The sequence below is a fragment of the Vicia villosa genome, unplaced genomic scaffold, assembly GCF_029867415.1.
Source record: "Vicia villosa cultivar HV-30 ecotype Madison, WI unplaced genomic scaffold, Vvil1.0 ctg.000470F_1_1, whole genome shotgun sequence".
NCBI lineage: Eukaryota > Viridiplantae > Streptophyta > Magnoliopsida > Fabales > Fabaceae > Vicia > Vicia villosa.
The window spans coordinates 864,977-937,065 of record NW_026705227.1 but is presented as its reverse complement, the minus strand read 5'-3'; the positions used below and the strand labels follow the sequence as shown (position 1 = coordinate 937,065).

General features: G+C 33.5%; 6 protein-coding genes across 9 annotated transcripts; 2 read left to right on the top strand and 4 right to left on the bottom strand.

The window, feature by feature from the left end:
• The first annotated feature begins 4,939 nt into the window (after positions 1 to 4,939).
• Positions 4,940 to 5,803, top strand: LOC131628662 (uncharacterized). Its single transcript, XM_058899488.1, has one exon. The coding sequence runs from the start codon at positions 4,940 to 4,942 to the stop codon at positions 5,801 to 5,803; it is 864 nt and encodes a 287-aa protein (XP_058755471.1).
• Positions 5,804 to 35,055: 29,252 nt separating this feature from the next.
• Positions 35,056 to 39,418, top strand: LOC131628707 (disease resistance protein RPV1-like). 3 transcript variants are annotated; one of them, XM_058899537.1, is made up of 7 exons: positions 35,056 to 35,239; positions 35,353 to 35,938; positions 36,054 to 37,158; positions 37,435 to 37,710; positions 37,943 to 38,767; positions 38,885 to 39,185; positions 39,303 to 39,418. In XM_058899537.1, the coding sequence occupies exons 1-7, from the start codon at positions 35,203 to 35,205 to the stop codon at positions 39,305 to 39,307; spliced, it is 3,135 nt and encodes a 1,044-aa protein (XP_058755520.1). In that variant the 5' UTR covers positions 35,056 to 35,202; the 3' UTR covers positions 39,308 to 39,418. The 3 variants fall into 3 exon arrangements, with proteins under 3 accessions (XP_058755520.1, XP_058755519.1, XP_058755521.1); XM_058899536.1 differs by having other exon boundaries at positions 35,057 to 35,239; positions 38,885 to 39,418; XM_058899538.1 differs by having other exon boundaries at positions 35,058 to 35,239; positions 35,435 to 35,938; positions 38,885 to 39,418.
• A 348-nt stretch (positions 39,419 to 39,766) lies between these two features.
• LOC131628706 (disease resistance protein RPV1-like) lies at positions 39,767 to 44,850 on the bottom strand. The gene is made up of 6 exons (XM_058899535.1): positions 44,612 to 44,850; positions 43,920 to 44,505; positions 41,654 to 42,770; positions 41,158 to 41,436; positions 40,252 to 40,989; positions 39,767 to 40,165 (listed from the first exon to the last, which is right to left on the bottom strand). The coding sequence occupies exons 1-6, from the start codon at positions 44,742 to 44,744 to the stop codon at positions 39,767 to 39,769; spliced, it is 3,252 nt and encodes a 1,083-aa protein (XP_058755518.1). The 5' UTR covers positions 44,745 to 44,850.
• A 13,416-nt stretch (positions 44,851 to 58,266) lies between these two features.
• On the bottom strand, positions 58,267 to 59,811 carry LOC131628661 (uncharacterized). The gene has a single exon (XM_058899487.1). The coding sequence runs from the start codon at positions 59,809 to 59,811 to the stop codon at positions 58,267 to 58,269; it is 1,545 nt and encodes a 514-aa protein (XP_058755470.1).
• Positions 59,812 to 61,153: 1,342 nt separating this feature from the next.
• LOC131628709 (disease resistance protein RPV1-like) lies at positions 61,154 to 69,935 on the bottom strand. Of its 2 annotated transcripts, XM_058899540.1 has the most exons (9): positions 69,479 to 69,935; positions 68,776 to 69,385; positions 67,213 to 68,317; positions 66,793 to 67,068; positions 65,582 to 66,346; positions 64,865 to 65,494; positions 64,495 to 64,692; positions 64,295 to 64,392; positions 61,154 to 64,177 (listed from the first exon to the last, which is right to left on the bottom strand). In XM_058899540.1, exons 1-6 carry the CDS (start codon positions 69,504 to 69,506, stop codon positions 65,078 to 65,080), a joined length of 3,201 nt encoding a protein of 1,066 aa, XP_058755523.1. In that variant the 5' UTR covers positions 69,507 to 69,935; the 3' UTR covers positions 61,154 to 64,177; positions 64,295 to 64,392; positions 64,495 to 64,692; positions 64,865 to 65,077. The 2 variants fall into 2 exon arrangements, with proteins under 2 accessions (XP_058755523.1, XP_058755522.1); XM_058899539.1 differs by having other exon boundaries at positions 64,495 to 65,494.
• LOC131628660 (uncharacterized) lies at positions 61,486 to 63,233 on the bottom strand. Its single transcript, XM_058899486.1, has 4 exons — positions 62,970 to 63,233; positions 62,367 to 62,663; positions 61,907 to 62,143; positions 61,486 to 61,752 (listed from the first exon to the last, which is right to left on the bottom strand). The coding sequence occupies exons 1-4, from the start codon at positions 63,231 to 63,233 to the stop codon at positions 61,486 to 61,488; spliced, it is 1,065 nt and encodes a 354-aa protein (XP_058755469.1).
• Positions 69,936 to 72,089: the final 2,154 nt, after the last annotated feature.

Genomic DNA, 72,089 nt, shown 5'->3' with positions numbered 1-72,089 from the left:
CAGGAGGTCCAGATTCACATCACCATGATTTCTTGCAAACTAGAAATGTTCATGAAATTGCAAGATTGAGTCCAGGAGGTCCTAATCCACACCACGACAATTCCTTACAGCCAAAAAGTGATCATCACATTGCGAAATTGAGTCCAGGAGGTCCCGATCCACATCACTATCTTTCCTTACAAACGGGGAATGTTCATCATATTGCAAGATTGAGTCCAGAAGGTCCAGATCCACATCACCATGTTTCCTTACCAACGGGGAATGTTCATCACATTGAAAGATTGAGTCCAGGAGGTCCAGATTCACACCACCATGATTTCTTGCAAACTAGAAATGTTCATGAAATTGCAAGATTGAGTCCAGGAGGTCCTAATCCACACCATGACAATTCCTTAAATCCAACGAGTGTCGATCACATTGCAAAATTGAGTCCAGGAGATCCCGATCCACATCACCATCTTTCCTTACAAACGAGGAATGTTCATCACATTGCAAGATTGAGTCCAGAAGGTCCAGATCCACACCACCATGTTTCCTTACAAACGGGGAATGTTCATCGCATTGAAAGATTGAGTCCAGGAGGTCCAGATTCACACCACCATGATTTCTTGAAAACTAGAAATGTTCATGGAATTGCAAGATTGAGTCCAGGAGGTCCTAATCCACACCACGACAATTCCTTACATCCAACGAGTGTCCATCTCACTGCAAAATTAAGTCTAAGAGGTCATAATCCAAACTACTCGAATTCCTTTCAACCTTAGAATAATCATTGCATTGCATGATTGAGACTAGAGAGTCCCAATTTACACCACCACCATATTTAACATTAAGTTATCGTTCACTCGACAACTTATCTTCTAATGTATTTTGTGATTTCTGAATTATGGAGAGTGAGAGAGAGAATAAACTATATTCAAGTAAAAGAGAGATAAATTGATTGGAGATGGTAATTGTTACTTTTAATTATATATATAACTTTATAGTGCGTATATTTAACTGTCACAATTATGTTTTGAATAAATCACTAAGGCTTGTCCCATAGTGAATAAAATTTACCAAGTAATTATTATTTTGTGAACTAATATGTACATATTATTTTAATTAAAGTTACTTTGAAGAGAATATTAGGGGAACGCAAAATATAGACTACACTAGTGGAATATAAATAAAACATAGACCACACAAGTTGAATGCTCTAAATTTCTTTGAAAATTAATTCATAAAAGGACTGTAACACGATGTTTATTATATGAAAGGTACATACTAAATTAAACTAGTCACTTCATAGGTCTTTATTAAATATTGTAAATTTTATATATTATTTTTTTTCAAATTTATCATCTTGCCACACTTTATTCTATTTTCCATTCAATAAGATTTTTTAATCCAAATATTATTTAAAAATATTTAGCTAGCTATCTACCTTGAAATGAAATTTATGAATTTATTCCACGTCATTTAATTTTTTTTGACTTAAATACTATGATTTTAAATATTCAATATGTAACAATCCAAACAAGATAAGTCTATAATTATCCCCTTCAGACGGTTAATAGAGGTATTGAAACATAGTACAATAGTATACACATTACACGAGTACAAATTTTCGCATACTTAAACATATAGTAAGTCGCATATTTAGGCAATATCACCTCATTCGAGAGATAATAGATATATGAGATCTGAAGATATATAGAGTATGATGGCCATACTAGATCTATGGGTATTAGGTGTATGCCTGATGGGATCTAGTGCTAGTGGGAGATTGACGGTGTAAGCCCTAGATGCCAATAGTTTTTGTACTTGTATCAAATCATATATTAATAATAAAAGACATTTCTTTATTATGTTTGTTTTTCCAAAATAATAAAGTCCCTAGAATAGCTATTCTGTTTAATGAAATGTTAAGTGCGCCATAATCATGAGATCCCATGAAACATAAGGACAGTATTCTCAAATTATCTCTAGTCGTGCTTTACTGTGAAGTGGGAAAGTATTAAATCACCGAGATTATTGTATGGATAGACTGACGATCAGATCTCATGGATTATGGATAAAGAGTAATCAAGTCTTCACATAGGTATGAATATTAGGAGTAATATTTATAGTGGATTGACCCGCTAAGAGAATTCTACATAGAAATTTATGCAAAGTGTCATAAGTTATTCTCATGGAGACAGTGGTGTATACAACCCTTCGACCTGAATCCACTACGAACCATATATAGATGTAGGAGTCGAGTATTTTTTTTATTGATCAGATATTAACCGTAATTGGATGGTTGTTAACATAGTTCACGGGCACTCCACAAATCATGCTAAGGGACATGAGTGCCCTAGATAGAACTTTCTCATCCCGCGTAATAGAATAAATGTCTAAGGGCCCAATATTGAATTGGACAAGGGTGACATGGTCTATGCCCTGTGTTCAATATAGACATGAGTGCAAAAGGGTAATTTTTTACACAAACATTATCACGAAAGCTTTTGTTAGATCACATGATATTTTCGTGACTTGGGTAGCAATGATGTGTAGCTAGATACCACTCACTATTTAAGATAAATTCATGATAGGTTGGGGTATACTAAGTTTGATTTATTTCTTTTCTTGATTACAAATCATGAATTGATTGTTGATTTTTATGAATGCGTGCGAAATTATGAATCATCTGCTGTGTGATATGTTGTCAGTGTTCACTTTATGTTAGTACATGACTTAAATGGATTCAGATTTGAGAAAACATGAAAAACTAGCAAATTTTTGAGTTTTAACCGACCTATAACTGGTTACTCTCTGCTAGTAAGCGGTTACCACCCTTGGTGGAATTAATTTGAAATTCATATAGGCTAACTGATTAAGATAGTTAAATCATGAATCATGATGATGCCTTGATAATTTTTTAGTAAGTTAAAAAAAGATAATACATTTGGTGAGAAAACCCTAGGGTGATATAAATCCCATCGTATTGAGTTATTCGGAAACACAACCATACTCCTAGTTGGTATATTCTTTGAATGTTAGGTTTCAATGGAAATAAACCATGTACAATTTTGGGGGATATCGAGGCTCTTTATGGATGCCTAAGATTTTGTTACCAATAATGGGAGTATGGTCCATATGAAGGTTATAGTCTCTGAGCGGTGTCCGGAATTATGTGAAAAGTGTTGGTGGGAGAAAGACATTATTTGTGTGCTAGGGAGTCTGTGATCTGTGTCCAAACTTATGTTAAGAGTTGTGGCCCAAGAAAGATGTCCCACGTAACTATCCATATACAGAGGTAGACATGGGTCGTTTGACCCGAGTGTTGATATTCACACACCATATGAGATCAATTGGATCTCGATCCACGTTCTTTTATGATTGTAGAATATGGAAGTTTGAGAAAGAAACATTATTAATAGAGTAGAACATGAGAGCACCATGACCAAGAAGACATACGGTGTAGTTAGAACTGCACTGAAATAGTTATATCTCACCCTATGTTTAATATTTGTGGTAATTAGGTGAATTACTGATGAAAAGGAAAGATGACATGAAGGATTTAAAGATCTTGTTATCTATTTTTTTGTTTTGTTTTTGCTGTCTAGCCTATTCTAGTATTTTATTCCATGATTTATGTTGTATATGTACTATGATTGTATCTTTTATCATACATGTATTGGATGTCATCTAGACACTTTTGGTTGTACTCAGTACCAGATATAAATTGTCAAATAATACCATTCTATACGCATATTATTCGGGGTATTACACTTTGAATAATAAATATAAAGTGATAATTCTTATATTCACTTGTCACAATTACGTTTTGAAAGTATCACCAATTCTCTCTGTAGTAAATATAACTTTCCATGTAATCTATTATTATATGAACTATCCCATATTTGCTTGTCATAAAAATTTATATTAAGAGGAATGAGGGGATCAAAATACATGGACTACCAATGCGGTAAATAAAAAAGACATATACCATAAGAGTTGATAGCTTTGGAAAGGAATATATCTCTGGGAATAAATGTACTCGAGGAGTCTTACATAGATTTATTTTAAGAAAGTGAGCTAACGATAGAAGCCATTTGGATTAGAAGATGTTTATACCTTTCGAGAGGTAATTTTGGGAAACGGGTTGTCTACAACTCACTGGATTTTTGAATGAGAAGGGGCAACTTTAGAACTCTACAACTAAATTGAATTTAAATTGTTTAGAATAGATGAATCCATCTTAACTAATTAGGTTTTAGAATTTAAAGTTTCTTTTACACTTAGTGCCAAAAAAATTAGTCCATATAGTTCACCAAACATAAGATGTAAGTTTATTTTATATACAACTATATTTATTAAAAAGAGTAAAGGAGTTAGTTTTAATATATTTCACTATATTTAATTAATTGTAATATATTTTTCCAAAAGTATAAGGAAATGCCGCATCTGGTGATTGAAATTGAAAATTTAAAAATATTTTTTTATATATCGTTTATCAATCTATATATATTATGATTTTTCCAAAATTATTTTATTACCAGCAACAAAATTTGTTGTTGATACAACTCTTTCTTAAATATAGTAAAATAATTAAAAAAAACAAATCAAATTTCAACCACTAAAACTAGTTGTTGTTGTTGGAATAAGAAGGTTTTCCCAACAATAGTGTGATTGTTGAGAAATTAAGTAATTTATTACTCATACTTAATAATTTTTTGCCAAATACATAACAAATAGTTCTATTTTAAAGTAATAGTTTTATTTTCAAAACAATAATTAAGTTGTTGAGTAAAAATTCCTTGTTATAGACATTCAAATTAATGTTTGCAATTAGCATGCCGTTCAAACAAAAAAACTGTTGCTCATATATATAATTTATATTTTCTCATTATGTTTTCCTAATACATTTTGTGTGTTTGTGTGTATCAACATTGTAGTCTTTAATATTTTAGCGATGGCAAATTTGCTAAACATGTTCTTTTCAATAATGCTTATCGAAGTATCTCTTTTAGCATTGTTGATGGGAAATTCCAAAGCAACTCATCGCTTTATTAATATTAAGGATCATATTGATCACCAACTTTCCTTACAAACGAGGAGTGTTCATCGCATTGCAAGATTGAGTCCAGAAGGACCTAATCCACACCACGACAATTCCTTACAGCCAAAAAGTGATCATCACATTGCAAAATTGAGTGCAGGAGGTCCCGATCCACATCACCATCTTTCCTTACAAACAAGGAATGTTCATTACATTGCAAGATTGAGTCCAGAAGGTCCAGATCCACACCACCATGTTTCCTTACCAACAGGGAATGTTCATCACATTGAAAGATTGAGTCCAGGAGGTCCAGATTCACACCACCATGATTTCTTGCAAACTAGAAATGTTCGTGAAATTGCAAGATTGAGTCCAGGAGGTCCTAATCCACACCATGACAATTCCTTAAATCCAACGAGTGTCGATCACATTGCAAAATTGAGTCCAGGAGGTCCCGATCCACATCACCATCTTTCCTTACAAACGAGGAATGTTCATCACATTGCAAGATTGAGTCCAGAAGGTCCAGATCCACACCACCATGTTTCCTTACAAACGGGGAATGTTCATCGCATTGAAAGATTGAGTCCAGGAGGTCCAGATTCACACCACCCTGATTTCTTGAAAACAAGAAATGTTCATGGAATTGCAAGATTGAGTCCAGGAGGTCCTAATCCACACCACGACAATTCCTTACATCCAACGAGTGTCCATCTCACTGCAAAATTAAGTCTAAGAGGTCATAATCCAAACTACCCGAATTCCTTTCAACCTTAGAATAATCATTGCATTGCATGATTGAGACTAGAGAGTTCCAATTTACACCACCACCATATTTAACATTAAGTTATCGTTCACTCGACAACTTATCTTCTAATTTATTTTGTGATTTCTGAATTAAGGAGAGTGAGAGAGAGAATAAACTATATTCAAATAAAAGAGAGATAAATTGATTGGAGATGGTAATTGTTACTTTTAATTATATATATAACGTTATAGTGCGTATATTTACCTGTCACAATTATGTTTTGAATAAATCACTAAGGCTTGTCCCATAGTGAATAAAATTTACCAAGTAATTATTATTTTGTGAACTAATATGTACATATTATTTTAATTAAAGTTATTTTGAAGAGAATATTAGGGGAACGAAAAATATAGACTACACTAGTGGAATATAAATAAAATATAGACCACACAAGTTGAATGCTCTAAATTTCTTTGAAAATTAATTTATAAAAGGACTGTAACACGATGTTTATTATATGAAAGGTACATACTAAATTAAACTAGTCACTTGATAGGCCTTTATTAAATATTGTAAATTTTATATATTATTTTTTTTCAAATTTATCATCTTGCCACACTTTATTCTATTTTCCATTCAATAAGATTTTTTAATCCAAATATTATTTAAAAATATTCAGCTAGTTATCTACCTTGAAATGAAATTTATGAATTTATTCCACCTCATTTAATTTTTTTTGACTTAAATACTATGATTTTAAATATTCAATATGTAACAATCCAAACAAGATAAGTCTATAATTATCCCCTTCAGACGGTTAATACAGGTATTGAAACATAGTACAATAGTATACACATTACACGAGTACATCACGAAGATTGGGATGGGTACAAATATACTTTGAGCCATTATCTTTTGTTTCTTAAACCGTGAATGTTAACACGATTTTATATCATATATTTAGCTTAAAATCCATAAGTATTATTAGCATTTTCTTTTAATTATATTGTTTTATTATGATATTATGCGAGTATTTGCGATGTTTCAGGTTTTGAGTTCATATTGAGACTATTTGTGAAAAGAAGAAGAAATGGAGCAAAAATCATTATTATTTATTATTAAAAGATGAAAGAGAGGTGTTGAAGTAATAAAGGGGTGCAAAAGAAGACCCAATTATGCAAAGATGCAAGCCCAGCCCACGAAGGAGCTAGACATGATCACTTGCACGTGGCCCACATTGAAGAAGACCAAGTAAAGAGTGGAGACGTCCGTCTCCCACTCCACTTCCACGTCCACGCCACGTCACGAAAAGGAGACGCCCGTCTCCAACTACTCCTAAAAATCTTCCACTTGAGACACACGTCTCAAGTCTGCTGCCTTGGTCTCCCCAAAAAGTGGAGACGTGCGTCTCCGAGTCCCAAGTCAAGAAGTCCCTATTTTCAAGGAACGTATCTGCAGAACCTCACCTATAAAAGGAGGCTGATACTTCAGTTCTCCAGATCCAAAATTTTGCTAACGAAGTGCTACCGAATTCATTTCTCCAGCATTTTATTTCTCTCCGCATTTTATTCAATTGCTTTCTTTTTCTCATAACAATTTCTACGCCGGAAATTATTGTGAACCTTTTATAAATCTAACCTTACGTTAGATTTAGTTTTATTTTCCTTACCTTTAAATTTTACGCCTAATAATTTCTGAAGAACGATCCAGCCGATCTATGGCAGAAGTTCGAGTACTCCAAGATCCAGATTTATTTCAGATTTATTTTATTTAGGTTATTTATTTATTGCCTTTATATTATTTAATTGCATGATATATTGTATGCCTTTTAATATGCCTTTCATTATAAACCGAACTAATTTATGCATGTTTAACCGTATCAATATGTCTGGCTAATTAATTAAGATATCGGTATGTAAAGTAAGTTAACCGTGGGATCCGAAATAAATTGGCCTAATTATGTTTTATTAAATATCACTTATTTTTGGTTTTATGTCTAATTTAATTAATAAAGTCTTAAAATCATTAGAGCGAGAGTTTGAGGTTTTAAGGCCGACTAAGGTTAAAATCAATAGAGCGAAAGTTTGAGATTCTTAATTGGATAGTAGACATAGGACATTAGTTTTAAGGATGGCGAAAGCGTATTAAAACTAATTAGAAATTATTTACTTTCAAAAAGTGTTTTTAAACCCGACGCGGGATGGCGAAAGCGTACGTTAGGGAATACTAGCATGAACCGAGTCAACAGAGCGAGAGTTTGAGACTAGGGGATTTAAGTAGATAACGACTTCATAAAGCAAGCATTTTATTAACTATGTTATTTTCAAAAAGCTTTTCTAAATCTAATGGGATGGAGAGAGCGTACATTACGAGTTAGGATAGTAGTCTAAATCAACAGAGCGAGAGTTTGAGAGGAGGACTTTTAATCAACAGAATTAATAAAGATCTTTAATCGAATGAATACAATAGCCAATGGACCTTCGGATCGCCTAAGTTAAACGAAATACATACTGATATCCGTTTATTATTATATTTCTTAGAATTCACAATTACTTTCCCTTTAGAAACAATCAAAATATTAGTAGCCTTAGCTTTACATAGTAACCTTAGATAACGGTAGATCGATTCATAGTCCCTGTGGATTCGATATCTTTTAAAACTACACGACACGACTGTGCACTTGCAGTTATCAGATTTATAGACACGTAAAGTCGCGATCAGTGAACCAAGCCACGTTACAACCCTTGAAAGTCCTAACTGAAGCATGGTTAGTTCGAAAGCGTACTGTCACCAAAAGGTATCCTGACTCCTTAAGGTTTACCACAAATGCTGAGTTGATATTTCATTTTTACAAACATCATGTTTTTATAAACATCACGCTTTTACATCTCCTGTTTTAATGTTTTAAAAAAAACAAGACAGACATATGCATTGTAATTTATTATTGAACACATTTTGCTACATAATTTCAAATGTTAGCATCAGGAAGAATTTGTACAGGGTACAACTAATGACCAAAAGTTATCTCGACAGACGAAATCTTTTCAGAAGCAACGTCTCCAATGTATACAAGGGGTACGACATGCTTTGTCCAATCAATCTGGGTCAATCAGGTCAAGATTCCAAGAATCTCTCAAGAATGCCAATCAATCAGAGGCATGCGTCCAAGTGGGTCGGAAGCTACTTCCAAATCAGTCAGGGGCATCATACTATGTACTAGGGGCATGTCACCCATAGTACACATCTCATAAGGTCCTCACGAGGAGAATCTCTTCAAATTCCCTAATAGCTGGGGCAAAGCTATGCAAGGCCTATTTGACAATTCGATCAATACTCATTGGTGTGTCCCAATCAATACAAGTCCAGGAATGGCAGTTACTATAAATACTGGGGGCAATGTTCAAGGCATCCATGCCTTCCCACAGAGTCGACTTCACAAGATCATATCCTCACAGAGTAATCCTCAAGAAGATATATTCAAACGTTCTTGTCTCAACAAGGACTTAGTTCCTCAACGGAGTTTACATCTGCGACATTGCCGGTTCCCCAACACTTTTCTCTTCTCCAAACAAGGTTATTCATCTCTCTTATCCCTAGTCAGGGTACATCAAGATCAATCATTCAAATGGCTCTGATCCCCAAGCAGAAGCCAAAAATCCCCAGCTGAGCATCCTCGAGCATGAAGCGGGAGTTCCTACTAAAAAGGAAGACCTGTACTTTGTATTCTCCACAACATACAGGGATTTATTTTCTCCGCCAGACGCTACTACAATCTATTATCATCATTAACAACATTTTGCATTCATACATCATACGCCTCATGGCACACACATAACATACATACGCCTCGTGGCATATGCATAACACTCTCATTCATTTCAAAAAAAATAAACATTACAATACATGCATCACGACATTGCATAAAACTAATGTTGCTTTTTCAGTCTATTCCTACAAATCAAATGAACATTATCTTCTAGATATAGTGCAGAGATAATCAAATTAAAGATTTAATTCTGACACTCATTCAAGATAGAGATTTAGTTCTGACACTTAATTTTATATATCTTCCAAAGATAGTTCAGAGATAATCAAGACCATGATTTAGTTCTGATACTTAGTTCCGGGTATTCTCCAGAGATAGTTCAGAGATAATCAATACAGAGATTTAGTTCTGATACTTAGTTCTGGATATTCTCCAGAGATAGTTCAGAGATTATCAAGACAAAGATTTAGTTCTGATACTTAGTTCCGGATATTCTCCAGCGATAGTTCAGAGATAATCATCTTCTTAAGATCTAATTTAGTTACTACGAACGGTGCTGACACGACCAACATTCAAAGATCTAATCCTATCATCACGAACGGTGTAGACACGATCATCCTTCCAAGGTCTAATTCAGTTACTAAGAACGGCGCTGACACGATCAACATTCAAAAATCTGATTCTATCATCACGAACGGTGTGGACACGATCATCCTTCCAAGGTATAATTCAGTTACTATGAACGGTGATGACACAACCAACATTCAAAGATCTAATTCTATCACCACGAACGGTGTAGACACGATCATCTTTCCAAGATCTAATTCAGTTACTACGAACGGTGCTGACACGATCAACCTCCAACAAACACTTCTCAATACATCTAAGCTCAGATACAGCCTAACGTACGGCTCATTCTGGTACTTCTCAATACAAAGGATCCAGTCTAACGTACGACTCATCCTAGGATACAACCTGATGTATGGTGTATTATGACAATTATCAACACAAGGGACCTGGTCTAACGTGCGACCTATCCCACATCCTAACATACGGCTTTTCCAGACATTTATCAATGCAATCGGACCCAGTCTAACGTATGACTCGTCCTAAAGTTCAGCCTAACGTACGGCTTTCCAGACATTTATCAATGCAATTGGATCCGGTCTAACATACGACCCGTCCTTCAGCCTAACGTACATCTCTCTAGACATCTATTGATGCAATCAGACCCGGTATAACGTACGACCCGTCCTTCAGCCTAATATACGACTTACCCAGACATCTATCGATGTAATTGGACCTAGTCTAACGTATGACTCGTCCTAAAGTACAGCCTAACATACGACTTACTTTGACATTCATCAATATAGTGGATTCAGTCTAACGTACGACTCATCCTAGGTATATCCTTTCAGATACAGTCTAACGTACGATTCATTCTGACTTTCAACCTATCAAGTCAGGTGGCATCTTTTAAGCCCATCTCAATCAATTCACTTATATGATCCCGACGCTCAGGGCAATCGAGCCAACAATTTAATTCTGACACCACAAATACAGTCTAACGTACGACTAATTCTAACACACGTCAATACATCAACTGATGGCATCTTTAAGCCTATCTCCATAAAAGGTCCCTACATCAACAAGGGCAAATTTCTTGGTATTCTAGTGTTCAATCCTCTTCCACCTTCAGATTCCGACAGGCACACAGGCCAATCTACATCTTCAGGTTTAAGAACATTGAACAGGGGCAGCTGTCATACCCCAAAATTTGCCCATCATATTTCAAAATATTTTGGCTCAAGCACTGAGAAATAAGCCTGACTATCTTTCTCCTAAGCAATCAACCCACAATTAGGGTTTAGCTTCTCTCAAAGATCAAATCAAGTTCTAAGACCTCAAATGGATCCCATGTCCTCTCATATGCTTCAAAGGGTCCTCATGCCAAGTTTCAAGCTCTGATTCATTAGATTGCTCAGTCAAATGCTCAAATGGTCAACAGTCGACCAATTGGACCTAAAAGTCAACTATGGTCAAATTACAGTCAAATCTCCTGATTTTTGGTCAACATCAATATTTTGAAGTCACATTCATCATTTGATCAAGGGTTGATCATGATTCATCAAGGAAAGATCAGAAATCCACAAATGTCCAAGTTACTAAATTAGGGTTTATAGGAGAAAGTCAACCCAACTTTGAATGATCATATCTCTTTCATACTTTATCAGAAATTCCCCAACCAAAGCCTATTCTCAAGGAAATTTCATTCTATACAACTTTGATGTTGGGCTCAAGGTCAAGAAATGCTTCTGCATAAGAGATAGGAGTCAATACATTACAGGTCCTTCTAGGAGCTCGCAAAAAGCTGTTTTTTGTCAGGAGCAATATCATCAAGATAAAATCTCCAAATGAAAAATATGTTCCCAAGTGGCTTATAGAGAACATCTTGGACTTTCCAAAAAGTCCTAGATCATCTCCATAGGATAAATATTGAATGAGTTATGGCTTGCACAAGTTGGGAGAAATTTGGAAAATGCATGAAACCCTAATTGCACAATTTTTGGTTTTTAAGCTAATGGGCCTAGGATCTTGATTCCAAACATACTTATGAGCTAAAATATGACCTCTAAACCCATCCTCATATTTTTATCATTTTTATTTATATTTATTTGAATTTTATTCAATTAAAAGGCAAATAAATGAGGTAAAATATAAAAATAAGTGAACTAATCCATATGGTCTTTGTTTTAATCATTTGAAGGCCCAAGAAAGATCCAAGGAGTGTCCAAATTCGTTGCTACATGATATGGAGAGAGATTGGCCAAATTTAGGAAGAAAATATAAAATTTTCAATCAAGTTTCTTTCTCTCCAAGGACCTAAAGCCCAAGCCCTTTTGGTTGCCCTAATTCACTCATATATATTCACACAAAATATGCAGCCAAAGGGAGGACGAAAAGAGGTGAAGAGCTAGGGTTCCAAAGGTTGCCAAAAATTCAAAGAAAGGTGCAATTCAAGACTTCGTGTTCAAGCCGCTATCAAAGCCAAATATTTGTTCCATTCATCTCCAGAGGCATAATAGAGTAGGGGTGAATCATTAATCATGCTTGAGAATACATAGAATTCATGTTCACGTTTAACATATTCATTGATTTTTTTCTATTATTCGAATCTCATATTTTATCGCCTATCAATTGAATTTAACATATTGGTTGAGTTCCTGGCATGTATTAGAAGGGATGTGGGCCTTTGTTTCAAAGCTTTAACGCAAGGATGACCAATCACCATTGTTAGGGCACAAGTGAAGCTCACCATCGTTTTCATACTTACAAGCTGTTTTAGTCATAAACGACGGTCCTAATGAGTTCGTAGCATGCCATTAAGTGGATCTGGGTACTCCTGGATTTTATTTTACGTGTTCCTTTTGAGTTTGAATTCATGCAGAAATATCCTATAATTTACGCAGGTAAAAGCACAGCAAAAGCCGCGGCTGAATCCGCATGAAAGAAGGTAGAAGACGATGAAGTGGGCGTGGACCAGCTGACCCACACGCGTGGCTGACGATGGTTCGCTGGTCAAAGGTCTTGGTCCCTCTTCCACGCGTGGCGTGTTTCCATTCGTTGGTCAACAACCAAGTTCTCTCTCCCCCCCCCCATTCCATTGGTTCAGACGTGAAGGCAGCGGGTCCACTTGACTTGGATCAGACGCGTTCAAGGCATGTGCGCACACGCTGGGCCCTTAATCACCAACCACACGATCTCACCTGAGACATATCCAAGGGCACCTAGACGCCAGTCCACCGTAGACGCTCAGAGCACTTCCACACCATATCCAACGCCCTCCCAGGTTCTTTTTTCTTCCTTTGTTTTTTTTTCTTATTTCTTCTCTTTAATTTTTGTTTTTTAACTTACTATTTTAATTCATGATTAGCATATAGGTCATCATACACTTAGTTAATTATTTTAGGTTAATTAATTTAATCATTAGAAAATTAGGATTAGGTTTCTCCTTTAATCTAATTTAGTTAGTTAATGTAATTTAATTAATTTAATTTAGTTAATTAATTTAATTTAGTCAATTTAGGTTAATTATAATATTAATTTCTTTTATTTAATTAGAGTAATTTTAATTAATTTTAGGTTTTTCTAATAAAATTAATTTTAGGTTTAAATTTTAATCATAGTCAGGTTTAGCCTTTAATCAGAATCATATCAACAATGTCAGGGTTGTCTATCAAACTGTAGGCTTAGGTTTTACCCTTAAGTTTTTAGCCATAAGGCTTTTAACCCTGTTTTTTTCTGAATTCATATTTTATTCGCGATTTCTCTTCTCACCTCCATTCCATGATTGTCGCATGCGTGTTTTGATTTTGTTTATTAATCTCTATCATTTAAATTTTGACTTTATTTAAATATGCCATTTATTTAATTATTTAATTTCTGTCATTTAAAATTATAGAAGTTATGTATAGGTCGCAAGGTTTTTTTTATGTAATAGTAATTAGGACCTTTTATTTTCCACCTTTATTTTTCTGCCCATAGGTGTTTATTGTAATAGCGTAGGAACTTATATTCTCTGCCTTTAATTTCTGTATGATATTAATTGATGTGGTTAGTAATCTAGGGAGTGCAAGCCTGTTAATTAACATATCTCACTAATTACAAGATAAATATTCGAATTGAACCACATGATTGTGCCATACACACACCTTTAGGGTAACCCTTCTTATGCTGCCTGTTGCCTTTTAATTACGATTCTAAAATAGTCAAGTCCCTCCATTCCGAGGATACCTAAAGCAAATGTTTCCCTTAGTTCATAAATCATCATAAGAGCATATGTCCCTTCGAAGTTGCCTTAACATAAATGATCTTGTCCCTCGATGCTGCCTCAGAAATAAAGATGAGTGTCCCATTGCTAAGGTATCCTCGCCTGTTGCCTAAATGACTATTCTTCCCTAAAGACTACCTACCCTCTATATGGTAGGGACAGTTTTATGGCGAACGATACTTCCTCGATGACCCTTTACATCCAATGAAAGGACTTCTGATCAGTGGTTTTCACACATATATTTACCGTTGTTTTTAAGTATGTTTAAGTTATGTTATTGAGTGTTTTATTTCCTTATTCGTCATTTTATGCTTTGGTTGTATGTTTTAATGTTTTCAGGTTCATATGGATAAATCGGACTAAATCAGTGCAAAACTCGGAGTTTTGAGGAAGTTCAGAAAACATGTTTCAGGAGGCCTGACACGGGTGGCCGTGTTGCTCAACACGGGCCGTGTCAGGGAGAGAGCTGGGAGCAAAGTTTGAGAGGAAGGAAAAACAGTGGTGCAACACGGGTGCCCGTGTTGCTCAACACGGCCCGTGTTGCTAAGTCTGGGACCAAATAATAAAAATAAATATGACAGAAGACCAACACGGGTGCCCGTGTTGCACAACACGGCCCGTGTTGGGTTTGACGCTGATTTTTGTGATTTTGTTCAGTGGTTTGCCTGCAAGGGTGTTTTTGGGATTTCCAACCAACTTAAGTGAGTCTGCACTATTTAGGAGAGTTTTGAAGATGAATTAGGGATCTTTTTGCCACACGAAGAATTGGAGGATTGAGAAAGGAAGCCTATGCAATTGGAGAAGAACAGAGAACTCTCATGAGCGGAAGCCATTGAAGATCAAAGTTCATCATCTCTATTGTAATGTCTTTATTTGATATCTTTGTAATTTCTTTGGATGATATGAGTAGCTAAACCCCCCAATGCTAGGGGGTGTCCCTGATTAACATTTGTGATGATTTTGAATTCCGAATTTCAATAACATATTTCTCTTTCATGTTCAATTTAATGGTATAAGGTTTTTAATGCTTTCCTCGTCGGACCAACTGGATTGATTTATGACTGACAATTAGGATTGACATCCATTGTTAGGGTTTTTATACCATTATACTATAGTAGATATCACTTAGGACTAGGGATACCCTATAGTAACCGGATTGTTCTTGATTATAATAATACTTGATTTGATCACTAATTTCGAAGGACTTTGGGATTAGGATTTCAATGTTCAAAGGTTTGCCCACTAATGACTTAGGAGCAAATACCCTTAAGAATCGGTAATTGATAAGTTGAATTTTGTTAATGAAACAAGGGTTCAGAATTGTTACATGTTAATGCACACACCTACCCTGGCATGTTACTCATATTTGGCTAAATCAACCTTTTTAAGTTTATTTGCAATTTAATTCGTATTCATAAAAACCAAAACCCCAAGGCTTTTTGTTTAATTGAATTCCTACTAACTCTATAATATCACGCAGTCCTTGAGATCGATATTCGGGGAATTTTCCCTTTATTACTACAGAGGCAAAATAGTACACTTGTTATTTTAATGATCAACTTCCTACCCTCATATGGTATGGATAGCCCTTTCAAACTGAAAAGCTAAAAGAACAATTTTTCTAACTTAGGGTAGGTGCTCCTGATTGCTTGCTCTATTCAAATTCAAATTCAAAAATCAAAATCTTTTCCCACTTCTTTTCAAAGAATCTTTTCAAAAAGACTACGCTTATTTACAAGCTAAAGTTCTTATTCAAACATTTTTCATACACTTCAAACATTTTGAAAATAAAAGTGAGCTAAGCAATTAAGAGCCCATGGATAACCATGGATACAAAGGGTGCTTACACCTTCCCTTGGTATAACTTACCCCCCGAACTCAAAATCTTTTTAAAAGGTCTTTTCGTGTTCTTTTTGCCTTTCCCAATTGGATAAAATAAAAGTCGGTGGCGACTCTTGCTATCCGCACATTTCAAAAAGTCAGTTCTCCCACTGTATTACACTGTGGATCAGATCACTAAAAAGTCCATTGCAGTTAGGCACGAGCAGTTGGCTTGTGCAGGGATACTAGATTGATGAACATTATATCCAGATGGGATCACTGAAGGGTTCAGTCATCTAGGGTTTAGTCACTCGCGGGTAGCTTGTGCAGGGTTAGTCACAGCAGTTGGCTGTGCAGGTTGTTAGTCACGACAGATGATCATGCAGGTGTAATCAAGTTGGGTTATAGTGGACTAAGTCCTTTGTTGAGAGGCAAATCACCTGAGGAGGGTGGACTGGAGGTACCCTTATTCAGAAGGTGAACCAGGATAAAAATGAACGTGTCTTTTACTTTCTGCACAATTCATTTAACTCAGAACATTCACGCATAATATCTTCAGAACTGTACTGAGACAAGTCAGAAGTTCTGATGATATAAATAAGTTAAATTGAATATCTCATTCGTTATGCAACTCCATTCTAAGCATGCTTCCGCAACATTAAAGCATATCCAAAAGATGAGATACTAAGAGAAAGAAAAGAGTTTAGAGAAAGGAAATTTTAATTTGATAAAGAACACAATTCAATCCCCCCTTTCTTGTGTTTTTCTTCACCTTCAATTGGTATCAGAGAATGGCTCTGTTATTGATCTCAGGATCAAACACTTAACCGTGTAGAGAGATCCAGAAGGAGAAAAACCACATTGAGTATAAAATCAACGTCATATTCCAACACTCAGTATAATCAGAAGATGTCAAGGCAAAGATCTCAATACTCTAAGAACATCATCTACATATCTAAAGGAGTTTTGTGGATCAACATCAAAATTTCATAACAAGCTCAAGACATCAGAAAGAAGAATATGTTCTTAATAGAAATATCCAAAGCCCAACAAGTGTGGCGGAATCAAGTTAGTTGGTCTAAACCAAAGCTAACTCATCAATAGTAGATCAAAAGAATGGAGACACAACAGAACAAGACTGAAGCAGAAACAGACAGAACTTCTGCTCAAGAAGATGCTCTCTCTCTCTCTCTCTCTCTCTCTCTCTCTCATGAAAGACAAGAAGAAAGGTTTATCATCCAATACGGTCAGATATTTCTAAAACTCTCTCTTTTATAATTCTGCTGACTTTAAAATAAGTTTATTAATAATGTACATAAATCTCTCTTGCATGTTTAGCATTACCTTTCACCTACTCTACTATCTATCATATTCACCATGCATGTGCTGTATCTCTGAGCTAACTTTAATTACTGCATTCATTTAGTATTTATATGCTAAACAACCATTTCTTGAAAATATCTGACTCAAACTAAAATATGTCTCTGAACTCTGACATATGTCAGTATCTCTTGTCTACTCTTGCATGCTCACCAAAGTTATGAGAAAAGACTAGTCTCTTAAGAGTGCATTAGTATCCTATCATAGTATAACTGACATCTCTTCATTATCCTCTACATATACTAACATTAGAGCTATATCAACCCTGAAACACTTTCATCTAACAAAATCAAATATATTTTCATCTCTCTTCCAAATCATCCACATCCTTTTCAGAATACGTCTGCCATGACCTACCATGGAGATGAAAACTATCTGAAGATCATCTCTGAGAAGGACCCAAATCTTGCGTTTCTTTTGGACAGTGGCGGATCCAGAACTTTTCTATGGTGGGGGCTTAAAAATAATGGATATATTTTGACTAAAGAAAAATATTTCAAATTGTTCCAAAATACATAATATAACGACAAAAAAAGTTAAAATACAAAAAAACTTACAATTGTCCTCTACGAGTTTTCATATTTTAAAAATGTTCAATGATTTTTTCATTGTCCACTTCATCAAATATGTTACTCTCTATATATGTAACTAAACAATCATTCAACCACTCATCTCTCATACGATTGCGTAAACCATTCTTCACAAAATGACTCAATTAGACAAAGTCATAGACTTACCAAACTAAATTGATGTTGAACTTGAAGTCTTGAATGAAATAATGGAAAAGGAAGAAACAAAAAAAAGTGTTAGGTCAAAATGTGAGAGTAAACCGTAAGAATTATGAGAGAATGTGAATAAAGTTAAGAGAGAGAATGAGTGGAGATTGTAATTGAATTTGAAAAGTTAAAACAATTAAAAAAATAAAAATAGTAAATAGTAATAATTAAGAAAAGAATTTGAAGAGTTAAAGTAGGATTGGGTAGTTACATAGTACACGTTAGTGGGTTTGTTGGAGTTATATGGGGGCTGAACAAATAATTAATCTTAATTATTAAAAGAATTTTTTTTGCTTTGTGGGGTCATGAGCCCCCAATCTCCCCCATGTGTATCCGCCCCTGCTTTTGGAGGATGCAAGGGAATTAATACGGAGTTCCCAAATCTAGTACTGGGCAAACTACTTCACCATGCTCCGAGGTCCTATTTACCCTATTTTAGTAAAAGAATTCTGGAAATTTTCCAAGATCAGTGATGATGGTAATACTATCTTTTCTGAAATCTTCAAACTCCCCATTTCTGTTACCATCCCATCCATTGTCAAAGCCACAGGCTGTCTCTCATCTGGAGTCTCCACTGAAGAGTTCCAATCTGGCCTAAGGTTGGTAAACTAGTTCAAAACTCTGTTTGATGATTCTGTTCCCTTTGAACCAAACAACCCTGAACATCTCCTTCACTATCCTAAAATCTGGTTCAAATTCTCCCTGTCTAACCTTCGTCCTAGAATGCAAGTAAGGAATGACATGTCCCATGATTAGAGGGTGTTAGTGTTCCTTCTAACACACCATTACAGGATTGATTTTCCTAAAACCATCTTCAACCACCTAAAGGACACCATTAGGATATCCCGAAACCAGACACACTTCCATATTCCATATGGAAGAGCTCTGCCTGAACTAATCATAAATCATAATATCTAGAGATTAGTTGGACAGGTAGGACCTAAGAGTGCTCTTACTTCAGAGAGGTGTGAGCGGGTGAACAAGATTGAAGAACTCGAAGACTAATTTCTCTTACGGAGAAATTCACTCAGATGTTCTAATCAAGGCACCCAGCATGTTAGTCATCTGAGACTTGTGGAAGAAGCAATAGTTGATAATCTGTAATACCTAAGTCTAAGACTATGGAAAGATTGTGATTGTTGTTCTTCTTATGTCTTAGTAAATCTTTTAATTGAAAATTATTTCTGCCTTAACCATCATTCAAATAACTAAAGGAACAAAATAAGTTATCTCCATAAAATCTGTTAAGATTCTAATAATGAAAATGTGTTAGAAAAACCCAACCACATTCGTTTGTCTAAACTAACACACAATCAAAAGCAGGATAATTAATAATAAACTCGAGAAACTGAAAAATCAAATCCTTAGACTTCCCTCCATGCGTCTCCATAAAATCTGTTAAGATTCTAATAATGAAAATGTGTTAATAAAACCTAACCACATTCGTTTGTCTAAACTAACACACAATCAAAAGCAGGATAATTAATAATAAACTCGAGAAACTGAAAAATCAAATCCTTAGACTTCCCTCCATGCGTCTCTGTGTAATGATTAGCACTACACTCTAGGTTCATCTCCTCTGTAAATCATTACCCTAAAAACCAAACCATCTCTTCATAAATCTTTCCTCTCCCTATAAAATCCTTCAGCCTTCAACCCAAAAACCTCACTGCTCCTACTCATCAAAGACATTCCTCCTTATCTAACCCAGCAAAACTATTGTTCCATGGTTGTCAAAACTTTCCTCGAAAACGAAAGTATGCTAGAAATCATCAATGAGAAGCGCATCAATGAATCAAATGATGATTACTATCTCCACACACTCTTCAACCATCAGGGATGGAATGGGTACAAAGAAGTTCTTCTTAAACCCATATATCCAAACCTAGTCAAGAACTTCTGGCTGTATGCATCAGTCAGTAGTGACGGAAAAAGGACTTCATCTCACATATTCAGCTCCAGAATTGTGATCTCCAAAGATTCCATTGTTGAAGCTATTCAATGCTCTTCCCATCGAAGTCTCATGCCCTTAGAGTACTTTGATTACCTTACTAGAAAACAATTCTTTAAACTTTCCATGCTTCCAAACGTTCTCAAACGATTCTACAATAATCCGAAAAATCTAAAACCCATAAGTAGAGCCTAGGCTGAATTTGTCATGACAAATATTATGCCTCGAGGAACCTGCAAGAATGTCTTATCCTCCCGAGATAAACACCTTGCTCGATGTCTCTATATAGGTCACAAAGTAAATCTACCAGCTATCATCTTTACTCATCTGAAGGAAGTTGTTTTGTCTTCCAGAACTAGGAGACTTGCTATATACCCTATGGGCGAGTCGTCTCTGAATTAATTGAGAAATTTAGGATTCTAACTAACCTTAGACAGACTGCGCTTGCTAGGAGCAACATCATGTCTAGCTATAGATGTGAAGAATTTGTTTTCTATCAGTTGTAATTCTTTGAAATATAATGAAATGTTCTTGTTTGTTATTGTTTATGCTATCTGATATATATATATATATATATATATATATATATATATATATATATATATATATATATATATATATATATATATATATATATATATATATATATATATATATATATATACTTAAACATTTTGAATAATGTTGTCATACCCCAAATTTGTCCTACCCTTTCATTTTTATCTGGCTTATAGCTTTTGAATCATATGCATACCTCCATTAGGGCATTAACAGGACTTTGCATTCATTCATTAAATAAAACATCTAAAAGCATGGGATCAAGGGTCATGAAGCAAACTGGGATTTCATCTAAGCCTTGACATATTTATTTCCTCAAAGGATGTTTGGCACTTAATCAAGACTGTGATTGGTACAGGTCTTCTAAAAGGGCATTTGATCATATGACTCATTGTTAGACCTAAGGTTTATTTCCTGGGACATTTGAATAAAAAACTTCTGATCAGAGTTATGGTCTCATGTATACTTCATTAGTAGATTCTGTTACGATGTTATGATTTGAGTTGAGGCTTTGATTCTTGGGTGGGCAACCATTGTTCGGGCTTTGTTTCTTATATCACAAGATATTAGGTTAATGGCCAATGTGAAGATTAAAGTGCAAATTCTTTTGATGTCAAACTTTGAGAGAAATAAGGGACGAGTGGTCATTTGAATTCGGAATAAGGAAAGAATTCTAAAGATGATCCCACTTGGCATAAGTTGATATTTGGTCAACAAGTCAACCTTGCAAGGTTGACTTTTGTTAACTAAGTCATGTGTATTTCCTCATTAGAGATGGAATATAGTTGATTTCTTTTGAAAGACATTACACTTATAGTGGATTTTGAAGCATGAAGAGAAATTCAAAAAAGAAGGTAAAACTCCTCCACTTGCTTGAGATACATATCAATACAATTGCTTGAGATACATATCAATACAAGATTCAAGTCACGGCTAAGCCAACATCCAGAGTCCAAGAATTCAAATTTAAACAAGCTCATGGAAAAGAGAAACTCGTTACAAAAATTCTACATCATTCAAATTCAAGAGTCAATATCATTCCTTCACCATTCAAATGTCCAAAGAAAATGTCCAATTCCAAAAGAAAATCACATTATTCAAAATTCACTTGCAAAATAAAAGAAAATATATATTTTCCCGTTGGTTGACTTTTTGGTCAACTGTTGACTTTTAGTCAACTGTTGACCTTTGACCCTGACCATTAATCATAACATTGACCCTGATGACTATTCCTGAGCTCAATTTACAGAACAAGTGCAATCCATCTCTCCATGGGCTTCATCCCTCTTCATGCTGGAAAATTATAAATACTGAAGCTTTAAAGTTGCAACCAAGTGCCCAATCCCTCAAAACACTCTCTGCTACTGCCTATAATCCCCTGGAGATGCTTTAAGCATATACGTGATTGCACCTATGGAGAGTGACCTGAAGAAATATGCGGACAACCTCATGCGAGTTCTCAAAGGAAATCAATTCAAAACTTGCAGCATCAAATCATCATCATTATTGTTACAGCCCTGCATAAAAACCACAAACAATTGGTTCAAGATACAAAACCAAATACACACATTCATATGTCATCTTCATAAAGTAAAACCATCCCATGTCAATGCAGCAGTCCTACTACTTTCATTACATACATCCATACACAGTTAAACATGAAAGGGCATGCATTATACAAACAGGATATCATTCTACTACAGACAGGAAAATAAAAGAAGTTATTTGATTCAAACCGACACTAATCCAAAAGCCGACCCAACAGCACTTCTCATTCCAAACTGCAGCCCTGCATCACAAAAAACCATCCTGCACATTGATTCAAACCAGCCTGCAAGTAAACCGAACCGATACCGGTTCAAACCAATTAACCAGCAGTCATCGCCCAGATTTGTCCATAACCATACAATTGGTAAACCATAACAGCCGGCTCTGCATAACTGTAAACAGATGCAATACACACATTACAAAAACCGATTCAAGACAGTTGTTCATTTGAAACCGCATCCGATTCATACCAGTTCACACTACTCTACTAACCTACAATACATTCAACCATACACAGGTTCATAGACCATTTACATCATCCAATAACATACACCAAAATTCTTGCAGAAAAAAAAACAAAATACCTACATGCTATTTCACTATTGAGCAACAACCAAAACCACAGCTTGCATTTGAATAAAAACCAAACTGGAAACACACATCAGAAGAAAAGAATTAGAAGAACTCCATAACCCTAAGCTAACTCCCAACAGTTTTAACCACCAACTAACATTCCTAACAGTTTTAACCAGCCTAACAGAATCACTAACTCAGTTCCAACTCAGTCTAACTAACTGAGTCAACAGTCATAACTAACTGAGTCAGTTCTAACCAATTCTAAACCTCTAACTAACTTTCATAACTACTAGCAACTAGTTCATAACAGAAAATGAAAAGAGAATTGAAACCTGAACCTCTATATAACTTGAACTTCACTTCATTCATGATCTCTCTCCATTCTTCTCCCACCTTCACTCTCCTCCACCACTCTCATTCATCTCCATCATCATCTTCTTCTCTCATCATCTTCTAGACGCTCATCTCCACACTGCAACTTCATCTCCACTCTCACTCTCTGCAAACACTCACGCCATCTCTTCCACCTTCAACATTCATCTTCACTCACCATCATATACTTCAATCTTCATCTTCCTCAGAGCATAATCATCACCTTCAATTCACCAACAATCTTCAGTCCTCACCATCACGAACCTCCAGAATTAACTACAACAACTTCACACTCATTCTCCACCAACACACGCATCACCTTCAACCACCCTCACTCTCTTCTCTCTTCACCGAGCCATTTTCTTCACTTTCTCCTCCATCTTCATCTCAATCCACTCTGCAACTCTTCTCACTCACCCTCACCGACACTCAGAGCTCATCTTCAACCTCCATTAGAGTTTCTCATTGAAGCTCTAATGGAGTGAGCTTAACCTCCGCCCTTCCAAGAACGCAGTTCGCATTCTCATCTCACCACAACAACATCACAAAACTTCAGAAATTTAGAAAGAAGAAAAAGAAGATAGAAGAAGAAGAAGAAGAAGAAGAGAGGAAAATCGAAAGATTCGCGAAGAAGTTTACCTGAATCATCGTCTTCTTCTCTTAATCGCGTTTATTTCGCGCCTCCTCCGCATTGAGCTGCTCGATCTTCGCCTCTGGTATTCTAAATCTCCAATCTCCTTCTGCACGTCAATTTGTTTGAATCAGAGAACGAGAGGGGGACGAGAGAATCATTGTGTTGCGTTCGTCTTTGTGGTGGCCGGCGACATTTTGATCGGAGAAGAGGGGGCGGTTTGCCGCCGCTGCGTGAAAAAAAGGAGTGTGAAATCGATTCTGAGATTGGAGGGAAGGTACATCGCCGCCGCGAGCACAGATGAAAGGTGGAGACGAGATCGTGACGAAGGGAACGGCCGGAATCTTGATCGAAAAAAGCGAATCTCCGGCGCCGCAGTTCATCATTCGTGAAGAGGAGTGAAGAGTGCTTCACGAAAGAACTCCAAGAGTCACAAGTAACAAAAACCTAATCCCTTCTAATTTTAATTTTGATTGTAATCTGATTAGTTGTCACTAATTAGGATTGATTAGGTATTAACGAATAAATGTGTGATTAACAAATTTGGATAAATGTCTTAATTGAAACTTAGAAAATCTGATGTTACTTGGACCTGGATCTTTCATTTTCTTTGTAAATCTGAAATGAATCAACTTAGGCCCTCACCGTAATTGCTGATCCCACCCCACCTGGCCCATACACCTCCATTTGCTTGCTGTAACAAAAACAACCCTTTGGGCCTATCCCTGTTGGGCCAACACCATTACTGACTGCACCACTGAATTCACTTCTCACCCCCCTAACTCCATTAAAAACATGTAGCTTTTAGATTTATTTTACAATACATTTCTATTTTTTTTAGATAATGAAAACATAATAAAATTTATCATTTTCTAATTAGATTTTAAGTGTTTTGTTTAGAAATTAATTGCTAGATTTGATCCTTGGAATTCCCTCATAAAAATAGTAGGTCTTTAGGTTAACTTTGACATCCAACTTCTTTCATAAAAAATCATATAAAAATAGTAGTATTTTTAATCTTTTACTATATTTTCTACTTGTTCGATTTCAAGCTTTTATGCTATTTTTAATATTCTACTTAGTGCTTTATTTCTCATGGTCCTTTTAATCCTAACCTTAGGTAGAAACCATGACAACATTAGGTAGAAATTCCATTCATATTAGGCTAGTTTGCTTAGGCTAGTTTCTTTTTCTTTTACAACATAAAACACTAATAAAAATACTTGACTAAAATCCCCATAAAAAATACAAAGAAAATACTTAAAACACTAATAATCAAAGTGAAAATTCTTAAAAAGGGAATGGAAGCTTGAACATCCCTTGCTTAAGGGAATGTTCGAGTGCTTGGATCTCCCTTGCTTAAGGGTACCATTCAGGCGTAAGTTCCCAACTTCTAAAAAACACCAACCAAAGAGTAACTCGAGCTTCCCTTGCTTAAGGGATTTCCTCGAAACGCTCACAATCACTCTCTCACCTCCTCTCTTAAGGGCAATGTTATTTCCGCTCCATTGCATCCTAGGCTGTCCCCTTATGCAAGAGCGCGAGCGTTAACTCCGCCCAACTAAAAAACACAAAAACAAACAGAAACTTGTGAGCCGAACTACGACGCTCTGATTCCTGAAAAGGATACGTAGGCATCAAGTCGCGGGGCTTGAACGAGCACATTTGTAAATATTCCTTCTTTTCCCCGTATTTCTTTTGCATTCATTCGCATGTAGACATAGACATAGTACACACCCTTTAGATAGAAACAAACATAGGTGGATACCATCGAGTACGATGGGCGCGAGGGGTGCTAATACCTTCCCCTTGCGTAACCGACTCCCGTACCTTGATTCTCTGTTCGCAAGACCCTGTTCCTTCCTTTGTTAGGTTTCCTGATATTCCTTTCCCTTGTGGGATAAATATATTGGTGGCGACTCTGTTCATTTTTCGCGAGCGTGCGACAAATGTCATACCCCAAAATTTGCCCACACTTTTCAAAAATTCAAAACTATTTTAAAAATTGGGTTTTATAAAAAATCTTGGGTTCATTTACACTGACATCCTGAATTTTATAAATATTCGATTTAAAGTCTATTTTAAAATATAGTAGTTTACTCTTAAATTGCTTATATTTTAGTAAATAGAAAAATGCCGGCTGATGCTTCATACACTTTCAATTGGTTTTTTTATTTCAAATAATTAGCATAGCACAATTGGTAAGAAGGAGAGGCTTGCATATAGAAGGTCAACGGGTACGAATCCCGCTGGGTGCATACTCTCACAATTTCATTCACACCACACAGTTAATCTTTGTACGTTTTCTAATCAACAATCCTCTAAAACTTCCTCTGTCCACAAACTCTCACAATTTCATTCACACCACACCTTTTTTAAGTTTTTTTTTTATATACAAATACTTTCCACCGATGATTTTTATATGAGGCCGCCCAATTTTATTTTTTAATATTTATTTTGTTTAACCAAATGATGATGTCTGATGGTTCTATTTGTATCCTACGATTTTAAACTAACAATTGATCAACAATAATCAATGGTTCTATTTGTATTCTACGATTTTAAACTAACAATTGATCAACAATCTCTGCAGAAACACTCATAGTTTTACAAATATTTTTTTTTAAATCTTTTTCAAAACCTTTTCAAAAGTTTTTTTTTAAAAACCTTTTTTGGCCGATGATCTTGATATGAGGCCCTTTTTACTTTTTTTACGTTAAATCAAATGATGATTATCTGATGATTTTCTTAGTTTTTAAATCATATTTTTATTACGAAACTAACAAATTTCACAAACACTCTTCGTATGAGTTTTTAAGTTTCTCCAGCAAAATAACCAATTCTCATTCATGTACTCATTGCATAAAAGGTCCCTTCTTGCACGTTGTTAATATAAACAATGCTCACGGTCACGGTACATTCACCACACAGTCACACATAAACCATCCACAAAAACCAGTTGTTCATGTATCACTTTTTCTTATATGGTATATAGTACACACTTTATACATACATTATTAAGCCATATTTTCTACACAAAAAACAACATAAGCACAGCATAAGCATCACAATTCCCTACACTGTTTTTCATAAACAGATACACAAATCTGCAATCTTCTTTGACAAAATAAATTTCTCAACCATGAGAACACAAACGTGAAGCCATCAATACATTATCACCCTTCAAATCTAAACAAAATTCACAACAAAGCAACTCTGTATTCAAATCTCAATAAAAATTCGATTCCGAGTTTACAAAACATTGCACAAAATCTGGAAAATAATACAAGTTGCATATCTTTTTTTGTTGTTATTGTTGCTGCAGAACAGAAGATGCAGAATGGAAACAGAGGATGGAGATAAAACCGAGTTTTCCGCCAATCAAGCGTCTGTAACAACAACGACTCAACCATTGCAGGTCCGTGACAGTGCCGACAATTCTGCGTCAAAGAACAGCCACAGCGAACCTCTTCCCGTGCCGCATAACCACACGCCAACAACATCAGATCTTTCAAGACGCAATTGCGAACAGCCGACACCTCCGATTCAGCCTTCAACCGCTGACGAAATTATCGTTGCGACTCCGTTTGGAACTGACTCTTCCTCCGACCATCTCTCACCATCGCGGCCACACGAAGCAGCGTGTCCGCTACCAACGATGCACGCCATCAAGACACGGCCGATCTTCTTTCCACCCCGACGCTCTGCAGAACCTCCAACAAGCCGAACGGAGCTTCATCAGAACAACATCGACATCACCATCAGCGACAAGGACGAGAATCATAGATAAAAGGGAAGATCCGAAAATCAAAACTAACCATTCCTTGTTTATTGTTCATTGACTGTTAGCTCTTTGTGTTTGCAGAACCTCGAGAAGAATTGATTTCAATTTTGTGGAAGTTTTATCATGATGAAGGTGGAAAGCTTTTATCTGTTATTAGCGTGAGAACTGAAAGAATTGAGACAGAGAATTGAAAGAGAGGGAGGCGGTCTCTTCTTGTTCTTTTAAGTTTTTTTAGTTTGAGTTTGCAGTGGGCTTGGAGCACTGAAGCCCAACACGTTTTCAATCTTGCACCCATACTACTCCGTTCAAACCCCCCATGGCTTCTCATGATTGATTTTGGGCCTGTTTCCCATCTTGTTCAAAGCCCAGCAGATTTCTTATCCAGCTCCATTCTAACAGCTACACCCCCTTTCCTTTGATTTTAATAGTTTTGCTATTAGTATATATATATATATATATATATATATATATATATATATATATATATATATATATATATATATATATATATATATATATATATATATATATATATATATATATATTATACTAACAAAAATACCAAAAATTAGTTGATTAGTGATTAGATTAGACAGCATTTAATTATTTTCTACTATTTAAAAAATCATTAACCAATTAACATTAGGATTAGGATTAGGTTTAGGTTAGTAAAAATATTTTTCTAACAACCCATTAATTTAATTAATCATTTAACTTAGTTTTTTTTAACTTAATAAATTTGGGACTTAATTTTTGGGTAAAATGGATTAGACAATAGGTTTAGTTAGTTAGGCTAATTAGTGTAGATATTTAATTAGAGTTAATTTTAATTTCAATAATTAATTAGTAGTTCAAAAAAATAGGTTTTAATTAGTCTCAATCTTTAATTTATTTTCAAACCCTAATTTCCTCATCTCTATTCCATCCATTTCTCGATTGTATGATTCCTCTGCTGTTTACTTTAATCGCACATCTATTTATTACTTTATTCTTATTTAAAAATTCTAGAAAAATCTGTATAGGTTGCAAGGTTTTTTGTTGTAATAGTTTAAATTAGAATTTACCTTTCGCATCCCCGTTTTGATTATGTAACCCCCTCCCTGAAGCCCTGTAATAGTTAAGATTTGCATGCTTTTGCTTTTGCTTTCCTGCAATATATATATATATATATATATATATATATATATATATATATATATATATATATATATATATATATATATATATATATATATATATATATATATATATATATATATATGCGTGTGTTAGTAAATTAGGGCGTGAAAAGAAGTTAACCTCGATGTAGATCACTAACAAAAACGATAAAATATTTCGAAACACACGTGACTGCTACACACACTCACCCCTAAGGTGCGCCCCTCTTGGTTGCCTTCGATTATACGGCTGTGTCCCTCGAATATAGAGGTATCCATTAGCAAAAGTCCCGACGATAAAAAAATCATCGCAAAGATCATAAGTCCCTCGATGACCCTCGATGTTGCCTACGAATATATGATCTAGTCCCTCGAATGATTGCCTACGGAACGATGATTGTCCCTTTGAATTTGCTAAAGGTACCTCTATCCTGTTGCCTTCAAACGACCTCCGATGACCCTTCGATAGTCCCGCACATCCAACCAATAGGACTACCTACCCCAAATGGTAAGGATAGCCCTATTTCTCTTAGAAGAGTAAAAAGCATAGAAAAAGACTAACTTAGGGTAGTGTTCTTAATATGCTTAGCTCAATTAAAAAAGCTTTTCGCACCTCTCTTTTCAAAGACTAAGGCTACACTTTTAAGCTAAAGTCCTTAAAATTCTTTTCAAAACAAACAAACAAACATGAGCTAAGAAAATTAAGAGCCCGTAGGCAACTACGGATGAAAAGGGTGCTTACACCTTCCCTTTTCATAATCTACCCCCAAGCTCGTTTTTCTTAAAAAGGTCTTTTTCTGTTCTTTTTGCCCTTCCGAGTTATTGGACAAAATAAAAGTCGGTGGAGACTCTTGCTATCAACAACATTTCTAAAAATCAGTTCTCCCACCGTGTTACAAATAATCTTAATTTTGAAACAGAAGAAGAACTGATAATAAAGGAACATAGTTTTAGAACTTCTAAGAAGATGCACGCATACATAGCTAAACATCTGTCAATCTTCTGAAGAAACAAACTGAAGAAATTATTTCAAAGGGATCCATAATTCCGAAATTAATTCATAGGGTTATCTAGTTCAGGGAGGGACTATACATCTCAGGAGGAGAACATTATTCCTAAGTCTGATTAATCTCATCCAACCCTCTTAAAAGCTTTTTGATTATAACAAAAACGGGGAGAAAGAATAATAGATTTTGATGAATAAGTTGTTGAAAAATAAGTTGCTTGATTGAACATATAAAAGGGGATGAAATATACTTGCTTAATTATTATCACCTCATAAAATTGTTCCATCCAAATATACATGGTTTTTGTCATCATCAAAAATGGGGAGATTGTTCGAACAAGATTGAGAATCTATGTTCAGAATCTGGTTTTGATGATAACGAACATATATTTTGTGAGTAACAATTTTACTACTAATGGTTTCATTTAGTGTGCAGATGTTATGCTTAAAAGCCTTATACAAGACTCATCAGTACAAGAGTACAATGACTACATTAGAAACTAGCTCAGATATGAAAGAGTATATAAGGAATCAAACATCCAAAAGATTGACGAAGCTAAACATCATTCATTAGATGTTCTGATTAAGAACACGTTAAACAGCCAAAGTCAGCAGACCAGAAGCAAAAGAAGCAACGATGGAAAAACAAGCCCACTCAGAAGAATAAGAAACATAAATGTCCACATGCAACAACAATAGCATCAGAAAGAGTATCAAACAAGCTTCAAGGAATAAAACAGAATTATCAGATACATAAAGTCTAGTTACAACAAGAAGATCACATGAATATATGATCAGAAGTTCTAAAGGTGTAACGCAGTGACATACAACTAGCTACAACAAAGAAGTCACGCGCGGGCAAGAAAAGAAAATACAACCTCAACCTACAAAGTGCAAAAGCTCAGAATCAAAAGAAAAACTGTTACAAACATCATCATTAGCAAAACAGTTGCAACAATTAAATGGAACAACTCCCAAGATTGATTAAAGAAGAAACCCACATGCAAGGCGTTGGAAAGACCAGCTTAGCCAAGGAAACACGCTGCCAACTGTCATCATCACGCTAAGGGATAAGATTCTACCGTGAGCGACACTTTTAATTCATGATTCAATCGAGACAAAGCATTCAAGGCAAATCTTCAAACAAATCTCAACGACTAGATTCCAACGATAACACGCCAAGCTATATATAGATCAAACTTTAAACTTGAATGTGTGCAATGAGTGAGTATATCCACTATGCATCTACGGAGAGAAACAACAGAAAGATCCTAAGAATCTGTTGAGAGAGTAGAGCATGAGAGCTTAAACAAAGAAATATAAGACCATGCTTCAGAAGTTACACAAAGAGGCAACGCATACTCAGTATGTGACGAAACAAAATAGTGTTGTCATACACGAATCATAAGCCTATGTGAAGAAAAGACTCCAGTAGAGAAAATGTTGCATGCAATGCAGATTCATTTGAAGGGAGCAATGAATGTAAAAGAATGCAAAGATTAAATCATAATTCACTCTACATTAGAATGGCTTAGAAAAATTATATACACTGAGTTGATGCTCAACAGTGTAATAATTATGTCTGAGATCATCAAACTGTTGTATGCTTTACAGAGACAATAAGATCAGCAGCAGAAGACAAAGATAAATTCAAGAAGCAACTCAAAATAGAGTTGTTGCTCTAAATCTGCTTTCAGAAGAAATGAAGATAAAATCAGAAGCAATCTACAATAGAGCGGTAGCTCTTAATCAGCTTAAGAAGATTTGAAGACAAAGACCAGCTTGAAGAAGCACTGAACATATGGACCTGAAGCTCTTACTCTGCTTACCACCAAGAAGCAAAGATCTCGTTTAGAAGATGCAGGCAAGAAGACTCCAAAGATTATTCACTCACTCATAGTGATTACTTGTCATTGTATCGTATAGTTTGTACTTAGAATATCTACTTATTAAGAAGCATTATATTGAAACCAATTTAATTTGGTCATGATGCCTTGAGCGAACAAGTAAAGTTCAGAAGCTTGAGAAGACAATGATGGTGGTCATTATGGAAATTCTCTTGGAGATCTAGTGAAGGTCAGAAGTCCAAGAGTCAATGGATGTTATATCTGTTGATCAAATCACTGAACAGTCCATTGCAGTTAGTCACGAGCAGTTGGCTTGTGCAGGGATACTAGATTTATGAACATTATATCCATATGGGATCACTGAACGGTTCAGTCATCTAGGGGTTAGTCACTCGCGAGTAGCTTATGCAGGGTTAGTCACAGCAGTTGGTTGTGCAGGTTGTTACTCACGATGGATGATCGTGCAGGTGTAATCAAGTTTGGTTATAGTGGATTAAGTCCTCTGTTGAGAGGCAAATCACCTGAGGAGGGTGGACTCGAGGTAGCCTTATCCAGAAGGTGAATCAGGATAAAAATGAACGTGTCTTTTATCTTGTGCACAATTCATTTAACTCGAAACATTCACGCAGAATATCTTCAGAATTATACTGAGACAAGTCAGAAGTTTTGATGATATAAAGAAGTTAAAATGAAAATCTCATTGGTTATGCATCACCATTCCAAACATGCTTCCGCAACATTAATGCATATCCATAAGATGAGATACTAAGAGAAAGAAAAGAATTTAGAGAAAGGGAATTTTAATTTGATAAAGAACACAATTCAATCCCTCCCTTTCTTGTGTTTTTCTCCACCTTCAATTCAAATATACATTGCACTTTCCATACTCATTTCGCTATTCGCTTGGGTACTTTGAGTTTACGTGAGTTTTGAGTAAATTTGAAGACACCCTTAAAATCTAATTACAAAGCTTTATTTATATTACCAATAAGTATCTATTTCGTGAACGTAACTCCACGTTCCTGGACTTAGCTCCACACAATCACCACTCCACGATCGTTTCATAGAAATTGCTCACTTTGCACACGTTACTTTCGTTGTTTTATTCTTTTTGTCAACATGCTCACATTTCCTTCACGAAATATTCTAAGTCCACTAAGTTGTCAACCTACTTGGCACATCCCCTTGTGTCGACTCTAAGTCTCCTTAGGAAAAGACTCCCCATGTGCTACTTAGCTGGATTTTGTCTCTGTCAAAATCCCAGGTAACAACTAGCTTATAGCTTATTTTTGAGACGTTATTTCAAATAGCATTTTAGCTTATGACTTATAGCTTATCATTTTTTCTTCCATTTTTATCCTTATTATTTAAAAAAAAAACTCACTTTTATCCCGTATAATTTATTTTAATTTAAAATAAAATTATTATATATTAAATTTTTTTTTGTCATTTTACATTTATAAATTAGTTGAACCGCTAATTTTACCAAGGAAAATGCTAATTGTTAAGAAAACATAAAAACAAGAAAGGTAAGAATAAATCTCAACCATTCATTATCACCACCACCCCCATGATTCCTATTAAAAAGGAAATTAAATTAAAAATAAATTAAAAACTTCCCTATAATATAGTGACATGTGGACATTCTTGCATTTCTTCTCCAATTTCCTTCGTACTAAATAGCATTACTCTTTTACCAAACACTTCAATTAACTTATCAGTTATCACTCATCGACCATTAATTATAAACTATAAACTATTAGTTATCACTCATAAACTATAAACTATCAGCTAACTTATCAACCAACCGATAATTTTACCAAACATAAGAGATAGTTTTACCAAACATAAGAGGAGTGTAGCATGAGATTTATTCTAGAAAAGGATACATTCTAAGTTAAACTTGTTACTTAACAGGCCGTTATTAAGTGTAAATTTTATATATTAATTTTTTTTTCAAATTTAAGAATTTTTTTTAATAACCTAGTTTTAAAAAATAACATAACTAGCTCATATTTCAAGAAAATTATCCCAATAACCATGTTTGGGGGTGTTTTACACGCCTTTTTTTTTTAACTTTTCCAACCTGCGGATTTATTGTTACCTGCGAGTTTACCTGCGAATATACTTGCAGATTATTTTAAGGTTTGGTCCGCAGGTAAATTCGCAGGTAACAGTAAATTCGCTTGTAGCAGAAAAAAAATTAAAAAAAAAAGGCATCATGTAAAATTGCTCTTACGTGTAAAATACCCCCAAACATGATTATTGGAGATAATTTTCTTAAAATATTTTCCCAAATTTATCTTGCCATAATCTTTTATATTTGTCATTCTATATTTTTTTAATCAAAAAATTATTCATAACTATTTAGCTAGTTTAAGAGTTTCTTTTAACAAGTCTCCCACACTCAACACCTTTAAATGAAATTCGTGACTCCCGTGTCATTAAACTTTTTAAACTTAAATACTACAATTATAAATATTCAATAAATCAATACATAAAGTATTTAAAAAAGAATTTAATTGAAATATAGATGTAATATAATTGTTAAAAAAGTTTTACCCTGTCAGAGAATCACAACCGTTAATTTGTTAGAAATATTTAATTTTTATTTTAATTTCTAAAAAAATAATATAAATGAGGAGTTGTGATGTATTAATAGCGTCAAAAATTTTACTTTCAGTGCAAATCAATTAAACTCATTAAAAAATAGGCATTGAACGTAACATTTGATAGGCATATAATGTAATTGTTGACATACGAAAGAATTTGATGTTGTTGTTGATATGTTTGATGGAATGCCTAGATGGAACATTATGTCAGGTAACATCATGATCACGGATTCACGGCTTATCTAGAAATGGGCAACACTGAAAATGCCAAGAAGCTGTTTGATGAAATGACTAAGCGGAATGTTGCTACTTGGAATGGATTAATGGTTACTTGGTTGACAAGTTTGGGGCTAATCAAGAGTCTTTGTTCTTGTTTTCAAGGACGGATGTGTTAGGTTTTGTGCCAGATAGGTACTATTTGTTTGGTTAATTAATTTATGCTTAGTTTCTAAATTGTTTGAGATGAATCTAATTGCATTAAAGTCAAAAATATGTGTTACGTTCTTTGGTAGGACCATGCTATTTCATGAAACGGAAGTCAATGTTTGGATAATCAATCATGGCAAATATGTGAATTTTAAGTATGACTTTTTTTTTTTTAAATAATGTTCAAAATAGTTGGCAATTCAATCATGTTTCATTTTTAAATGAAAACATGAAGACTTTTAAAATAGAAGATGTAATGCCACGATTAAATTAATTAGTGTCTTGCTTCTTCTTCTTCTTTCTTTCTTAAAACCACGACCAATCATCAGATCACATTACTGATAAACTTCAAGCAACACTGCCTACACCAAGATATTCATTCATCAATGTCTTCTTTGAAAGATCGCCGACAACGTAGAGATGGTAAGCTAGTGAAACAATAAGGGAGAAAATCTTTCATTTATTTTTCTATATTAGTACATGAATATATTTCGAAGCTACTAATTTTTTATTATTTTTTTATATGTATATTTTAGTTGGTCTTGATGAAATGGCTGAAGCATTTATAAGTAATTTTAATAGAGTGATTCGTGAATATGAAGTGTTCTTAAGTTTCAGAGGAGAAGATACTCGTGCATCTTTCACTTCACATCTCCATGCTGCTCTTCGGAACGCTGGAATCTCCGTTTTCATGGACGATGATTCGCTTCAAAGGGGAGATCACATTTCAACATCAATAAATCAAGCCATCGAAGAATCTCAAATTTCTGTGATTGTTTTTTCAAGAAATTATGCAGATTCACGTTGGTGTTTAGATGAGTTGGTGAAGATAATGGAGTGTCGCAGAACCATAGGTCAGGTGGTTTTACCTGTGTTTTACGATGTAGATCCTTCTGAGGTACGTCATCAGAAAGGCGAGTTTGGAAAAGCATTTCAAAGTCATTTGAGTAGACTTTCAAATAAGGAAGGAAGTCAAGACAGGTATGGAAAATCAGTTCGAAACTTTTTAAACAGTCTGTCTATCTTTAAAGACAAGTCAGAGAAACAAGTGCTGAAACGGTGTTGGAGCGCGGCGCTTCGTGAGGCAACAGGGCTTGCTGGGTTTACAGTGCTAAATTCCAGGTAATCCAATCCCATTCAATTCAACAAACATTTGTTGCTTTCTAGTAAATGATTTTGAATATAAAAAGTAATCTGTTTTGAATTTTGGGGTATACAATGATAATGATATGTGTAGGAACGAAAGTGAGGCTGTCAAGGATATTGTTGACAAAGTTAAATATTTGTTAAACAAGAAAGATATGTTCATTCTTAATAATCCAGTGGGAGTTGAACCTCGAGTGTCAGATATAATTCAACTACTAGACATCCAACAAACAAATGATGTTCTTCTACTAGGAATGTGGGGCATGGGAGGAATTGGCAAAACCACCATTGCAAAAGCTGTTTGCAATAAAATTGGCTATAATTTTGAAGGTAAGAGCTTCCTTCTAAATATTAGGGAGGTTTGGGAGTCAAATGGTGGAAAAGTGTCTTTACAACAGCAACTTCTCTATGGTATTTGTAAAGAAAACGAAACCAAGATACAAAATGTTGAGGAAGGGAAAAAAATATTGATGGATAAACTTTGTCATAAAAAAGTACTTCTCGTACTTGATGATGTGAATACACTGGATCAATTGAATGCTTTGTGTGGAAGTCGAAAATGGTTTGGTTCGGGGAGTAGAATAATCATCACAACTAGAGATGAACATATACTTAGAGCGATTAGAGTCGACAGATTATACACAATGAAAGAAATGGATAAAAGTGAATCAGTTGAGCTTTTTAGTTGGCATGCGTTCAAGCAAGCGAGACCTACAGAAGATTTTGCTGGAGTTTCCTTAAACGTAGTTGAGTATTCTGGGGGATTGCCGCTAGCTTTGGAAGTTCTTGGGTCATATTTGTTTGAAAGGGGGATAGTAGAGTGGAAGTGTGCATTGGACAAGCTCAGAAGAATTCCCAATGATGAAGTGCAGAAGAAATTAAAAATAAGCTATGATGGTTTAAATGATGATACAGAGAAAGAAATATTCCTTGACGTAGCATGTTTCTTTATTGGAATGGACCGAAATGAAGTTATACTTATATTAAATGGTTGTGGACTTTTCGCAGAAATTGGGATAAGTATCCTAGTTGAGCGATGCCTTATAACTGTTGATCATAAGAACAGACTTGGAATGCATGATTTGGTACGAGATATGGGAAGAGAAATCATTCGTGAGGAATCACTAAAAGAGCCTGGAGAGCGTAGCAGGTTGTGGTTTAGTGAAGATGTGCTTAATGTATTGTCAAGCGAAACTGTAAGTACTTCATATACTTTTTGTTTTACTAACTTGTACTTAAAATATCTAAAACTGAAGGAATTGAAAAACCAATATGAGTAAATTTTTAGCACAAACGTGTTTTGGTGATTATCACAATAACATAAAAAAACTAGTCTAGTTGTGATTTGAAAATTAGTTTGATTGTGATTCCTAGTTTCTAGTAATAGATGATTGGTTTATAGAAAGTTCTTTTATCTGCTTTGTATGTCTAATTCATGCTTGTTTTAATTTTTGGTTCATCATATTTCACAGGGAACAAAAGTTGTTGAGGGACTGGCTTTGAAGTTGCCAAGAGCTAATGCAAAATGTTTTAGGACTAAAGTATTTACGAAGATGACGAGACTCAGGTTCCTTCAACTTACTGGAGTACAACTTAATGGAGATTTTGAATGCCTCTCAAGAAATCTGAGATGGCTTTCTTGGAATGGATTTCCTTTAAAATGCTTACCTACGAGCTTTTATCAAGAAAATTTAGTTTCTATTGTGTTAGAAAACAGCAATGTCAAACTTCTATGGAAAGTAACTCAGGTATAAAATTTTATACTATTTTACTATATGGTTGTTTTGACCTTGATTTTAATAATTTCTGCGACATTATATATGGAAATATAGCCTTGTTTCAAAGATTTTGCAAAGTTAACCAATCTATTAATAATTTTGACAGTGCAATAATGAAGATAGTTTGCTTTCAATTTTCATGGTTAGCGATAAATTGTATTTACTTCAACTTAATTTTTATATAACTTTTCTGTTATTGCAGAGGTTGGAAAACCTTAAAATTCTCAATCTTAGTCATTCTCATTATCTGAAACAAACTCCGGATTTTTCAAACTTGCCTAATCTTGAACAGTTAGTACTCATAGATTGTCCGAAGTTGTCTGAGGTTTCGCCTAGTATTGGACATCTAAGTAAAATTCTTCTGATAAATTTGGAAGACTGTACTAGTCTTCATAGCCTTCCAAGAAGTATCTATAAGTTGAAATCTCTGAAAACTCTCATTCTTTCCGGGTGTTCAGCTATTGACAAGTTGGAAGAAGACTTAGAACAGATGGAATCTTTAACCACTCTACTCGCAAATAACACTGCAATAACAAGAGTTCCGTTTTCAATAGTAAGATCAAAAAGCATTGGATATATTTCTTTGTGCGGCCATGAAGGATTTTCACGTAATGTCTTTCCATCTATCATTTGGTCTTGGATGTCACCGACAAGCAATCTCCCATCTCCATTTCAAACATCTGCCGTCACGTCGTCCTTGGTTCCATTAGATGTACCAAATAGTAGTTCCCATGAACTATTGTCTATGTCCAAGTACCTTCCGTGGCTTCGATGTCTTTGGGTGGAGTGCGGATCAGCACTTCAACTTGCTCAAGACTCAAAAAGAATTTTGGATGCCTTATATGCCACAAATTTTACAGAATTGGAATCAACTTCATCACAAGTTTCAAATGTGAAAGCTCATGCGTTACATCAATACTACTGTCAAGTGCACATTTCAGAATCAAATACTTTCTTGAGATCTCTTTTTATTCAAATGGGAATGAGTTGCCAAGTCACTAATGTTTTGAAAGAGAAGATTTTACAGGTTTCACATAGAATTCTCTCCCCTCATTTATATCTAATCTTTCCAACTGTCATTTCTTATAACAGAATTCATTTTGGTCATTCCTAATAATTTCTGAGCCTATTTTCACTGTTTCAGAATATGGGCGTTAATCGCCATGGTGGTTGTTTGCTTCCCAGTGATAGTTATCCAAACTGGTTAACCTTCAATTGCAAAGGTTCTTCTGTAATTTTTGAAGTCCCTCGAGTGCAGGGGCGAAACTTAAAGACAATGATATGCATTGTCGACTCTTCAACCGCGGATAATATAGCATCAGATGGTCTTAAAAATATGTTGGTGAAAAATTACACAAAGGCCACCATTCAGCTCTATAAGAGAGAGGCATTAGTCTCATTTGATAATGAGGAGAGACAGAGCTTAGTATCAAGTATAGAACCAGGTAACAAAGTCGAGGTTATTGTTGTTTTTGAGAACAATTTCATTGTTAAGAAGGTAACAATTTATCTCATATATGATGAACCAAATGGAAAAGTAATTGCTTAAACATACTTCGCAGGTTGAAGCCAACCATTTTTCGGAGAAGTCTATTGACATATTTAGTTTTTCTTTTGTTGGGTTTTACAAGTCTTGTCATCTAACAAAGATGTATGTATTGGTTATCTCATTGAAAAATCATTGCTTAAATAAAATTGAAAATTTCATTTTTGATGGCATATCTCACCAAGTTTATATGGTATATATTTTCTGAATAAAAAAGTATGAATATAAAACTCGAATAAAATTGTAAACTAAAAGTAACTTGACCTTCTGAAATTCTTGTAGACTATTATTTCCTCTCATCTCTAAACATGTACAATAACAAATTAAGCCAGATGAAACTGCATAGGACACTAAAAAGTAACTGTTCATTCTGAAACAGATTTTTATTTGCCGCAGAATTTTTTTGCAGTCACTACTTTTACAATCTCCTCACTTCTTCTAGATTCTATCTCATTGTAACAAGATTCTTCCTCTTCCATTTCAAGTGATCAAAGAAAATTTAATGAAACCAAGTTCTTTGTGAATTGGTCCATCATATATGAGATAAATTCTTGTACTCTTCACAGCGAAATTGCTCTCAGAAACAACAACAAATTCCACTTTATTACCAATTTGAATACTTGATATTGCACTTTGCAACTCCTCATCTTCAAATGATGCTAATGCCTCGGTCTTAAAAAGCATAAAGGTGGCCTTTGTGTAATTTATCACCAACACACTTTTAATAGGGTCATCTGATGTTATGTTATCCGGGGTTGAAGGATAGACAACACACATAATTGTGTTCAAGTTACGCCCTAACACTATAGGAACTTCAAATTTCACAGAAGAACCATCACAGTTGAAGTTAAAGCAGTATGGATGACTCCCGCCCTTACCCTGTAACAGTAAAAATAGGCTCAAAATTTCATATAATGTTTCAACAATTGAAGATACATGTATATAGAGAGAGTTCAATGTGAAACCTGTAAAATTTCCTCTTTTAGACTTTCTGTTACTTCGCAATTCACTCCAGTTTGAAAAAACCGAGGTTTGAAGGAAGTTTCTGAACCTGAAATGTGAACTTGTTCCATTTCTTCAGAATCTGTGACAGATAAAGCATTTAAAATTATTTTTGCGCTTCGAGAAAGATCAACTTTTGAATCACATTTCACCCATAGACATTGACATTGTGGAAGGTACTCAAACATTGATGATAACTCGAGGGAACTACTACGAGGTGCATTGAGAGGCACAATGGATGAGAGATTATTTCTTGGTGATGTCCAAGACTTGATGATAGATGGAAACACATCACTTGGGAATCCTTCATAGCCGCACAAAGAAATATATCCAATTTTTTGTAACTTTTCTAACGAAAATGGTACTTTTGTTATTGCAGTGTTATTTGCAATGAGGGTGGTTAATGATTCCAACTGTTCCAAATCCTCCTCCAACTTGTCAATCTTTGAACATCCAGAAATGATGAGAGTTTTTAGAGATTTCAGCTTATAGAGACTTCTTGGAAGACTTTGAAGGCTGATACAATCTTCCAAATTGATCAGAAGAACCTTTTTATTATATTCAAAAGTATCGGAAACTTCAGACAACCTTGGACAATCAATAAGTATTAATTGTTCAAGATTAGGTAACTTTGAAAAGTCGGGAGTCTTTGTGAGATAATGAGAATGACTAAGATTGAGAATTTTTAGTTTCTCTAGACTCTGCAAGAACAAGAATGTAGAAAACTTAGAGAAGAAGTATAAAACAATATATTTAAGAAAATGCAAATGTATTAAAAAGATTGACAAAAAATGATAACTTTGTCAAAATAACCACATGATAAGATAATATTAAATATTGAGGGAGTTAAGTGAAATAAAAATTAATACCTGGGTTTGTTTGTCATTCCACAGATATTTGATTTTGCTGTTTTCTAACTCAATAGAAACTAAATTTCTTAGATAAAAGCTTGTAGGTATAGATGTTAAAGGAAAACCATTCCAAGAAAGCCATCTCAAATTTTTTGAAAGATATTCAAAGTCATCATTAAGTTTTACTCCATCAAGTTGAAGCAATCTGAGTCTGGTCATTTTCTCAAATGCCTTAGTACTAAAACATTCTGTACTAGCTCTTGGCAACATCAAAGCAAGTCCTTCAACTTTTGTTCCCTTTGACATATGATGAAAAAAAAAATTAAAACAAGCATAAAATAAATATACAAGGTAGATAAAAAAACTTTTCATAAACCAACCATTTGTTTCTATAATCTATGAAGCACAATATGATTCACAATCAAGCTAATTTTCAAATCACAACTAAACTTGTTTTATCAAATACTTTAAGTCCAAAATAGAGAGAAAAAATGAATGTAGATGAAGTACTTACTGTTCGTTTTGATAATACCTCAAGAACATCCTTATTAAACCACAACCTGCTATGCTTTTCGGGATTTTTGAGTGAATTTTCACGAGTGATTTCTCTTCCCATATCTCGCAGCAAATCATGCATTCTAAGTTTGTTTGTATCATCAACCGTCACAAGACTTCGCGCCACAAGGATATTTATTCCATTTTCTGGATAAAGTTCACATTCATTTAATATATGTATAACATCATTCCGGTCCTTTCCAATAAAGAAACAAGCTATATCAAGTAATATATCTTTCTGAGTGTCATCCTCCAAACCATCGTAGCTTATTCTTAACTTCTTCTGAATTTGATCATTTGGGATTGTTTTGAGTTTGTCCAATACACACTCCCACTCTTTTACCTCCCTACCATACAAATACGACCCAAGAACTTCTAAAGCTAGTGGCAATCTCCCAGCATACTCAACAACATTTTTGGAAATTTCAATAAAAACTTCTTTAGGTTTCACTTGCTTGAACGCGTGCCAACTTAAAAGCTCAATCGTTTCTCTTTCATCCATTTCTTGCATATTGTAAAATTTATCCACTCTATTCCCTTTAAGTAAATCCATATTTCTAGTTGTAATGATTATTCTACTACCTGAACCAAACCATTGCCGATCTCCACACAAAGCATTCAATTGATCCAATGTATTCACATCATCAAGTACGAGAAATACTCTTTTATGGCAAAGTTTATCCTTTAATATACTTTTTCCTTGGTCAGTGTTTTGTATCCCTGTTGTTGTTTCTTTATAGATATCAAAAAGAATTTGTTCTTGTAAAGACACTTGTCCAACATTTTGTTCCCAAACTTCCCTAATATTTGCAAGGAAGCTCCTACCTTCAAAACAACGGCCAATTTTATTATAAATGGCTTTTGCAATAGTGGTTTTTCCCATTCCTCCCATACCCCACATGCCTATTAGTAGAACATCACTTGATTGTTGGATGGACGGTTGGATGTCTAACAGTTGAATCATATCATGCACCCGAGGTTCAACTCCCACGGGATGATTGGCAACAAACATGTCTGTCTTGTCTAGCAAAAGTGTAGTTTTTTCAACAATTTCCTTGATAACCTCACTTTGATTCCTATTTAAAATAAATAAATAAAAGTTTATATCAATCTATGAAGCACAGACTTTATCTCTGTTTGATAAGTCATATTTTGAGCTTATAGCTTATAAGTTCGTATGATAATAAAATATCTGTTTGTTAACGGTCTTTTCATCACGAGCTTATAGTTTATTTTACTAGCATATAACTTATTTTTAGACGCTTTTTTAAATAGCATTTTAGGTTATAGTTTATTATTTTTTTCCATTAATATCCTTATAAATTTTAATTATTTTAAATGTGCATTTAATTATTAATTAACAAATGTCTTTTTATGTCATTTTACATTTATCAGTTAATTAAACTGCTAATTTTATCAAACACTTTAATTAACTTATCAGCTATCAGTCATTAGCCATCAGCCATCAGTAGCCATCAGCAGTCATAAACTATCAGCCATCTGCTATAAACTAACTTATCACCCAACCGCTAATTTTAACAAACAGAACCTCTATAAAATATAGACTCCGACGCAGATACTACATCATCAATAATGTCAAACTCATATGACAATAACACCACTACATATAGTATTTGATTTTTATTATCCATCTATTACTAAAGAGTTTAAACTAATCTAATAAAAATTATTAATATATTTTTAATTCTTCATTGATAATATTGTCTTAATACATCTTTAACACTTATGATCTTAAATGTGTGAAACTTTTTCAAAAAATTATTAATATATTTTTAATTCTTCATTGATAATATTGTCTTAATACATCTTTAACACTTATGATCTTAAATGTGTGAAACTTTTTCAAAAAATGTATAAGATATGTTGAAGTAAATAAAATAAAAAATCACTTCTCTAAGTTGTCAAACGCATATTATAGGAGTGTGATAGGAGTATGTTACACATTGATTCAAGAAGTGTTTAACTAAATAAAAAATAATAATAATAATTTTTTTTAGACATTTGTTTGACTGTTTTGACCATTGTTTTTACAAGTGTTATATACGTGTTAGACATCAACTTCCGACAGTGCATCGTGATTTGTAAGTTTATTTTGTGTCAGAAATACAAGAAAAATTTTATTAAAAAATAAAAATATAATCAAAAGGTTTTTCTTTTCTTTTCAAAATACTTTGTTTGAAAGAATTCTGGTAGAATTGAGTTACCTGGAATTTAGCACTACAAACCCTGCAAGTCCGGCTGCTTGACCAAGGGCTTCTTTCCATCTCTGAACTCGACTAGGAGACTCGTCTTTACTCTTTAACAAACAGCTCACAACATTTTTAAACGCATTTGCAACCTTTCTATAGAGTCCTTCCTTTTTTGAAATCCTCTTCAAAAGACTATGAAATGCTTTTCCAAACTCACCCGTTTGGTGACGAACATCAGAAGGATCTACGTCATAAAAAACCGGCAGCACCACCACCTGACTCAGGGTTCCGTGACACTCCATTATCTTCACCAACTCATCCAGACACCATTGCGAATTCGCATAGTTTGTCGAAAAAACTATCAGAGCAATTTGAGATCCTTCAATTGCTCGCAGTAATGAAGCTGAAATGTCATTTCCTCTTTTAAGCGAGTCATCATCCTTGAAAACATTGATTCCGGCGTTTTGAAGAGAAGCATAGAGATGCGAAATGAAGGAAGAACGAGTGTCTTCGCCTCTGAAACTTAGAAAAACTTCGTATATTTTTAATGGTGTTTTTCTCATATCTTCTTGCTCACTTTTTATTTCTTCATCCCTGAAAACTATAATAAAAAAATAATAATAGAAGAGTAATAAATCTGTGGATTGAATGAACTAAATACATATAATGAAGTAAAATAACAAAATAAAATTAGAAAAATATTTTACATTGTTCTTGAAAATGAATGGCATTTCGAGTATCACTACGAGATCTCGAAGAGAAAGGCCTGCTACGAGATCTCGAAGGGAAAGGCCTGCTCGTCCGTTTATGGCCGCTGTCGGCTCTCAAAAAGGAAGTCATGGATGAAAGTGTATATCAGTCTGTGTTTGAAGCTGAAAGAGAGAAAGATAATAATGTCGTTAATAAAACATAAAAACATAAATATAATAGAATGCAATTTATATTTAATTTCATCTTTAAAAAAAATCTGATTCAACTTTTGACTAGTTGCCAAACCTGAAAGAGAAAAATGTTTGTTTGCTGTGAAGTTTCCTTCAACTTGTGCTCAACTTGATGCAATCATTTGTGCATGTCCAAGAAATTGCTTTGGCCTATAGTATTCCCGGACCACGAATATACGCCATTGACTGGTACAGTTGACAGAATATCAAAGTTAAACTTTTTAATTATAAACATCAAAATTATTCATTAAAAAATTTAACATCAAGGCTGGTAAACTGTATTTTGAGCTTATAAGCTCGTATGATAATAAAAGATATGGTTGGTAATAATTTTTTTATCACAAATTTATAATTTATTTTACTAACTTATAATTTATTTTTCAGACGCTATTTTAAATAGTATTTCAGCTTATAGTCATTTTTTCTTCCATTATTACACTTATAAATTTTGAATATTTTAAATATACATTATATTATTAATTAAGAAATATCTATTTATGTCATTTTTAGTTAAACCGCTAATTTTACCAAACACTTTAATTAACTTATCAGCTATCAGTCATCAGTTATAAGCTATAAATTATCAGTCATCAGCCATAAGCTATAAATTATCAGCCATCAGCCATAAGCTATAAACTATCAGCCATAAACTATAAACTATCAACTAACTTATCACACAGTTAACTTATCACCCAACCACTAATTTTACCAAACAAAACCTAAGGTTTTTTTTTACAAGCCATATTTCAAGCTTATAACTTATAGCTTATAAGCTCGTATGATAATAAAAGACTTGTTTTGATACAATATTTTTATCACGAGCTTATAGCTTATTTTACTTATAACTTATTTTTTAGACACTATTTTAAATAGCGTTGTAGCTTATAGCTTATCATTTTTTTATTCCAATAATATCTTTATAAATTTTAATTATTTTAAATGTGCATTTAATTATTAATTAAGAAATGTCTTTTTATGTCATTTTACATTTATCAGCTAGTTAAACCGTTAATTTTACCAAACACTTTAATTAGCTTATCAGCTATCAGTAATCATCCATCAACTATAAACTATAAACTATCAGCCATAAGCTATAAGTTAGCTTAGCATCTAACCTCTAATTTTACCAAATATAGCCTAAATGGGGATAAAAATGTGTAGGTACTATAGTAACTACTAAGGGTCTCATTGATAAAAATAGCGGTTGACTGATAAGCTAGCTGATAGCTTATAGCTTATGGCTTATGGCTGATGACAGATAGCTTATAATTTATAAATGGTTGAGACAAATAGCTGATAAGCTGATTGAAGTGTTTGGTAAAATTAGCGGTTCAACTAACTTATAAATGTAAAATGACATAAAAGATATTTAATAATAATTTTTTATTTTAAATTAAAATAAATTATAAAGGATAAAAGTGAATTTTTGTTAAAATAATAAGGATAAAAAGGGAAGAAAAATGATAAGCTATAAGTTATAAGCTAAAACACTATTTAAAATAGCGTATGAAAAATAAGCTATAAGATAGTAAAATAAGCTATAAGTCGTGATGAAAAGACTGTTACCAAACATGTCTAAATTGTCATATGAGCATATAAGCTATAAGCTTAAAAGTGTGTCTTCTCAAAATTATGTCTTGTCAAATAGGGTCTAATTGTTCTTTAAAAAAAATTCTCGTCACTCGATACCATACTCCCGTGGCGAGTATCAACCTTTTATATATATTCATATTCATATTTTAAGGATATATAAGTACTTTTATTTAGGGGTGTTTGCAGTGCAGTTTGGCGGTTTTGACGCAAAAAATTATCTAAATAACTAGAGAAAAATATGTGATTTAGTTTGGTTCGGTTAGTTTTAAAAATAAAATCGTAATGACCCTAATCAAATCAATGCAGTTTGGTTCAGTTCGGTTGGTTCAATTTTTTTCAAAATTTTATTGAGCCATACATGCACGTATAGATGACAACATAACTTTATATTTAGTCAGTCATACATTACCAAATACAATAAAACTCGTCATATTTGAACCACAACTTCATTTAATATATAAAAATCATATTAAACAAAAGTGGGATAATAAACAGCAAACAATAGCATTAAAAAATATCAAAAATATTATAATGAAAAAAAAATCGAGGAGATGAGAGATTAATGAAAGTGAAAACAAAAAACAAAAAGAGATGAGAGATTAGAAATGAAGAGGTGCATTAAAAACGAAATTGAAAGAAAGAACAATAGCATAAAAATGAGAAGGTGAAAAAGAAAGAATATAAGAGAGTAAAAAATAGAAAAGAAAAGGCAAGATATATTTGGAGAAGAATGCTATATACTGCTAGGAGAGATTTAAGAAGGATGAAACTGAAACACAAAGTTGAGGAAGAGAAAATTGTTCGTAATCATAAGGTCAAGGCATAATATATTTAGGTTTGGGTTCGATGTGAGTTAAATGAAATTTGGGTTGTAACATAAGGTGGTTTGTTGAAATATGACTCAAACACAGTCGAACCAATTGCGATTTTTTGCGATTTGTGATTAGGTTTTGTTCAATTTGCGATTTTTTATTAGGCTAATTCGGTTTTGAACACCCCTACCCATATCCATACTTGTTACTCGCAGTTCTAATAAAAATAAATATATTTATTGAAATATATCATATAATTTTAAATTTTTAAAATAATAAACAAAAAATTCAAATAATTTATTCTTTAATTATATAATAAAGAAACATTTATATTAGAATATATAATAATTTAATTTTGATCAATTTTTTTTAAATAGATATACATACATATTTTATATTTATGTAAATTAAAATATATAAATATATATTGTGCGGATATGGGACGGGTGAGTACTAAGGTACCTGTAACCGCACGCATAATCACGTATTTTAATAGATAATTATGTGTCCGCGTCTATTTTACATGTTTACAATTGACTTCCCGAACAGTTAAGGGTGGCAAAGCGGAATGCCCGCACTAACATATGTTCGCCAAAAGAAGAGTGGCGTGGGCAAGCCCGCAAATTTGAAATTGACATAGACACCTAATCCGCCCCGCTAAGGTGGCGGATTGGCGGACGGCGGGCTTGCCCACCTATATTTTTTTAATAGAATAATAGATTTTTTACATATCAACTAGATTTTTCACATAGTTTTTAGAACAATTTTTTATAAAGCATCTTTTTAACAAATTATACTTAAAAACTATTGCATATATTAACAAATAAATGTATAAAATAAAACTATCAAGAATTGAAATTACTATAATTAACTAAAAAAGATAACCGCACAAACTAAATGGGCATTCACATTTTCTTGAACCGGTGTCGTCATATTTCAATTTTTGGATACGACGGTTATATTTCCCACTTCTTTCGTAATTCAAAGTCACGAATGCATTTCTTCTATATGTACCATTATCAGACCTTCCAATCACAACACCAAATCCTAGTTTTGTGGCCTCTATACGAATCCACTATAACATGTCTTTACGTAATTGAAACTCTTCTCCATTTTCAAAAGGCTCACAAATATCTATCACCTTTAGTTACGATAAGAGATACGAGAGGTGGAACAATTTGAGACACATTAGGTTTGGAAATGTAATCGGGATGCACCATACCTAATGTTATTAAAAAAAACTTATTAACACTAACTTATTAGCACTTCTGTTGTCAAATAAACACAGACAGGAACTAGATATGCATTTCCGGTTATGTTCAACTACTAATCGGAAGTATACATTCGGTTTTCGCGTAACCTTTTTCCACAATCAAAAACAGATTAATGTAAGGAATGAGGATTGAAATGAATAAACTTTACCTTAAATTCTACTTCCTTGAGCTCCTTTTGATATGGTGAACCACAAAAATGAAGATTTAGAGTGGAAAAATGGATTGAGAATGGAAGTTTTTTAGAGGTTTTATCGAAAGAAGAAGATATGGTATGATTAAAAGTTGACTATACTGGTTAGTGTTTTAAACATTATGAATTTTCTGTAATACCGGAAGTATACTTCCGATTATAGATGAAATGACAAGGTGACCGAAAAAATCAATCTTCCTGCTTTATAAATTGAAAACATAATATCGTACAGAATCGGAGATATATCTCCGGTATGTGTTTTTACATTTTGAAGGAAAAAACCACATTTAACCTGTTTTGTGAAATATATGGTGCGAACCAGAAATATATTTCGGATTTTAGAGGGACAATTTTAAAATTGTAAAAGGTCTTTCTTTTAGGAATGGAGTGAAAAAAGAAATTTCCTTTCTTTTTGTTCCACCCATTTGTGGATAATGTGTGAGCGATGGAGAGCGGACATAGCCGCATGGGGCTTTGGCTAATATGCATAAGGATTTTACTTATGCACCATGCATAAGCCTACATAAGCCATTGGGTCATGTTTTTAATCCAGTATTGAGTATCGAGTATTGAGTATTGAGTGGTGAGTATTGAGTATTGAGTAATAACAATTGATATCTAGAATCTGCTCCAAGGGTCCATAATAATCTATGCATGGTGCATAGATTTTTATCTATGCACGGTAACTGCACCCGCCGCATGGGTAGCAAACTTGTTTTTTTAAATAATGTAGGAGAAAACTTTGAAGTATTTGTGATTAATAATTTAATGATAATTATATCACTAATAATTATAATTTAAAAATTGCATTAATAAAAATATTAATTGATTTTTTCTTTTTAATAAAATGTTTATAATTAAATATAAGGATAAAACTTACTTTTATCATAAATTTTATAAGGAATTTAGAAAGAATTTAGTGTAGGTTTGGTTTCAATTTTAAAAGGGGTAAAAATATTTTTAGAGGGTATAATTGATTCTATAATAATTTAACATGTTTGGTTTTGTTAAAGTAGAATTAATTATGTTTTCAGAATTGATTCTACTAGGGGTGTAGTGTGTGTTTGGTTTTGCGGTGAAAAAATTAATTTTTGAGTGAATTGATTATGTAAAATTGATTTTGGATAAAATTGAGTTAAAGGTAAAGTAATTTATGTTTAGAGAAATTCTTGCCAAAGTGAGTTGAGCAATAAATTGCAGTGTAAAAATCACGTTTAAAAATGTTATTTGATCAAAAGCTACAAATTTTAACTTCAAGTAGAATCAATTCTTGAAAGCATAATAATTTTGATTGAGATTAACCAAACACGTCAAAATCAATTTTAGGCGTCAAGAATCAATTATGGATGCCTTAAATGTGAAACCAAACATAGACTACATGGGTTGGATCAACCCGTGAACCCGGTCAAACCCACTCTAAAAAATCCATAAAAGTGGATTGGGTCGGGTAATTTTGTGGATATGGGTTTAAAAACTAAAAAATCCTTTAAAAATTTTGGGTTTCGGGTAAAACCAGACTCAAACTCAAAAAAATCACTGACTCACTAATCAAACATTTATTTCAACAATTTTAATGATTTTGATGAATAATAACTTTGTTGTTGCAATTTTATTCTTTTGAATATTTACTATTTTAGTGAACTATGATTTTGACTAATTTTAGATATTTCACTCTTTGATTATGTTGATGTTAATATGATTTTATGTCATGCAAGTTTAATTTGTTTCTAGTATTTTATAAAAAAAATTTACTAGTTCATGTTATCATTTATTATTTTATGATGCTAAGAAATAGTAAAAATAGGTTATTTAATTTTTTTAAGATAAAAAATGTTAAATAATTTTATGAAAAAATACGATGACACATCATTTATTCATTTAATATTAATAAAATAAGAAAATATTTCGGCAATCCACTACCCAAACCAACTCAACCCGAAAATTAGTGAATTTGTCTAAATCAATCCATTGATACAGCGGGTGGTTATATTACCTCACTCAAACCAAAATATTTTATATGAACTAGATTTTTGGCACGTGCGTTGCACGGGTTTGTTTATAATTTTTACCTAAAATTTTTTAAAATCAAATAATATATTTGATTAAGTATAGTTAATTATAATTATATGATTAAACATACTTTAAAATTATATTAAATACAAAATAAAATTTTATAGTATGAGAAATGTTAATAAATTATACATACAAAATTTCAATTATATCTTTAAATTAGAAAGATATATCATATTTACGTGAATAATACAATATTATAAAAAAAAGTGTTATATAAAATTATGTGTATGTATTATTTGTGATTAATCATTAAATTCATAATAAATATAAGAGTCGATCAATGTAAATTTCAATTTAGTGTTTAATCTATAATTTATAAAATCTAAGAATTTTTTATTCAATGTCAAGTCCTAAAAAAGTTGTAATTATATATTCTCTAAAAAATTCATTATTTAAAATTATATTATATCTTACCATATTGATTCATATTTTCATGATTTATTTATTTATTATAGTAGAAGAAATATGTTGTGACTTGATTAATGGATTGGTTATTTAATAGGATAAAGAAAGCTATTATTTATTATGGGGCAATGTATATCATTAATCAATCGAAAAACTTTATATAATCATTTCAATAAATTAATTATATTCACATCAATAATTAAGTTAAAGAAAAAATAATTATGAAAATTAAAATGAAACATATTAAAGAGTTTTTTTTTCTTCAAATTTTATAGACATTGATGATTCTAAAATTTATTATTAAATAATGATATTTAGATTCTTAAGTATAATTTTATGATACAAAATTTAAATTAGTCCCCATATTTCTCTTCCATTTAACAAAATAAATTAATTATTTATAGTACATATTACTTGAATATTATAATAAATCAAATACTTTATCATTACGTAACTCTTAAATAGTTTACTAACTCAAAACTAAATCAATTATAACTTACAACTAAATTTTATTTTACAATTTTATTTTTCATAAATAATTATTTAATTTTAAAGGATATTTAGGGATAGTTAATAATTATTATCATATTAATACAAATTAAAATTAAAATTAAAAAATAATAATACAAATAAAAATAATATAATTTATAGGATTCAATTGATGTATAAAATAAAATAGAAACAATACCTATTACTCATATAAAAACACAATATTATTAAAATGATGTGTAACAAAAATTAATTATTTTATTTATTATAATGCTTAAAAAAGAGAGATAAAAAACTATAAACATAAAAATGATGTGAATTAGAAGATTGTTGTTAGTGGATGCGACTTTTACCATGAAAAATGCGATTTGAGTTGTCTTCACGGAGGATGTGGATAACTTTAGTGTTTTCACGGAGTTGAAGAAGACCACAAACCTACATCTAATTTAATCAACTTAGTGGATGTTATCTGTTTGTAATTGGTTCCATTTTAAACATTAAACAATTATCAATAATTTTATAAAAACATTATTACAATACATTATAGCTAAATATTTTAGTAAAATATATAGTAGAGTAAGTTGAGTCTTTAATCTGTAACATAAATATAATATTAGTTTAAATATGTGATAAATAAGAAAATAAAAAAAATTACAATATAAAATTAAAAACTAAGAACCATTTAAGAGATAATACAAAATCAAAAAGTATATATGTACCATATAAGAGGTGTTTGGAGCAAAAAAATTGTATACTACAACTATGTAAAATATGTGCATCAATTATACATTTATATATGCAATCATAATTATTAATAGGACCATAAATTTCATTAAAAATGATAACTCATAGCTTTAGTAAATAAAAATGTAATTAATTAATATCATTTGTATTGAGTAATAGTCTTCTAGTAGTCCCGCTGTCAGGTTTTCAACATTGATCAAAAGAGATGTTCAACATATGTTTCTTCCTTCGCACTTGGTCATTGTGACAAACAATATCCCCTTGATAGGAAGACCAATAATTCTTCTTTGCCACCACTGAGAACGTATTAATGTAGACATTTAAAACATTTTTCGACATTGTAAACAGGAAATATATGTCTTCTAGAGACATATAATTTATAATTTAAATCTGAAATGTAGAAGAGAGAATTTTTTTTATTTAAGATTACACATTTAATTGTAAAAAATAAAATTTTAAAATAAAAGTTTTTAAATCTTTTTTAAGGGACAAATATAATCTATTATATATAAGACAGTACCTACAAACAAATAATAAAAAATTAATAAACATCAATAAAATTAAAAAGACTTAACATATTATAAAATTGAACAAACAAAATAAATTTGTATCTTCTAACCCTCCTCAATCTTTCACAATCCAATTTATCAACAATTTTTTAAATATATTTTATAATGTTTCAAAATTTATACCTACAAAAATAATAAGAATTAAAAAATATTAATAAATATTGAAATCAAAGCACACAAAAATAAGGAGTTTATATACCCTTCGTCTCTCATCATTTGCCACCCACCATATCTAAAATTAAGAATTAACAAATATATATATCAGACAGACCGAAATTCGTGGGACTCACTCACACCCGAACTCGAATTAATGAGTGAAAACTCGAGTTAACTGAATCACCAGATCTTTCGGATGCAGGTTTGGATAGTGTGAAACCCACGCCCGAATCCTAAAATCACACTCGCTTTTATATATATATATATATATATATATATATATATATATGTGAGGAAAATTCTTATTTCTTCAAGAATAAGTTATCAAAACTTACTCCTCATCATGATCATTGATTCTTTTTAATCTAATGGTTAAAATTAATAAATAATTAAATGTGGAGAGAGAAAAATAATACTCATTAACTTTAACTATTAGATTGAAAAGAACCAATGGTCATGATGAAGAATAAGTCTTGATAACTTACTCTTGGAGTAAGAATATCCCTCCTCATATATATATATATATATATATATATATATATATATATATATATATATATATATATATATATATATATATATATATATATATATATATATATATATATATATATACTCCCTCCGGTCTCAATTATAAGCAAACATTTAATTTTTAGATTTATTCAACAATCAATGTATTTAGTCTAATAATAGACTAAATACATTGATTGTTGAATGAATCTACAAATTAAATTTTTGCTTATAAATGAGACCAGAGGGAGTATATATATATATATATATATATATATATATATATATATATATATATATATATATATATATATATATATATATATATATATATATATATATATATATATATATATATATATATGAAAGTTGTAAGAAAATTAAAAATTATATATATTTTATGTATTTTATAGGCGGGTTCGGATTTGGGTGAAAAAACTCGAAACCAATAGACATGGGCGTGGGTGTTATTTTACCATTCGAATAGCTTTTGAATTCGAGTTCGAATACTTATTTCAGATGCAGATTTAAATAATATGAAACTCGTACCCGACCCGACTCGTCCTTAACTAAATCATAGATATGGAAATGTAAAATGACCACTTTTTTATGTGAAAAACACTCTTCTTCTTCTTCTTCTTCTTCTTCTTCTTCTTCTTCTTCTTCTTCTTCTGTATCCTCTAGAGATGGGTGATTTAGGATCGATTTTGATTCAAAATCATCCGTCCAAATCGTTATTGTTTCTCTATTAGTTAAATAAGTGATTTTCACATATATTTAGTGGTTTTTTTTTTTTGTGATTTCGTCATTTTAGTGTGTCGTTGTTTGTTTTGATTTCTCGTCTTTGTGTGGTGTATTTTGTTTTTCTGTCTTTGTGCGCAGTGTTCATTTGTTTCAGGTTGAAAGATGAATTTCGATCTAGTGCAGATCCTATCTATGACTTTGGTGCCATTAACGCTGCAGATCTAGAGACATGAATATTTCAGACATTTCAATATAGTCATAGTTATATTCGTAGGCATATGCAATTTGCTGTTTTATGCTATTAACATGGATGCTGGTTTGTTTGCAGATTCTTTCTTTTTATTTTTGGCGATTACAACAATGTAGTCTATTGATAAGAATGAATGAATATTTTATTTAGTAAAAAAAATTAAGATGGTGACATGGTGGAAAGAAATTATGGATATGGATTGTTGCAGCTTTTTATCTGCTGCCTTTTGTCCAGTCTTAACTTTATCCTTTGGATTATAGTCTATGTATATTAGTCATATAAAATAACATTTTGTATTGAATATCAACTGTTGGATCAAGGAGCTGAAGCTAAAATGCTGGAGAGGATCCATTCAGAGAAATTATGTAACGAGCATAGTTGGCATCTTGTGGCGTAGTCGACACGCATCCAGAGACAAGACATGATTATAAGTTAAAAAAACAAATATAAAAAATACCATCCACGATGATTGTAGATAGATATGGTGGTTTTGCTGGTGAAGTGATGCTATGGTGACGGCGGCGGCAGAAAAACACGTGGAGACCAAATTATAAATAAATTTGAAGGTTTTGACGGTGGATATTAGATCCTATTTACAAACTTATAAATAATTATTTCTTTAATGTGTCTCCTTTGTATTTTTTTCTCAAAATAATTATTTATTTTATAATTTCAATCCAGCATTTATTATTTTCTTTTTCATTTTATTCAACTATTTTAATAAATAATATTAGTTTTTTTCATTAAAACCAACGTTTCTAATCAAACTTCTAAAAATCGCACATTGCTCGATATTTGTAATTAAGGGTGACAAAATAGATCTGATCCGCGGAAAAAATCCGTTTTACCCGCACTTTTTTGCGGGGCGGACATGGTTTTAGACCCGCTCTCTTTAATGTGTCCGCTCTGCCGCGCTCCGTTTTTTTGTGGGCATGAGCTTTTTCATACAATTTTACTAGTTTTAGGCCTAAAAAGTTCAATGTCTGCAGGCTTTTCCCGCTCCGTCCTCACTTTTTGCGGGGCGGGGCAAGGTTTTAGACCTGCACTCTCAAATATGTCCGTCCCGCCCCGTTTTTTCGCGGGCTTTTTCCAGGCGGACATGCCCATTTTTTACCCCTACTTGTAATGAGACGGAGGGAGTATTAGAGAAAGTCTACATTAATCAATATTTTGGTTTTAAAATTTCTTTTATTTTAATTATGTTTTTAAGCTGAAAAAATATCTTATACTTTATATAGATCTATAGAATCCGATGGAGCATATCGGTATAGCGGTATGTGATAGAATGGAACGGTGCTCCATTGTTTCAGTCATTTAAAATCGAATGTAGCGGAGTGAAATGTAGTGGTATGAATTTCATCTCATTCCATCGCTTATCACCATATTTCTTCTCATCTGATTTGGGCAAAATGAATAACTTGTCTTATTTTGTCCTAAAACTTTTAAACGATGGAATGAAATCTTCGCTTTGTTGTTTGATTAACCACCTTGTGCATCTTTAATCGATTTGCTAACTTTAGTAGTTGCTTGATTAAAATATGGTTATCTTCAAAACCCATGTCAAGTGTTGTCATCGTTAAAACAAAGTCATCATCAAGGTTAAGCATTTACCCATGAGCTTACCATTTTAGATAGCTTCTGGAAAGCACATGGTTTTATACCTTTCACATGAGAAGAGAGTATACCCTACTTCCCTTGAGCATATACTTCTTCCTCTTTGTCATGATAAAAAAGGAGGATAAAGATGTTAGAGGGAATTTACAAATATGCAAGCACATTTTAAATATAGTCAAACATATCACTAAGAAAGGGAAAAACATTATCTTATTAATTTAAAGGACTGGAATTCAAATTACAGAAAGCCGGAAATCACGGGAATTGGAACAATGCAGGTGTACTTGTCAAAAAAGTATAGATATATGGCCCCCATATGCTAGTAGGGGTGGTCAGAGGCTTTATAGATTTTTGGTGGCGTAAGGCTTGCTCACGATGGTGAGAAACTCTGTTCGATGGTGTTTTTGACTTTGGAGAGAGTGAGTACACGTGAGGTGAGAAGCTTCACATTCTTAGAGTATTTCATGTATATTCTAAGTTGTGCCATCAACCCTAAAGTTGAGATATTTATAGAGGTTTATGGGCCTAAATTTAAGGGAGTCCTAAGAAGTGGTAACTGCTTTACTTTGACCGGGAAAACTATTGACCACTTATGTCTTAGGGAATCTTGACCAAGACCCCATACAAATGCGGTTATAGGTTATGCACACATAATGCCACACATTTTCATAAGGGCAAGTAGTCAAATTGGGGGTGATATATAGGCACCATATTCTTGGGAAATTATGGGGCTTGGTCCTGTATCGCCTCATTGGGGGCATTTACAAATATATCACTACACAGTCCCTCAAGTTGCTTTAGACTCATCAAAGGCGAAGTGCTTTAGACTCATCGCCTCTTTCGATAAAACCCCTCGATTAAGGGTGAGTCTCTTAGTTAAGGGTGAGTCTCTAAGTTAGAGGCGAGTTCCTTAGATAGGGTGAGTCATTACTCTCTGCCAAGTGTCATCTAAGTAGCCTGTGTATCATCTAGGGATATCAAACATCAATCAAATGATTTAGAGACGTCAAAAGGTCAGTCAGTTACGAAAGCTTGATCGTTAAGTGGGAAATGAGTGTTTGTGGCATTTAATGCTGCTCATGATCATTTTCTAGGAAAAATTTAGTCTAATTTCTTTCCTTAAGCGTGTATTCAAAGCGTGGAATCCATGTCCCTTCCTACAATAGTTTCTATATTAGGCATGTATGTTGCTTATGCTATTGGGTTTTCCCTATAAAGGGCTCTGGCTTACTTTTCAGGAAAACTTTTTCCTCTCCTTTCCATTTTAGAATTCTTGCTTTGTTTAATCAGAGAAGATTTATACGAGCAGTGGTGCTTCTTTAAGATCGAATAAGGTAAACTATGGGTTAAGTTAATCACTCAGGGATCTAAGCACTACAATTCTCAAAACCTTCCTTCTCGTCACAAACTAATGGCTAGGAAGAAAGATAAATATGTTCATTCTTGAGACGTTGTGTCTCTATATTTAAGCTCTAACATGATCGCCAGGTTTAGTAAGGATAGGTAATTGATCTTGAGGAGCATGACTATTATCAGAAACATTTTTGTTTAAAGTATGAGGATTTGAGACAAGTGGTGATGTAGGTACCAGGGTAGGGGAAGGATAATGATGTGGAATATATGTAGCATATGTATTATGAAGACTGAAAAAAGAAGTGATATGAGGAGTATGTGTGTATGAGTGATCTAAGAGATCGCCTAAGTAAGTAGGATTATAAATATGAGTCTCAGTACCAAGGTGATAAGGATCAATGGATGATTTTTTTTGGAGAAAATAAGAATAATTTTATTCCAAAAATAAACGTTTGATACAAGCTGATCGCAAACGATCCAGGCACCACAACAGACTAGGCACAACAAGAGAAAACTAAAAACAACCTATCTCATAAGAATGCTGCAGTAGGCTTCCATCTTTTGGTTCCCACATATCCCCAACTTTATGTTTTGTATGATGTCATGGCTATTCAGGTCCACATTGTTATCCTCTTGAAAAATCTTCTAATTCCTCACAATCCACACAGCATATGTCATTTCAGCAATTGCAATTTGTAGAACTTTATTTTGACTATTCTTTCTGTTAACAGTTTTACACAGCCAATCCAACTCCAAGTCCCACTTCTGAGGGGTATGATCCATCTTTAGCCAATGTAGTACCTGCATCCATATGTTCTTTGTATATCTACAATCAAAAAACAAATGTTGACATCTCTCATAGTCCCCACAGTATGTATACTTGCCATCTGTTTGGATTCCAATTTTAAACAATCTATCCTTGGTCATCAATTTGTTTCTGAAAACAAGCCATAGGATGAAGATAGCCCTTGGTCTAGCTCCATTTCCAAAGAAGACTCTTCTCCAAGGTACAGTAGGCTTTGTACCCTGCAGGCCCTTATATATCCTCCTAGTTATGTACTTTTGCTGCATGTTAGCTTCTCCCCAAGCCTCTATCCTCCTTATCTCTATTCCATACTTGAACATACACTTTAACATCCATGAGCTCTGTTGGGGAGGAATAAAATTGGTGCAGTCCCTTCCTTTAATATAGTGCATGTGAATCCATCCAATCCGCAGCTTGTCAGCCTTGGCACATAGATTCCACAGCATTTTTCCTATTGTATCTTTATTCCATAATGTCAAATCAGTCATGTTTCTTCCTCCAGCAGAAACTAGATCACACATGCTCTCCCAAGAAACCAGAGCCTTCTTTGAAATGTTCTCTTTTCTTGTCCAGATGAAGCTTCTACAGATTGCTTCAACATGATGAATAACCTTCTTTGGAAGAGGGAACACCTTCATCCAATAATTAGCTATGGAGAAGAGGACACTCCTAACCAATTGAATTCTACATGCATAAGAAAGAAGCCTGGTGCACCGGTGATTAAGTCTGCCAGTCATTTTCTCAATCAAAGGTTGACACATATGAATAGTCAACTTTCTACTAGCCAAGGGAACACCTAAGTATTTGAAAGGCAAGGTACCAATAGCAAACCCCATTTCCTGCTGAATTAGCTCTTGAGTATCTTCCCTCACTACTCCAAAATAAATCTTACTTTTAGGATGACTAGCAATAAGCCTTGTGCTGGCAGAGAACTCTCTGATTTTTTCCATCATGAGTTGAACAGAAATAAGCTCCCCCTTGGTGAAGATAAGAAGATCATCTGCAAAACATAAGTTTGTTATATGCAACTTATCACATCTTGGATGGAACTTGAAGTTTGGTATTTTTGCTAAGGTCAAGAGCAGCCTGTGCAAATATTCCATGAGCCAAACAAAAAGGAGAAGGGATATGGGATCCCCCTGTCTTAAGCCTCTCTTGGCTTTGAGCAATCTAGATGGGCTCCCATTGATGGAATACCTGTAGGAAACAGTGGTGACACAAGCAAAAATCCAGTCTACAAACATACTAGGGAATCCTAACTCATGTAAGATTTTAAACAAAGTATGCCACTCAATAGGGTCATAGGCCTTTTGGATATCAATTTGCACCATACACCTAGGAGATATGTGATTCCTTCCATAACCTCTAATCAGCTCCTGAGCCATCAAGATGTTATCCTGTATGAGTTTTCCAGGCACAAAAGCAGACTGGATGTCATCTATAATCTCATTCAGAACCTCCCCCCAGTCTTGTAGTCAGGATTTTAGAAACGATCTTGTAGAAAGTTCTACAACAAGAGATAAGCCTCATGTCCTTCACAGTTTCAGCACTAGCAGTCTTAGGAATAAGAGTTACTAGAGCACAGTTGAAAGCTTTGTAGATGTGTTTCTTCTAGAAGAATTCTCTGGCAGCTGCAATCACATCTCTTTCTATGATTTTCCAGGTACTTTTGAAAAAATAAGCATTGAAACCATCCATACCTGGAGCTTTATTATTGCCTATGCTAGTTAAAGCATCCTACACCTCCTTCTCTCCCACAGGTCTGATAAGTTTCTTGGCACTCTCTTTGGTCAGAGTCTTACCATTTCTGATGGCAGGTATGTCAATTCCTTCCAGTCTGCTCAACCTTGTCCCAACCAGCTTGTTGTAAAAAAGGAGGATTTCATTCTCAATGTCCTCAGGGGTAGTAACTTTATTACCTTCCATGGTTGTCATAGAGTGGATTCCCTTATGCTTGTTTTTCTCTTTGATGGAAGCATGAAAGAAGGAATTGTTGTTGTCCCCTAGCTGCAACCAGTTAACCTCAGCCTTCTGCATCAGCATGGTCTCTTCTAGCTGGCTCAGCTTAACCACTTGCTCAGTACAAGTTTTCACCTGTTCTATAGCACTTCTATCAAAAAGGGTCTGCTGCAATCTATCCTGAGCTTGCAATAAATTGTCTCTAGCTTGCTGAATTTGAAACTGGATACTAGTCCCTTGCTTAGTCAGAGGTTTAAGGATAGGCTGTAATCTTCTAAGTTTAGTCCAAAGGCTATACATGGTTGGGCCTCTGACAGGATCAATGGATGATCGTTTATTTGGAAAGTGATGTTCAAAAAAGGATACATCTCTTGATACAAACTATTCTTTCCAGTGCAAGTCAAATAAAATGTGACCTTTGGTCCCAGGTTTATAGCCTAAGTATACGCACTTTCTAGATTTAGAATCTAACTTCTTTCTGTGAGCTTTCAAAGTAGAAGCAAAGCATGATGAGTCAAAAACTTTTAAATTTGTAAGGTCTTGTAGTCTATTGTTTAGGATTTGGTAAGGTGTCTTATGCATTAAGAAAATGGTAGGAAATCTATTGATAATGTGAAATGCATGACCAACAACACGAGCCCAAAAAATATGAGATGATTTAGATTGAAATAAGATAGCTCGAGTGATACCAAAAATATGTTGGTGCTTCCTTTCAACAATGTCATTTTGTTGAGTACCATCACAAGATGTTTGCTGGATAATGCCAATTTTTTTTGTAAAAGTCTATGAGAATGAATTCACAACCATTATCAGATCTAATGCATTTAATGGCTGTGTTAAAATGAGTTTTGATCATTGATACAAATGATTTAATGATGGATTTTAATCTCATGAGAAATAACCAAGACAATCTACTCTTATCATCCACACTAGTAAGAAAATATCTATATCCCATCATAAGATTGTGTGGATAATGGTCCCCAAATATCCATATGCACCAAGTCAGAGACAAAATTGAAAACATGATGACTGTGAGAAAATGGGAGTTTCTTTTGTTTAGCATTGAAACATACATCAATCAATCTAGTTGTGTCAATCATCTAAGGTATTGATGGGTGGTCAAGTCTTAAGTGCCAAAGATTACAATTATGAGTTGTGTCTAAATAATGATCATGTAAGGTATTGATGGAATGAGCAAATGGGGTACGATACAAGGTAACTGAAGGAGAGTCTAAGATATACAATCCACCATTCAATCTAGTTGTATCAATAATCTTGTTGGAGTGAGTATCATGTATCATATAATCATTATCATTAAACACCAATTGACATTTCAATTGTTTGGTTAGCTTAGGAATTGAAATGAGCTTAAAAGAGAAATCATGCATGTATAATACGTCAGTAATATACAAATGTTTGTCAAAATGGATTGTGCTAGCATAATAGGTAATGACAAAGGATTTTGAGGGTTATGGGATTGGTTCTTTTGATGCATTGAAAGAAATATTTTGTATGACAAACATGATCTATTGCACCAGTATCAAGGATAAGATTCTGAGGTCTAGGATAGTTAGGAATAGTGGATATGATACTTGAGCCATTTTCAATTTGAGTTGTCAAATGGTTGATGTTGGGAGCCCGAAGAATGGCCAATAATGCTTTATGTTGGTGAATTGTGAATTCCAAATTGCCTTGAACTTGCTCATTATCTTCATTGAAATCATTTTGAGATGCATCTGTTTTGTCAGGAACATCTGCCTAATGATTGATTATATTGTGCCATCTTACTTCCCATGTGGTGGATAATCATGCTTTTTGAAGCAAGAATCAATCGTGTGGTTGGTCATGCCACAATGAGTGCATACTCGAGAACCTCGACCTCTTCCTAATTGTGTGATTGGTCATGCCATAATGAGTGCATACTCGGGAACCTCGACCTCTTCCTAATTGTGTGATTGGTCATGCCATAATGAGTGCATACTCGGGAACCTCGACCTCTTCCTCCAAATGATCTACCACCTTTAATGCCTATTCCACGAGAATTTCCACTGGGTTTGGATGTATTCTTTTGAGGTTGCTTGAGATTAGGAAAGACTAATACCTTTGATTCATCAAGAGGTAAAATAACTTGTCTGTCTTGTTGAACAAGAAGAGAGTAAACTTTGCAGATGGTTGGAAGGGGTTCCATCAACATGATCTGAGATCTCACAGCTGAATATTGATCATTCAAACCTTTAAGGATTCTAATAACTTGATCACCATCTTTGTAAGCACGGATCTTGACAACAGCTTGGCAAGTAATGTCACATGAACATTCAGGAATTGGACGAAAATTGTCCAATTCTTACCACAATTTCTTAAGTTTAGTGTAGTAAGAAGACATAGATGAATCACCTTTTTTCAAGTTGCAAATTTCTTCTTAAGGATATGAGATTCTGAATACACCATTTTGATAAAAACGATCGCTCAGTTCATTCAAAATTTCAGCTGTGGTATCCATCCATAACACACTTAGAGCGATATCTGATTCAACAAAATTGTGAATCCATGACATAATCATGGTGTTGCACTAATCCCAAGCAACAGAGTTATGGTCTTCATCTAGTGCTCGAGGAGGCACGCTGTCATTGATGAAGTGAAGCTTATTCTTGGATCTTATAACCATTGTCATGGATTTTGATAAAGAATGATAATTGTTGGTCAAAAGCAAAGGAGAAACAAGAACCAATGCTAGATTTTCATTGGGGTGCATGAAATAAAGACCGAGGGTATCGGTTTGATAACCTTTGTTATTGGCATTTAATGGATGTTCGCCATTGATGTTGCTTGTAGAGCTTGCAACACACATGGTTAACTGGAAAAAACTGAAGAAAGTCGATAGAGAGAAGAATGGAAAATTGAGAAGAAAAACACGGTGGATGAGATGAGATAATTGAGTGCAGTGGTGGAGGCTTGATCACAGGCCAATGATACCATGTTAAGAATCAAGTTAAGCATATGAAAATGCAGAAAAACTGAATGTAGAAGAAGAAAGATGGTTGCAGAATTCTATTACTCATCATCATGCTTGTATACAAGTGAAGAAACTTACTTATATAACAAGCAATATCTAACTAACTTAAACATTCATCTAACTACTTGATAACTAACTAGAAGTTAGCTACAATTCAGTTAATCTATCTTATGAACTAGTTAGTTTACCTCAATCTCTTCATTATCTTTAATAAAATTGAGTCAAGTTCTCCTCATGTTGACCGGTTTTCTGTACAAAATGACCATTGATTCTAAACTACTCGAACGTGAAAAAAATTGCTCAATTCCCAACTAAACTCATAGACGCCACATCATCAAGTAAAAAGGCTAAGAGTGTCACACATAAGTAATACCCCATATTCAACAAAAGTAGCGGAATTAAAAATGAATCACAGCTAAATGCAGATGATTCTGCATTAAATTTGCACCCCAAAAAAAAAATCAGTTTTTCCATCAACATCAAGGAACACTGATGCATTAAAGAACTCATCATTTGTTTGCCCAAACTATTCCAGTACAGTAAAATATATCACATTACTAAGGAGTCGAGGACAATGATAATTTTTATAGAATGCACTTCTTAATCCAACAAAGTTCTTTTTTCAAAGACAAATCATGACAAGTTCTCAATCTCACGCACAAAGCGGACAATACCTCGTAGGCGCAGTGGTCAGCAGACTTGAAATCAAAACGACACAGATTTAATTTACTTTCTACAACCCTTCTTCACTCTCCGTTCAAACTAGTACTAAGTGAGATCTAAATCAATTCAAACCAAAAGAAAGTTAGCATGGTCAAGGAAATATAATGCGAGTAAGTTACTAAAAGTAAAAGTCACATGCTTTCTCCCAAGAGAGCATATGTAACACCTCTAACCTGACTTCATGGAGAGAAAAAATGAAACTAAATTGTGCTACTGGTCCCCGCGAGTAAACATTCTTCCTCTTCAACTTCAATGCTCCAAATGAAAAATCCTGCATTGTCAACTCTGATATAAGTGTTACTCTAAATACATCAATGCAGGCACTAACAGTTAACCAAAAATGACCTTCACAGAATCAATGGAGAACCTGTACCTATGTCTGTGTCTTAAATATAAACTTGTCAACTTATGACGCATTTTTTCTTCAACTACTTCCTTTGAGTAGGCTAGTGATTCATCTGTTTGCATTTTTCATCTAGTAGACAGACTGCATTTTCCTATTGAATTTACCTTTGTCGCACGCATCTCATCCCAACATTTATTCAATGCAAGACTGTTGTAATGTTGTTCCCTTCATTGCCGCAACTCGTTGTAAAATGGATAAAACACTAATCAGAATACTCTTAAATGTTCAAAATAACCACTCCGCACATTATCACTTCATATTTTCTGTTCAGAAAACATATACCATATTTTATGAGTAATGGTATCAAAATTGAATGTATAAATTTTATTTTACTTACCGGAAGCACACATTAGTTAGAACTCCACCAGCACCAAATAACAAGATTAAAGACCAACTAACAAGATTAAACAGCAGGCCAGATTCTTCATTAGAAGAATAGGACGAATGCATTCTTAGACATGGTCACATAGATAAAATCTTCTTGATCAGGGCTTCAAAATGAAACCAAACACCAGTATGACTTTCTTCAGCACCTCAAGTAGCATCCAATCTACACATAACTTTGTTCCATTATTCTGCCAAGTGGTTCATCATATACGAGATAAATTGTTGTCTTTTTCACAATTAAATTGTTCTCAAAAACAACAACAACCTCCATTTTATTGCCAGGTTCTATACTTGATACTAATCTCTGACCCTCCTCATCTTCGAATGAGACTAGTGCCTCTCTCTTATAGAGCTGAATGGTGGCCTTTGAGTAATTTTTCACCATCACGTTTTTAAGGCCATTTGATGCTATGTTTTCTGGATTTGAAGAATAGACAACGCATATTATTGTCTTTAAATGACGTCCTTCCATTTGAGGGACTTCAAAAAATACAGAAGAACCTTTGCAATTGAAGGTTAACCAACATGGATACTTATCACCCGGGAGCAAAAAGCCCCCGCACCCTTGGACAGCCATATTCTGTACAAAGGAAAATAGTATCATATTATAATTGAAGAATATATTAACATTAACAATAAAGTACATGCAAGGAAGAACAATCAAAACCTGTACAATTTTCTCTTTCAAAATATTGGCAACTTGGCAATTCATTCCCAATTGAATGAAAATAGATTTCAAGGAATTTTGTGATTTAGTTGCAGCTGATTCCAATTCATTATAATTAGTGGCATACAATGCCTCCAAAATTATTGCTGCATCGTGAGAAAGTTGAAGTTCTGAGCTGGACTGCACCCAAATACTTTGAAGACTTGGAAGGTGCTTTGAAATCAATGATAATTCGTGGGAATTACTATGTCGTACATCTAAAAGAACAGGAAATGACATGATAGTAGAACTTTGAAATTGGGATGGGAGATTATTTGTTGGTGACATCCAAGACCGAATGATGGATGGAAACACATCACGTGAAAATCCTTCATAGCCGCACAAAGAAATATATACAATGCTTTTTGATCTTACAATTGAAAACGGCACTTTTGTAATTGCAGTGTTATTTGCAATCAAGGTGGTTAAAGATTCCATTTGTTCCAAGTCCTCTTCCAACTTTTCAATCTTTAAACAACCAGAAAGAATGAGAGTTTTCAGAGATTTCAACTTATAGATACTTTTTGGGAGGCTGCATAGGCTAATACAATCTTCTAAATTTATTAGAAGAATTTTATCGAGATGTCCAATGCTAGGAGAAATCTCAGACAACATTGGACAATCGGAGAGTATTAGTTGTTCAAGATTAGGCAAGTTTGAAAAGTTTGGGCTTTGTCTCAGATAATGAGAATGACTAAGCTTGAGAATTTTCAGCTTCTCTAGCCTCTGCAAGAAGAACATAAATGTTATATAGAAAACTTAGGGAAGAATCAAAAAACAATAAATTGAAGTAAATACACTGTATCACTGCTTAGTAAAACATTTCTTTAGTTATCTATTTCTGAATTCTTAAGGAAGTTTCATTATCACAACCTCTTAGCAGAAGATTTGAGGCTTTTAACAAGATGCTAAGCAACAATATTTAATAACAAGTTTCCTAATTCCTTAAAATGTTTAGAAAAATTTGTACTTCAATTTTGAAATTTAGAAGAAATGTGTTTCTAAGAAAAAGATACTATACTAGACAAGTTGATTATTTGCCAAATTTCACTAGAGGAACTTCCAAACTAGAAACACCGACGAAAAGAAAGATGAAAACTATTTCTAAATAAGCATATATCAAAATAGTATAAAAGTTTGAGGTGCAAAAAACATGAAATCAAAATTAATACCTGGGTTTCTTTCCATAAATATTTGATATTGCTATTTTCTAACTCAATTGAAACTAAATTTCCTTGATAAAAGCTCGAGGGTATGCATGTTAAAGGAAACCCATTCCAAGAAAGCCATCTTAGATTTCTCGAAAGGTATTCAAAATCTCCATCAAGTTGTACTCCAGCAAGTTGAAGCAATCTGAGTCTCGTCATCTTTTGAAATGCATTAGTACTAAAACATTTTACACTATCTCTTGGCAACATCAAAGTCAGTCCCTCGACAACTTTTGTTCCCTATGAAATATGACAGACCAAAAATGAAAACAAGTGCACATTAAATATATGAGGCAAACTAAAAACCTTTAGATGAACCAATCATTTATTACTAAAACCTAGGAAGCACAATATAATTCAGAAAAAAAGATATGAAGTGCTTACCGTTTGTTCAAATAAAACATTAAGCGTGTCGTTACTAAACCACAACCTGCTACGCCCCTCGGGCTCCTTTGGTGATTCTTCGCGTATGATTTCTCTACCCATATTTCGTAACAAATCATGCATTCCAAGTCGGTTCCTATCATCAACAGTCACAAGGCAGCGCTCAAGAAGGACATTTATTCCAATTTCCGCATAAAGTTCACAGCCATTTAATATATGTATAACATCATTTCGGTCCATCCCAATAAAGAAACAAGCGATGTCAAGGAATATTTCTTTCTCAAAATCATCATTTAAACCATCATAGCTTATTTTTAACTTCTTCTGCACTTGATCATTTGGAATTCTTTTGAGCTTGTCCAATACACACTTCCATTCTGTTATCCCCCTATCACACAAATAAGACCCGAGGACTTCTAGAGCTAGCGGCAATTGCCCCGAATACTCCACTACATTTTGGGAAATTCCTGCAAAATCTTCTCTAGGGCTTGCTTGCTTAAATGCATTCCAACTAAAAAGCTCAATTGATTCACTTTCATCCATTTCTTTCATTGTGTATATTTGGTCAACTCTATTAGCTCTAAGTATATGCATATCTCTAGTTGTGATGATTATTCTACTCCCTGAACCAAACCATTGACGACTTCCGCACAAAGCATTCAATTGATCCAATGTACTCACGTCATCAAGTACAAGAAATACTCTTTTGCCACAAAGTCTATCCGTTAATATAATTTTTCCTGCCTCAATATTTTGAATCTTGGTTTTTGATTCCTTGCAAATATCAAAGAGAAGTTGTTGTTGTAAAGACACTGGTCCATCATTTTTCTCCCAAACCTCCCTTGTATTTGCAAGGAAGCTCCTAGCTTCAAAATTGCGGCCAATTTTATTGTAAATGGCTTTTGCAATTGTGGTTTTGCCAATTCCTCCCATACCCCACATTCCTATTAAATGAACATCATTTAATTGTTGGATGTCTAGTAATTGAATCATATCTTTTACTCGAGTTTCAACTCCCACTGGATTATTAGCAACAAACAAGTCTGTCTTGTCTAGCAATTGTGTAACTTTTTCAACAATATCCTTGATAGCCTCATTTTCATTCCTATTAAAAAGACAATTAAGGTTTATGTATATGTACACACATACATCCTATATACAAATATCAAAGATAGAGTAAACCGCCAAGTTGGTCCTTGACTCCGTGAGTCACTTTCAAAAATGTCCCAGTCTCTATCATATTTCAAAATGATCTCTTACTAATGTTACTAAGCTAAGTCCCTCCATCAACATTTGTTTGATAACGTCGTTAATGGCGCTTGTGTGGCCTGTGAAGTGACCTAGCTAGAGAGTCTCTCTATCAATATTTCAAAATGGTCCATGACTTATCACTTAACAGGCCACTTAAGCACGGCGGCATCAAAATATAATTTAAAGATTACTCCTCAAAGTATATGGAAAATTTGATATAAAAAATCCATAAAATTAAAATACTATAACTCAAGAGAAGACTTTTATATGCAAAATGATTTGCTCCATAGAATGATTGTTGAATTTAATTACCTTGAATTTAGTACTACAAATCCTGCAAGCCCTGCGGCCTCACGAAGCGCGGCACTCCAGCTCCACCTCAGCTCCTGATTTGGTGACTCTTCGTCATACATTGAAAAACTTTTCAAAACATATCGAACAGCTTTTCCAAACCTATCATAAATCCCTTTCTTATTCGAAAGCCTAGTCAAGAGACTTCCAAATGCTTTTCCAAACTCGCCAGATTGATGACGAACTTCCGAGGGATCAACATCATAAAACACCGGCAAAACCACTTGCCCTATGGTTCTACGACACTCCATTATCTTCACCAATTCATCGAGACACCATCGCGAATCAGCATAGGTTCTTGAAAAAACAATGACAGAGATCTGAGATTTTTGAATTGCTTGATGTATTGATGCTGAAATGTGATCTCCTCTTTTCAGAGAATCGTCGTCTCTAAAAGCTTTAATTCCTTCGTTTTGAAGAGAAGCATGGAGATGTGAAGTGAAGGAAGAGCGCGTGTCTTCTCCTCTGAAGCTTAGAAACACTTCATGTTCACGCATCGTTGATCTACTTTCTTCATGGATCATTGCTTTCTGAAACTCGTGAATAAATGCTTCGGCTCTTTCATCTAAATCTGTATCAAAGGAAAATGAATGTGAAGGTTTAAACTAAAGTAATGTAATAATAATGTAGAAAATACAAAGTAAGAGTTTGTTTTAAAGCTTACTTTCTGTGTGATGTGAGGGATCTTCCATGGATGAATCTGAGTGTGGAACGATGAGAGGAAAGGGAAATTAGTTAATTAATTAATCAATGGTAGTGTGGTCAACGCAATGTCGTCAAGTTTACTGGGTGAGAATGGGTCGTTGTTGTGGCAAGAAAGAAGAAGGAAAACCTATGTAAATTTCAATGTTTGTCTCCAATTTCTTTTCTAATAGAGGTAGTAGTAGTTTAGTTTAATGGTGCGAATTTCAATCTATCATATAAGAAAAAATTAGGTGTTCTTATAAACCCCTAATTACCCTTCTTAATTCATAATCTTTCCACGTGGATGGGTTTAACATTAAGCAAAATTGTTGTTTTAAAACTCAGTAAAAGTTTTTTTTCATTCAACATACGTTTGATAAAAAACGGTTTCTCTTCCATCTACACAAACCGTCTCTCACTCATTAGAACCACGACCCTCTCCTTTTCCCATGTCTCATATCCATCCCCTTCTTCTTGCATCATTTCTCTGTTTCTCTCTATCGATATGCAGCCAATCAAAGGATCGATTGAATCTGAATTCAAGGCGTTTGGACGTTGTGACCTCGGCACTCATGTCATTATTTTTGAAGAATGAAATCAGCCAGGTTTCTGCGCCCAAGAAGTTGATCATGCTGCACATGATGTTGGTAGTTTTAGAAAAGGTCTAGGATTTATAGATTATATAGTATGAATGATAATGATTTGATTGATATGATATGATATTAATGTGACAGAGGAGTTTCATTTTTGCAGATTAATGCTTGCAATGGAGGGCATTGTGGTGATACCTTGACAGGTTCAAATAAACCATACATTTGGACTGAAAAGTGGACTTGCCATCAATTATTGTAAATGACTTTCTGATGCCTTAATGGAATGTAACCAACATTTTATATTGTTCTTATTTAAAAGATAATTCAGATATTGCTTCGTGTATTATCAAGTTTTCTCTATATTTCTTATTTTGATTGTAAATATGACTACTACTCATGAGTGGTATTATTTATGGGTTTTTTCTATCTAATTATTTTCTTTGTGAGAAATTACATTTGTTCAATGCCATTTTGGTTCAGTAGTGTTTGTTGAGTTGTTGTTCTATTCCATTTTTGTTCAGTAGTGTTTGTTGAGTAATTGTTCATTTGAATTTAGGTTCGGTAATATCTGATTAGGAACTATCTAGCTATATATATATATATATATATATATATATATATATATATATATATATATATATATATATATATATATATATATATATATATATATGAGACGTATCAAATGAGAACTTTGACTATTATGAGAACTGAGAACTTTTATTAATAACCATACGATTTAAAATCAGTGACTCAGATTTCATTCAAATTTTAAGAGACAATAATTAATGGATAGATTTTGGTTTAAATACATATCACATAAATGCAAATATGAGCATTGATTTTAAATCGTATGGCTATTATTAAAAGTTCTCAGTTCTCATAATAGCCAAAGTTCTCATTTGATACGTCCCCATATATATATATATATATATATATATATATATATATATATATATATATATATATATAAGCGGGTGGGTGAGATTTTGGGTTTCGGGTGCGAGTTTCACACTACCCAAACTTGCACCCGAAATATCAGGTGGCACCCAAACTCAAACCCAGACAACTCAGGTTTTCACCCGTTGACTCAGGTTCGGATGCGGGTGGGCCCCACGGGTTTGAGTCTGCTTGTCATCCCTATTACTGATTAAAATGTTGAATAATAACGGGAACATGAAGTTAGTGACCAAAATGTTGAATAATAACGAAAACATGAAATTACTGATCAAAATATTGAATAACAACATGAACATAAAGTTACTGATCAAAATATTGAATAATAAAGGAAACATGAGTTATTGATCAAAATATTGAATAATAACGGGAACATGAATTTATTGATCAAAATATTGAATAATAACAAGAAACTGAATTTATTTATCAAAATATTGAATAATAACGGATCAAATTTTTATTATTGATTTCAATATTTTGTAAATAATAGCAAAATAAAAATAATATTTATTACCAGTACCCTTGTGTAGGGGTTATTTATGTCGAATTGTGATTTTTGGGCTATAAAGTTTAAATGTCTAAGTTTTTTTTTTAACTTTTCATTTAGTTTATTAACTTTGACATTTTTTGAAGAATGTTTTGTTTATTGTAGTTTAATATAGTTATTGTTATGTTTATATTAACAAACCATTTTACATGTTTTCGGTGATATTATAATTCTCATATTTTACTAAATATGAAATATGACATATAATCATGGATGGTTGTTTATTTGTAAATGGAGTAAGTTTTTTAAAAATATTTTTATAAATAATGTCAAAATAAATGTAATATCACATAAAAAAACATTATATTTATGGTGAATTCTTATTTACCCACCTCAAAAAGGTGGGTAACGTTATCTTTAGTGTAAAAATGATTGTTCTATATAATAAATAATTAAATACATAAAAATTAAATAGTGTCATCTAATTGGTGGAATGTACATTACCCATCTTTTGGTGATGGGTAGAGAAGTTGTCCCCTATATTTATATGAAGA

Excerpts from the sequence above, each read along its gene's own strand:
- LOC131628662 (XM_058899488.1), top strand. The coding sequence starts at position 4,940 with ATGGCAAATTTGCTAAACATGTTCTTTTCAATAATGCTTATCGAAGTA.
- LOC131628661 (XM_058899487.1), bottom strand. The coding sequence starts at position 59,811 with ATGGCTCAGGAGCTGATTAGAGGTTATGGAAGGAATCACATATCTCCT.
- LOC131628709 (XM_058899539.1), bottom strand. The coding sequence starts at position 69,506 with ATGGAAGATCCCTCACATCACACAGAAA. Across the intron at positions 66,347-66,792 it reads ATTTATGGAAAGAAACCCAG|AGGCTAGAGAAGCTGAAAAT; the intron begins GTATTAATTTTG and ends TTCTTCTTGCAG. Across the intron at positions 65,495-65,581 it reads TGAAAGAGAAAATTGTACAG|AATATGGCTGTCCAAGGGTG; the intron begins GTTTTGATTGTT and ends TCCTTTGTACAG.
- LOC131628660 (XM_058899486.1), bottom strand. The coding sequence starts at position 63,233 with ATGTGTGTTGCAAGCTCTACAAGCAACATCAATGGCGAACATCCATTA. Across the intron at positions 62,664-62,969 it reads TAGATGAAGACCATAACTCT|ATCCGTGCTTACAAAGATGG; the intron begins GTTGCTTGGGAT and ends GCTGTTGTCAAG. Across the intron at positions 61,753-61,906 it reads ATACTGGTGCAATAGATCAT|CTCATTTCAATTCCTAAGCT; the intron begins GTTTGTCATACA and ends TTCTCTTTTAAG.
- LOC131628706 (XM_058899535.1), bottom strand. The coding sequence starts at position 44,744 with ATGACTTCCTTTTTGAGAGCCGACAGCGGCCATAAACGGACGAGCAGG. Across the intron at positions 42,771-43,919 it reads TTTGTAGTGCTAAATTCCAG|GAATCAAAGTGAGGTTATCA; the intron begins GTAACTCAATTC and ends TATTTTAAATAG. Across the intron at positions 41,437-41,653 it reads AGGTATTATCAAAACGAACA|GGAACAAAAGTTGAAGGACT; the intron begins GTAAGTACTTCA and ends CATATGTCAAAG.
- LOC131628707 (XM_058899536.1), top strand. The coding sequence starts at position 35,203 with ATGTCTTCTTTGAAAGATCGCCGACAACGTAGAGATG. Across the intron at positions 35,240-35,352 it reads TCGCCGACAACGTAGAGATG|TTGGTCTTGATGAAATGGCT; the intron begins GTAAGCTAGTGA and ends TGTATATTTTAG. Across the intron at positions 38,768-38,884 it reads TGAAAGAGAAGATTTTACAG|AATATGGGCGTTAATCGCCA; the intron begins GTTTCACATAGA and ends TCACTGTTTCAG.